Genomic DNA, 62,373 nt, shown 5'->3' with positions numbered 1-62,373 from the left:
AATCTTTGAGATTTGTTATGTAGATTTTTAACGAGGCCCCCTTTTTTCATTAGAAATTATTTTTGTCTTCAATATTTGACTCTAGCATGAATAAAAGGCATCTACACAGAACCCGCCAACATATACGTCAAGCCGACTAGTGGACTCTGAACGTCGACTTGGAAATTTACATCAACCCGACCAGTGGGCTCTGAACGTCGACTCGGAAAAATACGTCAACTCGGAAATTTACGTCAACCCGACCAGTGGGCTCTGAAGGTCTACTCGTAAAAATACATCAACTCAACCAGTGGGCTATGAATGTCGACTCAGAAAAATACGTCAACCCGACCAACGGGCTCTGAACGCTGACTAGTAAAAATACTTCAACCCCACGAGGCTCTAAACGAAAGCGTCAACCCTACGTGGCCTTGAACGCCCTGTCAACCCTACGAAGCTTTGAACAGTTTTTAATGTCAACCATATGAGGCTCTGAACGAAAGCATCAACCCTATGCGACCCTGAACGCCCTGTCAACCCTACGAGGCTATGATCAATTTTTAACGTCAACCATACGAGGTTGTGAATGAAAATCATCAACCCTACGAGGCTCTAAACAATTTGTAACGTCAATCCTATGAGGAACTGAATGAAAACATCAACCCAATGCGGCACTAAACGTACTGTCAACCCTTCGAGGCCCTGAATAGCTATCTATGTCAACCTTAAATAGGCTCTGAACGAAACAAGAAAGTTACAAAAATTCTACACACCATGTTTGCCTACAAGTACATGCTTAATATGGTTTAAAAAAAAAAATCAAAGTACATATAATCAAGAGAAAAATGAAGTTTTATAAAACTCCAATAACTATTGATCACTAGACCTACTTGGGGCGTAAAACTTTGAAACATAAAGACATTTATATTAATGCTTCTCCCCCTTTAGTCATCTACAAAGAGGATTGAGAGTTTCAACTAAAAAGAATTAGGGAGTAGAATCCCCAAAATCATTGGATGACTCAGGATCAAAGATGAAAGGATAATCAAACACATGAGGGGCCACAACCAATCTAGGAGCATTGATGACATGTCATCTTACATTATTATTAGCATGTTTTTAATTTTATTTTAGTAAGAATTAGCTGCAAAAAGGAGGAGTATTAGAACAATTGCAAATTATTCTGGCCTTTTGTAATATTTTTTATATTTGAGTCTGTAATTATAGTTTTCCCGAAACATTGCAATTTTAAGGGTTTTTTGAAGTAATTCGCGAAGAAATCATGCAAATCGTCAAATCAAGAACAACTGAAGAATTGTGAAGATTCAAGCGATAAGAATAAAGATTCAAGAGGTCTCATAAGACTTACAAATGATTAGATTGAAAGTAATAAAGAGTATCGTTCCGATGGGGATTTATGAATTTGATTCACTCTTAAACAATGATTAGATAGAAAGTTTAAAAGTTGTATTTTTGTTTTGAAAGAAAATAACAATAATAAAAGCGCTTTGGGATTATTGGTACGTCATGGTAACAAATCTTTCACAAACCAAACCTTAAACCTAGAACCTTATGTTGGACCTATTTTCTAAAGACAAGTTTCACTATAGCCTATCACATCTCTTTTCGGTCTCAGTGAGTGTGTTTCGTTAGCAACCACGCCTATTTTCATGGTTGATTGCTATTGAAATCCTTGAAGCTCGAAACTTTATTGTCTCAAGGTTTGCTAAACTATTTTCATGTTTCACAATCCTTGTCTAATTTCACTTCTTCCAATATCAAAACTTCATCTTTCGATCCTTCGCTTGATATTTGTGATTATGAATTAACAACTATAACTCAATATGTTTGCTAGCTGCTCTATTTATAGCCTATAACTACTTAAGCCCCAAGAAATACATCAATAGAATGTTCCACAATAAACCATGAGCTTTAGGTCAGAAATAAACTAAACAGGCAGCTTGTCGAAGAAGCAAAAGGAGTGTTGTGGTGGTGGCACGGCTCCAAATCTCCCTTCTTTTGCTCCAAGACTCAATCTTTGAAATATTTGTTCCTGAAATTAAATAACTTGCAATTAAAGTAAAATAGTTCTAAAAAGGAAATAAAAACACATAAAATCTAAATAAAACCGACTTAAATAATCTATTAAAAACACTAATTAATGATTCATCAAACTCCCCCATACTTGAATCTTTGCTTGTGCTAAAGCAAAAGGCTTAAACATTAGCAGCATAAACAAGATTTAACATATGATAAGATTATTAAAACTCATGTCTCCTCCAAGGCTTTGTTTCAAGCGCACCCTAATCGCAACATCAAGCATTTCTCATGAACCTATTCAACCCAACAACAAGTCTCAAGTGAGTGCGTGTGTGTGTGTGTGTGTGTGTGTGTTTAGTCCAACTTTTTCTTGCTCCTGTGTAAGAGATATTACGAGGAAACAGTTCTATCCTTAACACTAAACCAACCGAGAAAATTTCATTCTTCATTTCATATAAGAGAGATGGGAATTATTTGATCACTTGGCATTTAAGCAGTTTTGGAGAACTGCAATTTTTTATTGATGTTTGGAGACAACACCTTCATGTAGGAAGTCAGGTAGTGCGGCTCCTACCCCCTAGAGTCAATGGTTCCCCCTATATATGTATTTGTTCTGACCCCTTTTTGCTAAGTGAGAAGGAATTAAAGAAGCTAGTTTAATTTTTAGAGACAACATCTTCACGTAGGAAGTCAAGTAGTGCGGCTCCTACCCCCTAGAGTCAATGGTGCCCTAGAAAATATTTTTTCTTCTGACCCTCTTTATTTGACCTTTTTATTCCTCACACTAACTTATACTACTTTTACTCTGAAAACTTTTAAGGGTCAATTTACCACTAAAGTTAAAACGTGCTCCTTAAAATACCTACCTACACTCTTACTCAAAGACTGCAACTATGCGCTTTTCTAAAAAAGAATTTTCACAATAAAACAAGATGTAGGTATAGCAAGAACACTCAAAACACAAGAAATTAGTTTCGTGTGCGACAAATGACCATTTCGGAAGAGACTTAACAAAAAAAAAATTATGTCATATTTGCTCTACATGCCTTTCGCAACAAAACAAAACAAAAAATTAAAATTCAAGTGAGTTTGGAAACACTATGACACTTAACTAAACAAGATACTTTATTGGTTCCTCCCATACTTGGGTGAAGCATTGTCCTCAATGATTTGAAAAGAAAAAATTGCAAGAAGTAAAAAGGAAAAGGAAAAGGGAAAGCTCACAATTTATTGGGGACACTATGGAGGATCCTGGAGATTAAGGTGCTACGTCATTCTCAAGATCATGTGGTTATTTTGCTCGTGCATGCGATTGCCCCTTTGAACATCACCGCGTAGCCATGAAATTTCAGCACCTTGTCTTTGTTGCTCGGTGCTTATCCTTTGGTTTTCGTTTTACATCCGTGTACACCGATCATTGTCATATTGTCCACCGATTCATGGTCATGGTGCACCAGATCATCATGCATGTGTGCAGCTTCCTCATTCTCATACACGTGGGTTAGTACCAACATAAAGCAAATTTTCCACCTTTTCTCTTTGAAGCCATTGACCTAGTTTGAATTGGGTTGGTTTGGGTGAAGGTTTGGTTTTGTAAGATTTTGTGTGGAAAAGGTGGTTTTAGTGATGGGTTTGGGTTTTAAGTAAGATTTATGAGTGTTTGGGTGAAGATTGATGAAAAAATTGGGGTTTTTGGGTTAGGGTAAAAGGGTACACGAATTTGATGATATTGGGGTTGGGATGGATGATTGTTGTTTTTGATGGGTGAATTATGTTTGAAATGAACTTTGGAGATGATCTGGGGAAGAAATTGTGTGATTTGGTGAAGTTTTGAGAGAGATATGGAAGTTTGAAGGTTGAGGTTATGGAGGTTTTAGAGAGAGAAGTTGAAGGATGAAAGAAGTTTGTGTTTGAGAATGAAGGAAGTTGAAAGAAAAAAATTGGGTTATAGTGGTATGGGAGTCGCGCACGGCCGTGTGGCCAGAGGCACGGGTCGTGTCAACTCCCTGGAGTTTTGGTTGGTTTTGTATGCTGATGGGTTGGCACGGCCGTGCCAAGCTTCTGGTCAAGCGAGGAATTTTTTTTCTTCATTTTTCTTCTCATTTTTGGACAATTACCTACAAAGCAAATTAAAACAACACAAAACAAACAAAATAAAAGCAATAAAACTCGTGGGTTAACTCCTGCGAAGCGCTTGTTTAAAGTTATTAGGTTAATGGTTAGAAGGTTTCTCTACCCTATACCCAACCTTTCACGAAGGGACAAAGGCATCAAACTGACACTAGCCCCTATATCACACCTGGCTTTCTCAATGGTTTCACTCACAATCACACAAGGGATGGAAAAACTACCGGAACCTCTGAGGTTAGGCTTAGCAAGCCTTTGTGGGAAAGGAATTTTGGATTTATGAGGTGGTGAAACAATTGGCTTATCACTCTCTCCTATGGATTTCTCACTTTGTGGTTTTTCGCTTTCTATCTCACCCTCAATTGTCTTAGTTTTCACAACGGAGTCCTCTAATTGCTTACCATCCCTAAGTGTAATTGCATTTATAAGGCCTTTAGGGTTGGCTTAAGTTTGGCCCGAAAAGATATCGAGGGTTTGAGAGGAGGTAGCCACTTGTTGGGCTACTTGAGAGATTTGAGTCTCTAACATTTTGTTGTGAGTAGCAATGGAGTCCAGTTTTGATGTAAGCTTGACAAGAGAGTCATCCTACAGTCATGTTTGATTCTTAAGCTCTTGGAGCTACTTGGATTGATTTATAACATAATTTTCCATTAAAAGTTTCAAGCTGGATTTTTTAGGGACTCCTTGGTTGTTTGCATAACCGGGTGGTGCTGTTTGTACAAAGGGATTTTGAGGAGTTTTATAAAAGTTTTGATTTGTCCTCATCCCATATATTGAGCATAATTCAATTGCTCAGTACTTTCAACAACACTACTTAGTTGGCATTCAACGCCAGTATGGCCAAATATACCACATACTTCGCATGGTGGTGAAACAGAAGCAGATGTGACAACAATTACACTTAATTTATCAAATTTCTGAAAAAGTGTGTCCACCTTAGCATTCAAATGATCAAGGGCAAAAGCTTCATACATACCTGCCTCTTTTTTAGAGGGTGAAGGAGCAACAAAAGGGATGACTCTCTCACTTGTCCACTAATAGTGGTTTTGGGCCGTGTCCTCGATCAAAGCATATGTTGTTGTGTATATTTTATTCATCAAATCTTCACCTGCAGCTGCATCAACATTCATTTTTGTGGTATACAAAAGATCATTATAAAAAGTGTGGATAATAAGCCACTTCTTTAAATCATGATGGGGGCAAAGCCTAATCATTTCTTTGAAACGCTCCCACGCATCATAAAGAGATTCCCCATCTTTTTGAGTGAATCGTGTGATTTGATCCCTCAATTGAGCAGTTTTACAAGGGGGAAAGAATCGGGCAAGGAATGCTTGCCTCATTTGGTCCCATGAAGTGATAGAACCAACTTGCAATTAATGAAATCATGCACTAGCTCTATCCCTTAAGGAAAAAGAAAAGAGGTGCAGCCTTACGGCCTCTTGATTTGAAAAATTGATTTTGCTGCACTAAGTAAATAAGTGCATGTTTGATTTCAAAATTATTTCCCTCCACTGTTGGGTGCACAATAATAGCGTATGGCTCATCTGAAGATGCGATTGCATACTCTTTGAGAGCATGTTCTTCATCCATATCGTTATTATTATGTGCATTTTATCTTCTTTCACGGATGAATCTTTCAATCTCATGAACGAATTCTCCAAGACTTCTGGTTCTTCTCATTCAAAATTAAAAACTCCAAAAGCTAAAGGCAAAACGAAAAATGAAAAAAAAAAAAAAAAAAAAAAAAGGAATTTTTTTTTCAGTCTAACCGTTATTAAAAAAGTTAATCAAATTGTCTAACTCCCCGGAAGCGACACCAAAAACTTGATGCAATAAATCCGCAAGTGCACGGTTTACCGATGTAGTAAGAAAGAGTATCGTTCCAACAAGGAGATATGAATTTGATTTACTCTTACACAATGATTAGATTGAAAATTTAAAAGTTTAAAAGTTGTATTTTTGTTTTGAAAGAAAATAACAATAATAGAAGTGTCTTGGGATTATTGGTTCATCATGGTGACAAATCCTTCACAAACCAAACCCTAAACCTAGAACCTTATTTGGACCTATTTTCTAAAGACTAGTTTCTTTTTAGCCTATCACATCTCCTTTCTGTCTCAATGAGTGTGTTTCGTTAGCAACCACGCCTATTTTCATGGTTGATTGCTATTGAAATCCTTCAAGCTCGAAACTTTATTGTCTCAAGGTTTGCAAGACTATTTTCATGTTTCGTAATCCTTGTCTAATTTCACTTGTTCCAATATCAAAACTTCATATTTTGATCCTTCGATTGATATTTGTCTTTATGAATTAACAACTATTAAACTTCGCCTTTCGGTCCATCGATTAATACTTGTTAATTCATTATAAAAACGGTGAAATAGATTAGAAAATAGATTTACATAAAATAAGGGTTCGAGGCTTGGTTTGATAGGGATTAGGTCATTAGACTCATCCAACAATCCAAAGACAAAGAATTCTACTCACTCATGTTCATTGTAGACATAGAGAAGAAGCACAAGAACATGAAAGTAAATAACAAGAAAATAGAGATGAACTTTTATTCAAAGAAACAGTTGTCACTTATTATTTCCAAGAACAAAAGATGATTCAATATATTTGCTAGCTGCTCTATTTATAACCTATAACTACTTAAGCCTTGAGAAATATATCAATAGAATGTTCCACAAGAAATTGTGGGCTTTAGGTCAAAAATAAACTAACCAAACAGCTTGTCAAAAAACAAAAGCAGCAAAAGGAGTGTTGTGGTGGTGGCATGGCCGTGCCACTGGAGCCACGGGCCGTTCCAGGCCTTCTGGTGGTTGGCTTCATATTTTTGCACCAAATCTTCGTATTTTTGGCTCGAATCAGCTCCAAATCTCCTTTCTTTTGCTCCAAGACTCAATCTTTGAAATATTTGTTCCTGAAATTAAATAACTTGCAATTGAAGTAAAATATTTCTAAAAAGGAAATAAAAACACATAAATATATAAATAAAGCAGACTCAAATAATCTATTAAAAACACTAATTAATGACTCATCACTAATGCTCTCATAGATGTTTTAGAGTCTATTGAAGGGGTTATGTTGAAAGTTCATGGAAAACGCAGCATGACCCACATGCGGTATTTTAATCATAATTCAAGTTATAAAGGTCCTAAATGATTCCAACCAAAGGAAATTGAAATGTAACATTCATACCTATAACTTTCAAGAAGGAACCTTAATCCAATTCGAAACATATAGTGGTGAAAATGATTGATTTTCTTAAGCGTAGGAGAGACGCACAACTGTGCTGACCCATGTGTAGTATTTTGATCATAACTCATGTTGTAGATGTTTGATTGAGGTTAAACCAAAACCATTGGAAATCTAACACACATACCTACAACTTTCATGTTTACACTGAAACCCAATTTAATACGGAAAATTGTGAAAAAGATGGATTTTCCGAGGTTGTCTGACAAAAATCGAGGGCCGGGTTTCAAAAATCAGAGGAAGACTTTTGTCGAATAAAAAAATGTGAAAAACTGCTTAAAATCGGGGGCTGATTTTAGCCTTTCGGAGCCCGATTTTGGGTAACAGACAACTACAAAAATCAGTTTTAAAATGCATTTTTCGCCCAATAATCACTTTTAAACCACTAAACTCAATTACAGTACTCCCAAATCATCATCCTAAAGTTACACTATCATTCCAAGACTAATTCTCCACTAACCTACCTAATTATCTACTCTTTTTAAGGCTATGGACTCAATTGAAACCCTAAACTAGATTCCCTTAATTCTAATCTTTCAACATCATCATACGAACATTAACATCTAAATATTTCAAACAACCCCCAACATATAATAGTTACCCTAAAATGAAAGGAATCTCCCCCTTACCTCGAATTGTCTGAAACGTGATATTTGGCTCTCTTCTCCTTAGCTAGGGTTTGCCTCCTTTCCTCTCCTCTTCTTTCCGGCTCTCATGTGCAACAATAGTCTCTTTCTGACTCTCTATTCCTCTATTTATACTAGGAAACTAGGTTAACCGTCTATTATTACTTTTCTCTCCTTTGCTAAGAAGAAAGTTAAATGAAGGTGGCAAGTGAACAATATCCTAATCGCACTTAAAATTGTAAAAGAAAACTTTTTTTTTTAAAGAAAAGTAATTCTTTTATTTTTTTCAACAATGTGATTACTTTTCTTTTCTTTTCTTTAAAGTAATCATATTATAAGTTATAACTGAAAAGTCATTCTATTGCTTAAAGAAAAACTGAAAATGGACGAAATATAAACTTATTAGTGAATCGGGACAAAAAACATTGCATCTTCAATTTGCTTGTAGTTAATTATTTGAGAAATGATATTTGTACGACCTCTTGTGAGAACTTTTTTAACAATTTTCTCTCTCATACTCACATAATGTTTTTATTCTCGCTCTTCCTTTTTTTCTCTCTCTCTCTATTGTTTTTTAACCAATAAGAAAAGAGAAAAACAAAATTGTCAGTAAAGTTGTCATTTTGCTTCTTTTTATCAACTTGTATATCTTCTAAATTAAGTCATACATACATATAATAACACAACATAAGAATTAGTTTTTCCACTCGGATACAATGACAAAAGATATTCATTCAAATTCAAACACAACATAATATTGATACAAAAAAAAAAATGTGGCAAGCACAACACACACATGCAGTAGTACTAAATAAAATCACACACATGATCATGGGTCTTATTTAGAATATGTAACATATTATATTATGGCATATTGCTATAATATAATACGTGATAAATGACCCGATCGAAAAATAAAATATTAATTATTAGCTATCATGTAGCTAGTAATCAATTATTGGTAAAGAGTTCTAGTAGAATTTCCTCCAAGATGTAAGGCTCGATGTCATTGCTCGGTGGGTTGGCAGAGTCATTAGCACTCCAAACAAAAAGTCCAGGGAGTGATTTGTTGTTGATCAGTCTTGTGACGCCCTCAATGAACACCTGTCGCTTCATCTTAGTATCACTTGGATCGGTGCTAACACCTACCAAAAGTTTAAGCTCACCGCCGTAATCCGTTACTAGTTGATTGTAGAGCTCATCAAACTCATTCTCTGTGGATATAGTTTGATTGTAGAACTTGTAATCAACATAGTTAATATTCATTTTGTGGTCCCAGAACAATGTGCGGTAGTGGGCTTGGAGGAGCTCTGTCGGAGCAATGGACACATATTCCATGGATTTGGATACATGCTTATCCTTCTTGAGACGTTTAATAACTTCTCCAATGCAGTTGGAGAAGTCAGCCCCAGTCACACTAGAATCGATATACTCATAGTTAATATCAATACCATCAATTATGCTAGTGCAGTGGCAGCTATTATCATTGACAAGGTAGTTCTCATAGTCTTGAATGATATGTCTGATCGAGCTTGTGGCATTGAAAATCCATACCTTTTTCTCCTTAGGATTGAATGGATATTTAGGGCCATGGCCTCCAATAGTTATCATAACCTTCATATTCTTATATTTTTTCTTGTGTTCAAACACTTTTTCTGGGCTGAAGTAATCAAAGTTCCAATCACGAATGAAATGTCCCGTTCCTTTTCCATCTTTATACGCCTCAGTGGCGAAGCCTAGAATGAAGTGGAATTGATTGACATCATCATGGATGATATTAACAGGAAAATCATCTAAAGTTTCTGGCTCATCCTTCACGCCAACGTATTCTCGAAAAATTTTTGGCCTCAAAACGGTTTTGATATTCTGAGAGTGATCAGACATTGTGATCGAAAATGAAAATATGGAAAATGTTAAAAAATTGATAGATAGAGTTGGTTTGATTGGTTATGGTTGGAATGCTAAACTCTAGGTATGCCTTTTTATAAGCCTGCAAACTCAATTTAATAATGTATAGATGCAACTAATTCTAATTAAATATAGACTAGAATAATTCATCTAAAAAAATATAGTCTATAAGAAATCTTATTTTTATTTTTAAAAAAAAAAAAATAGGAACACTAGGAGGTGTCTTGTGTATGCCTATTAATTATTAGTTTTATAATTAAGTCTATATATCTTTGCATATTATTAACTCAAGTATTATCATCATCTATCATTGATTTCAAACAACATCCTCTTCCTCTCACGTGACCATTATTTGGTCATGCAATATTAAACCTATTTTGTAAACAAATCAGTGCACTAATCAATGCTATACTATAAAGTTTTTTTTTGTTTTTTAAAGAATTATACTAGAAAGTACAAACTAGAAATAAGAGCAATTATTCCTAAAAAAAAATATTAATAATAAATAAGAGCAATTTATTATTCAATAAATTTTCATTATTACAGCAGTTGACAAATTGTTATCTACTCTACCTATACCTATTATTATAATTAAATAATATTAAAATGAAACGGTTTCACGTTAATACATTAAATTATTTTTTTTATAATTTTTTTGTTCCATTGAGATAAAAACATCCTCACACTCTCTTCCTTCTTCAACTTTTATGTTCTTTTTAACGCTTTTCTTTATGTTCTATGTTTCTCTTCAAGCCGGTCTAAAGGCCAAGTGATCTAAACAAGGATTTTAGGTCTCAAAATTTTGGATAAACAAAAGACCTCTAAAAAATTAATTTGGTTAGAAGCATATTATATGATAGATAAATTATAGACATTTTCATAGCTTAACTGATAACCAAAAAGCCTCAATTACGCTTATCTGTGAATTGAAATTTTGGTCTCTATAAAATTGATATTTTATATATATTCTGTTAAAAAATAATAATTTTAAAGGCCACATTAAATCTTTTGCTTTAGGCCTCTTAATCCGTTGGGTCGGCCCTGTTTCTCTTCCTTCCCAATTTTTATATATTTCTCGTTCTCAGTTTGAAATGGTTTTTTGGATCATTTTGTACCATTTTGATGCTGCTTCAGCGTTAAAGCTATGACCATATGTTGAAACTGCAACAGGTATGTTACCATCACAGTTGCAACCACTCTAATGCGACGGTTACAAGTTCTTTAAATTTGTATAGTGACTATCCTTTTTCTTTTCTTTTTTTCCACTCTCTTCTACACCCGTATGTAACCACCCAACCCACCCGCCAACCGTTCAACCCGTCATTCGACAAATCCGATCATTGCAATGGACAAAAATGGGTTGTTATTTACCAACCGCGATTTCGATCGGATTGACGTTTTCGGACCGTCACCGTCCGAAACCGCCCGTTTGACCACCCCTACTTCCAAGACATTGGATCAAAACCATGCATGAGGAAGAGTAAGGGTGAGAAAAAATAACCAAAAACCAAACCTCCGAATTATTTCAAGGTGTTGCAAATATGTCCTGTAGGAAAATATAGAAATTAAAATAAGCAAAAATGTCCTAGAGAGAATATAGAAAGAAAAAACAAATTAACAACAAATAATTTGAAGTCACGTTATTGTTTTTTATTAAATAAATTTTTAAGTAAAATTTTTGTCTTATGTACCGATAGTTATTTTTTTATTTGAAGTCACATTATTGTTTTTTATTAAATAAAATTTTAAGTAATAATTTTGTTTTTTTTCTTCTAAACATGTAATAATTTTGTCTTATATACCTATTGTCATGTTTTTCTTATGGGTTCAAAGTATTCTGGTTTTATATATATAGGGGGTTGCTAACTTACTCTCACAAAAAAACATGAAGGTTGGACAGTCATAATATTCCTAAGGACCTGAAAGACCTCCAATCCACGATTCATTGTATCAAGACTCCGATCCAAAGAAAAACTGAGTCGTAGTCTTCTCTGCGATTTAGTATCCTAACCCTTACTCAAACCTAAATCGCACCTCACGTACGATTTAGAGAAATACCGATATGGCAACACCAGAAGAAGCACAAATGATGAAGACTCAGATCGCCCAGTTGTTGGAACAGAACGAATTCTCGCTTCGGTGGAGACTATCCAGCAACTACAGCAGCAAGAAAAGGCGGATTCTCATCACGGCGAGTTGGATGAACCAGAGCCCCAACTGTTTTAAACCGAAATATGGAACGCTCCAGTCCCGGATAACTTCAAACCGCCGCACTTGCCAACTTTCGATGGAAGGGGCGATCCTTCTGAGCATGTAACCGTCTTCAACACTCGGATGTCCGTATACGGAGTTGCTGACTCCCTTAAGTGCAAGCTGTTGGCGGGTACCTTTGCTGATGCAGCTTTACGCTGGTACATGAGCCTTCCTCGCTTTTCCATTGTGGGTTATCAGGACATGATAAAGAAGTTTACCCAACAGTTCTCCGGAAGTCGCCACCGAAAAGTATTATCAACCAACTTGTTCCACGTTCGACAGGGCCCAAACGAATCACTAAGGTAGTATCTCGCTCGCTTCAATGATTTAACAATTAAAGTTTCCAACCCCAATCAAGAGGTTTTCGCTGGCGCTTTTCAGAATGGTTTGCGTGCTGGACAATTTAATGAATCACTCGCCCAGAAACCCGCTGACTCAATGGAGGAAATAATCGCTCGTGCTGAGTGTTATGTGAAAGGAGAGGAGAGCAATGCGGAGAAAAAGGCGAGAGATGCAAAGGAGAGAGGAAACTCCGGGGGGAACGCAGAAATCACTATGTTCCTCCTAACAGAGACAGAGGAACGTTCAAGAAGCAGTATGAAAGAAACATGCATCACTATGCGCCCGAGCACTTTACCCCTTTGAAAACGCGCCCTGAAAGAATCATTATTGTACTTTTTCTGCAAGTACAAAGGTGTAAGTTAACAACCCTACTCTGACTTGTCATTAACTAAAAACTCAAATCCTTCTTTTTAACAACTACTTAAACCATTGGAAAGGCTGGAAATGAGCAATCCGCAGGAAATTGGTTTACTTATTTAAACAATAAATAATGCAGTTCAATGCATTTCAGAACGGTAAAAATATCAATTATAGAAAAAAAATCATAAAATTTTCAAGAATGACATAAACATCTATTGAACATTAAAAACAACCATATTACTTATGATATAACAATATTCAATCAAAGTCCAATAACTACATATCGATCAGTGCCGTTCACACATCTTAATTTGTAGCCACAAAAAGTTATTATAGTAAATTAATTATCCACTACTAGATCACTCATATAGCTAGCTTGACATAGGCATAGGCATAGTACAAAATTATTAATGCTACAGGTTACAACACATGTATTGTAATTAGTACTACCCCGTCCCTAATTATAGGATCCTTTTAAAAAAATAACGAGAGTTAAGATAGTGGATATTTGTATTAAATATGTTTGTAATTACTATTGCTTTTACAATTTATCCTTTAAGAGAGAGGGTTGGTTTTTGTTTTCAACATGTTATTTATTGCTAATTGAAGAAAAAGATGTATAATAATAGGGGTGTGTATGTAAAGAAATAATTAATGTAGTTGGAAATAGCAAAGGGATCTTATAAAAAGGGACAAAAAAAATTCTCAAAGGGGCATGTATGTAAAGAAATAATTAATGTAGTTGGAAATAGCAAAGGGGTCTTATAAAAAGGGACAAAAAAAAAATTCAAAATGATCTTATAATTAGGGACAGAGGTAGTATGTAGTTAGCGCATGTCAGTATACGGAAGTACAATACAATACATATACATGAATTTGGAGTAGTGAATTTCTCTTTTTCTCTTCCTGTCAAAATTAATTTTCTAAAGTTATAATTCCATATGTATAAAATAAAAGTGTTGCAATAGAAATGCCTACAAAGTATATTCATTGGGAAAAATATAAAATGATATTCATTCATTTAAATCAAGAGATTACATCATTCAACACCGCTAAAAACGTAAGGGATGAATCTGCAAACAAACTCACAACATCCAAGTTGGATATCTTTGCCATTTCTGCACACAAACAATTCATTCAATTCAACATTCATATTTATTTATGCAATAAAGAGAAGTGGTTCAACCCCCTACTTCAATATTAATGTATACTCTTTAGATTGAGATTGTGTGAAGTGTGAGCACAAGTATCCCACATTCAATAAAGAGATTGGGCATGCTGTCACGAAATTGTGACCACGCGGAACTCAAATCCCTCACCTTACTACTTAATTTCTCTTATGTTGACGCTATCGCTTGTGTTGTGTGTTCTTGATAAATAAAGTTTCGTTCTTCAAGGATTTGAATAGCAATCAATCATGAGAATAGGCGTGATTGCTAGAACACACTCACTGAAACCGAAAGGAGATGTGATAGGCTTAAGAGAAACTTATCTTTAAAAAGTGGGTCCAACATAAAGTTCTAGGTTTAGGGTTTGGTTTATGAAGGGTTTGTCATCTAGATGAACCAATAATCCCAATGCGCTTTTTTATTATTATTTTCAACTGTTAAAAAATCCAAACTTTTCAACTTAAACTCTTTTCTAATCATTGTTGAAAGATAATTGAATTACTACATCGGTAAACCGTGCACTTGCGGATTTACTACATAATGACCCACCTCTATTTCCTGGGAAACCTTTCATTTACCATTTATTTTGCGAACTGAACTAACTATCTAGTAAAAACATAAATAATGGATTAACAGCGCTAGACCCACGTAGAATAATAAAATTGAGCAGAAGACTTTAGTTCCTACTTCATAGGAGGAAGTAAAGACATAGAAAATAAAAAACCAAGCAAGTTAAAATTCAAGGTAGTAGGAGAAAGAGAAGGAGTATAAAATAAAAGGAACAAAGTGGGTGAGCTGGTTTAAATCTTATAAGGAAGTAGCGATTTTCGATTTAGGAAAAGTAGTAGGAAGAATTAATTCCAATCTAATAGAAGAAAGAAATGGATTAAAAGTACATGATAATCAAGTATGAAGGTTATTTTCAATCTAATAAGAGAATGAAAAGAATAGGAAGGGGAGTAGAAAATATGGGCGAGTTAATAACAGAAGGCAACGAGTAATTAGTTCTCATTAAGTGAGATTGAGTATGATTAAGACTCCTTTATTTTGGAAGATTGGAAGTAACGCTATATTTCAGAAAAACTCACCAAATAGCACGCCATAAAGAAATATAGAAAGCAACAGTCCCGCCAATAAAAGCTTGAATATGAAACACAAAGTTATTCTAACCTTTCTTGACCTTTGAGATTTGCTTTGCAGGTTTTTCAAGAGCCAACCTACTTTTTTATAACTCTCCTTCTTCTACTGTTCTACTTTGTTCAGATACAACTACTACATAATCTAGAAGAAATTAGTTCTCATTGAATATGACTGCATACGATCTAAAACTCCTTTATTTATACTGGTTACTTGGAGGTTCGGAAGTAATGTTATTTTTCAGAAAAACATGGATTCAGACAAGCCCGCCAAGGGCGAAATTAAAACAAGGACTCACCAACAACGCGCGACAAATAAAACCATGGAAAAAGGATGCATATAGGAGGAACGGTCCCACACCATGATGATGAAACTCAAGATTATTCTTACCTTTTTTCAATCTTTGAGATTTGTTTTGAAGATTTTTAACGAGGCACCCTTTTTTCATTAGAAATTATTTTTGTCTTCAATATTTGACTCTAGCATGAATAAAAGACATCTATACAGAACCCGCCAACATATATGTCAAGTCGACCAGTGGACTCTGAACGTCGACTTGGAAATTTACATCAACCCGACCAGTGGGCTCTTCAACACTTAAAGTGTTTAGATCCTTAGCTTCCTCAATGGCAGTCACTTTTGGTCTCCATCTAGAAAGGCAAGCTTCTCAGAATCTTGCTCACATGATCAGAAGCAACATAACTCTTCTTCAGTATTTGCAGTCCAGATACTAAAGTTTGAAATCTTGAGTACATCTCCTCTATACTCTCATCACCCTTCATCTTGAACAGCTCATACTGATGAACTAGCATAAGTGCCTTTGCTTCTTTAACCTTCTTGCTACCTTCGTAGTTAGCACAGAGTGAAGCAAACATTGCCTTAGCAACAATGATCCCTCTGATCTTCTGATGCTTTTTGTATAGCTTCTTCTGAGCAGGAGTGTATATCTTTCTGTCAATAGCAGCTCCTTCTTCATCCAAGTTCAGATCATCAACTCCATCTTCAGGAATATCCCACAGCTCCTCATCTAATCCCATGATGTAGTTGTAAATGTTGGTTTTCCACCAAGAAAACTCTTCTGAATCTCCATTGAACTTTGGAGCTTTTCCAGAATCTGATTTCTTGTCAGCAGTACCATAGTCATGTCCAACATTAGTGTATCTTGTAGATGTACTGGATTCAGGTTCAGCAGGCATGTTTTTCTCGGATATTGAACTGTCACACTGTTAAGTGCTTTGATAAAAAACCAGGCTCTGATACCAATTGAAGGTGAGAAAAACACAAGAAGGGGGGGTTGAATTGTGTTTTCTTTTTCTCAAAAAAAAAAAAACAAATCTTCTTCTGATATCACTTCAGAAGTTGTTGAAGAGTGCTTCTGATGTGATAATACTTCAGATGCAATTAAATTGCTTCTGATGTATTGTTCAGAATCTAATACGCAGCGCAGTAAAAACAGAGTAGAGAAAAGAAAGAGAGACACAAGCAATTATACTGGTTCCTTCCACAAACCGGAAGTAGTCCAGTCCCCCTTGCACTTCCAAGGAGATTTCCACTAAGAAATAATCACACAGATTACAACTGCTCAATACTACCTAGTATGAGACTTCACAAATGCTCAAGCACGCAGGCAAGAGACTTCCTATGCTCAAGCACTAAAGCAAGAGACTTCTAATCAAACAGAATTACACAGAAAATTGTTTGAGTTTGAACACTTGATATACAATCAGTGGTGTTCACAATACAATGCAATTGAGAGACTCTAGACTTAAGAATTTCTAAGATATATCAAATCAACACAGAAATTCAAAGTGCTTTGTGTGAAACAAATTTGGCAGAGTTTGGGCACTTTTAACTTGTTGTAATGTCTCTGCTGATCTTCAAGTCTTCACTCCTTTTTATAGAGGTGTGTAGAGAGACGTTGAGATCTTTAAGCACGTCCAAAAGAGTCGTTGAGAAACCTTGATCAATACCAATGATCTTTTGCCTGATTTGGATGTTGTCCTATGAAGGATCAAGTTCAAATCCATTCCTATCTTGAAGGAACATTTCTGCAGACAGAGCTGTTATCTTGTCTTGTAGCGTAGTGATGAGATAAAACCGCAAGTGCACGGTCTTACCGAAGTAGTATAAAAGATAGTATCGTTCCGACAGGGAGTAGTTCAATTTAATTAACCTTTAGAAATGATTAGAGAAGAGAAAAGAATTGTAGGTTGGGGTTTTCAAACGATTGAAAATTAATAATATAAAAAGAGCCTTGGGATCGTTGGTTTCATCTAAATAACAAGTCCTTCTCAAACCAAAACTATAAGCTTATAATGTTATGTTAGACCTAATTTCTCAAGACAGTTTCTCTTATGTTCCTCTAGCAACCAAGCCTATTTCGCTGACTTGATTACTATTAGATTTTGGTTCCTCTAACAACCAAGCCTATTTCGCTGACTTGATTGTTATTAGTTCCCTTGAAGATCGAAACTATATGTCTCAAAGATTGCAAATCCTATTTCGCTGACTTTGCAATACTTGTCTAAATTTACTTGTTCGAATATCAAAGCTCCACTTTCGTTTTACGAATTGATATTTGGAATAATGGATAAACAATTATCAAACCCTCCACTTTCGTTTCCACAGTTTGATAATGGTTGATCCATGGTAAAGAGGTGAATTTAGATAAGAAATTAGGGTTACATAAGATTAAGGCTTAGAGCTTGGTCATGATTAGGATTATGTCATTTAGACTTATCCAACAATCCCAAGACAAGGAGAAGTCTACTCACTCATGTTCATCGTAGACATGGGGGAGAAGAGAGAAAGCATGAAAGTAAAAAACAAGAAAATAAAGGAAAAGAAAAGAACTTTGATTAGAAAAGCAATTGTCACTTGTTGTATTCCAAGTAAAGATGAATATTTGTGATGGAAGGCTACTCTATTTATAGCATTTGTTCAACTTAAAATCTAAGCTATTACATTCGGGCTAAAAATAGAGTAGCTTAAAATCTAAGCAAAAGCAGCAAAAGTGACTCTGGAGGGTGGCACGGCCGTGCCAGGCTTCTGACTTGGGGGAGACATATTTTTGTCTCTCAATCTTTCATATTTTCGCATCCAATCGGCTCCAAGTCCCTTTCTTTTGCTCCAAGACTCAATCCATCCAATATTCGTTCCTGAAATAAAATAAAATGCAATTTAAAGTAAACTATCCTAAAAAGGAAATAATACTAATATAAAATAAAATAAAATCTAAATAAAACTAGACTAAAAAGCATATTAAAATAGTCAATAAATGACTCATCAAACTCCCCCACACTTGAATCTTTGCTTGTCGTCAAGCAAAAGGCATAAACATAGTAGCACAAACAATTTTATCAAATGACAATTCAATTAAAGCACATGTCTCCTCAAGGGCCTAAATCCCAAATGTACATTAATCACAAACTCAATCATTTCTTGTAATTTTTATTCAACCCAACGATCAAGTTTCAAGTGAGTGTGTGTGTGAAGTCCAACCCTTTTCTTGCTCCTGTATAAGATAGGCATTATGAGGAAACATGGTCTAATCCTAGCACTAAACCAACCAAGAAAGATTCCTTCTATAATTCATATAAGAAAGATGGGAGTATTTGAGAATCTTTGTTCTTTGCCATTTGCACATTTAAGTTCTTTATTTAAGGAACAACATCTTCACATAGGAAGTCGGAGGGCCTACCCCCTTCCCCAATCTAGATTCAATGGTATCCCTTAAAACATCATCTTCACGTAGGAAGTCGGAGGGCCTACCCCCTTCCCCAATCTAGATTCAATGATGCCTTTTAAAGTTTTTCCTCAAGATAACAATCATCTTCACGTAGGAAGTCGGAGGGCCTACCTCCTTCCCCAATCTAGATTCAATGATGAGATCTCGGAATTTATTTGGTTTTTTGGCTTTTTATGAACTCCCTTATACTAACTTATACTACTGGCACTTTGAGAATCTTTAAAGGTTAATGCACCACTAATATTAAAACGCGTTTCCTTAAAATACCTAGTCATACATTTACTCAAGGGAAGCAACTTTGTGTTTTTCTCATTGGAGAATTTTATTCACTTTAAAACAAGATGTGGGTATATTAAGAAGACTTAAAACACAAGAGTTTGCTTTCATGTACAAGAATCAACCAAATAAGAGGAGACAATGAAAATTTTGTGTCATGATATTTTCAATAAAAATTAGCTACTTAACCATGTCTTTTACAATAAAACAAAACAAAAGAATAAAGTTCAAGGGAGTTTGGAAACACTACGACTAAAGACACTTTATTAGGCTCCCCCCACACTTAGGAGAAGCATTGTCCTCAATGATTCAAGATAGTAGAAACGAAAGAAACAAGAAAAAAGTGAGAAAGGATGCGGAAAGCTCACAATTTGCCGAAATTTGAACCCCGGAGGCCTTCAGGTTGGCACGGCCGTGACAGCTGTAGCACGGGCCGTGCCGTCATTCTGCCAATTTTTATGGAGGTGGTGTTGTGATTCCTGGCACGGCCGTGCCAAATCAAGCACGGGTCGTGCCACCTTTCTGGTTCTTGGAACTTTGATTTTTCTTGCGTTTCCAAATCAATCGCGGACATTTACCTACAAAACAAAGAAAAAAATAACAGAAAACAAAGAAAGCAATTAAATTAGTGGGTTGCCTCCCACGAAGCGCTCTTTTATCGTCACTAGCTTGACAAAAGTAAGGATAAAAATCCTTAAGGCGGGTCATTAAGAGTGAAATCAGCCACTACTTCATTTACTTCTCCGGTATTATAGATTTTAAGCCTTTGTCCATTAACCGTGAAGGATCCTGTTTCTTCAGAAAAGATTTCAATCGCCCCATAAGGGTAGACCGTGCGAACTTGAAAAGGACCGAACCATCGTGACCGTAGTTTACCTGGAAAGAGCTTTAGCCTAGAATTAAAGAGCAGCACAAGGTCACCGCTTTTGAAGTGGTTCTTGACGATTTTCTTGTCATGCCAATTCTTAGTTCTCTCCTTATAAATGCGGGCATTCTCATAGGCATCTATCCTAAGTTCTTCTAGCTCGTTTAATTGAAGTTTTCTTTTTTCACCGGCTAAATTGGGGTCTAAGTTGAGGTTTCTAATTGCCCAATAGGCCTTATGCTCGAGCTCAACGGGAAGGTGACAAGATTTCTCATAGACAAGTTTAAAAGGGGGGTTTTATAAGCCGTTCGATAGGCCCAAAGGGCATCGTCAAGCTTACTTGACCAATCTTTTCTAGAGGTTGAAACAGTTTTTTCAAGGATAGCTTTGATTTGTCTATTTGAGAACTCCACTTGTCCGCTAGTTTGGGGGTGATAAGGTGTCACAATTTTGTGCCTCACTCCAAGTTTTTGCAAAAGTTTTTCAAAATGTCTTGAAATGAAGTGAGACCCTCCATCGCTTATCACAACCCGCGGCACTCCGAACCTAGGAAAAATGACCTTTTTAAACAGTTTTATAACAACATGTGCATCATTAGTGGGGGAGGCAATGGCCTCAACCCATTTGGACACATAGTCAACGGCTACTAATATGTATTGATTCCCAAAAGAGGAGGGGAATGGTCCCATAAAATCAATACCCCAAACATCAAAAATTTCTACTTCAAGGATGTTGTTCAAAGGCATTTCATTTCTTTTAGTAATGCTACCGGTGCGTTGACATTTGTCACATTTAGAGATAAAGAGATGCACATCTTTGAAAAGTGATGGCCACCAGAAACCAGAATGAAGAATTTTGAAAGAAGTATTTTGTGTACTGGCGTGGCCACCATAAGAAGAGGAGTGGCAATGAGTTAGAATACTACTTACCTCGTTTTCAGGAATGCATCTCCTGAAAATCCCATCTGAGCCTCTTCTGAAGAGGTAGGGACCCAATAGTAGTGCTTGAGATCATTGAAGAATTTCTTCTTTTGTTGGTAGCTTAACTCAGGCGGTAGCACTCCTGCTGCAAGAAAATTAACAAAATCTGCATACCAAGGTGCGTCAGTTTGTGCCAATAAGAAGAGTTAGTCATCCAGGAATGAATCATCCAAAGGCAACTCATCTTCATTGTTCTCCCGAAGTCGGGACAAGTCGTCAGCGACAACATTTTCTACAACCTTTTTATCTTTTATTTCAAGGTCAAATTCTTGGAGGAGCAAAATCCATCGGATCAATCTCAGTTTGGCATCCTTTTTGTTTAGCAAGTATTTTATGGCCGAGTGATCTGTGTAAACAACGATTTTTGATCCCACCAAGTATTGCCGAAATTTGTCAATGGCGTAGACAACTGCTAGCAATTCTTTTTCTGTTGTTGCATAGTTTACCTGTGCCCCATCTAGGGTCTTACTAGCGTAGTATATGGCATGCATCTTTTTTTCCTTTCTTTGACCTAACACTGCCCCAACTGCATAGTCGCTTGTGTCACACATTATTTCAAACGGCAAGCTCCAATCTGGTGGTTGTATGATTGGGGCAGTAATTAGTGCTTCTTTCAACCTGCAAAATGCCTGCAAACAAGCGTCATCAAAGACAAAGTCTGCATCCTTAAGAAGCAAACTTGTTAGTGGTTTAGTGATTGATGAAAAATCTTTAATGAAACGGCGGTAGAACCCTGCATGTCCTAGGAAACTTCTAATTTCTTTGACTGAGGTGGGAGGTAGCATTTTTTCAATAATTTCAATTTTTGCTTTGTCTACCTCTATACCTCTGTCAGAGACCAAGTGTCCTAGGACAATTCCTTCTCTTACCATGAAGTGACATTTCTCCCAATTTAAGACTAGGTTCACCTGTTCACATCTTTCCAAAACTTTTTCAAGGTTAGTCAAACAATCATCAAAACTAGATCCATGCACAGAAAAATCATCCATAAAGACTTCCATTATCTTTTCAACAAAGTCAGAAAAAATAGACATCATGCATCTTTGAAAAGTAGAAGGGGCATTACAGAGACCAAAAGGCATCCTTCTATAGGCAAAGGTCCCAAAGGGGCATGTAAAAGTTGTCTTTTCTTGGTCATTAGGGTGAATGAGTATTTGGAAAAATCCAGAATAACCATCTAAGTAGCAAAAATGTGAATGCTTAGCTAACCTTTCTAACATTTGATCTATAAAAGGGAGAGGGAAGTGATCTTTACGGGTTGCTTTATTAAGCTTCCTATAATCAATACACATTCTCCAACCGGTGACGGTCATAGTGGCAATGGATTCATTTTTATCATTTTTAATGACTGTGAGACCACCTTTTTTAGGTACAACTTGCACGGGGCTAACCCATTTGGAATCAGAAATTGGATAAATAACACCTGCATCTAGGAGTTTTAAGACCTCTTTTTTCACAACTTCTTTCATATTAGGATTCAGCCTTCTTTGATGTTCAATGGAGGGTTTATAGTCCTCTTTAAGAAGTATCTTATGCATGCATAATGAAGGATTTATTCCTTTAATGTCGTCAATGGTGTACCCTATAGCTTTAGGATACTTCTTGAGGACATAAAGTAACTTTTCAGTTTCTACTTCATCGAGGCTTGCATTTACAATAACAGGGTAGGTAGAGTTAGGGCCCAAGAATTCATACCTTAGATTTGATGGAAGTGTTTTAAGTTCTACTTTCGGTGCCTCTTTGGGTAGAAGTGTTGTTCTTCTTTTACTAACTCCTCCACACTCAGACCTTCCATTGGAGGAGTTCTATTCAACAGCTCTTCATAAGCTTTTGCCTCCCCTTCCAGTTTTGTACCTGCATTGTTTACTAAGCATACTTCCAAACCATCATGTGTAGTTGATGCTAAAGAGCACTCTTTCGCGCAATGGTCGATTATATCTATCATGCAACAAGAATCCTTAATGGAAGGACTTTTCATTAGTTTAGCAAGTTCAAATTCAACAGTCTCCTTACCGACATTAAAGGCAAGCTTACCCTTTTTTACATCAATGATGGCTCCTGCAGTAGCAAGAAAAGGTCTTCCTAAAAGAATTGGTACTTGGTTGTCTTCTTCCATCTCCATTACAACAAAATCAGCGGGGATGTATACCTCTCCTACCTTAACGGGGACATCTTCTATGATTCCAGCTGGATACTTAACAGAACGGTCCGCTAGTTGTAGGGTCATCCTTGTCGATGCAAGTTCCCCTATTCCCAACCTCTCATAAAGGGATAAAGGCATTAGGCTGACACTGGCTCCTAGATCACACATAGCTTTCTTCACTACTTCTGACCCTATGACACAAGGTATGGAAAAACTGTCTGGATCTTTAAGCTTTGGTGGCAATTTATTTTGGATGATGGCACTACATTCTTCCATAAGGTTAACCGTGTCACCTTCCTCAATTTTTCTCTTTTTAGAAAGGATTTCTTTCAAAAATTTAGCATAGGTAGGCATTTGGGTTAGCACTTCGGTGAAAGGCACATCAATATATATTTTGTTCATCATTTCTATGAACTTTTTGAATTGCTCATCTAGCTTAGATTTGGCAAACCTTTGTGGGAAGGGAATTTTTGGCTTAAAGGGAGGTGGTGTGTTTTCCTCAACTCGTGGTTCTTCTCTTTCTGCCCTGGTTTCCCTAGATGGTGGTTCGCAGATCTCTTTCTCACTGTCATCGGTTTTGGTTCTCCTTATGGGGTCTTCGAGTGGCTTAACACTCCTAAGTGTAACAACATTCATTTTGTTGGGGTGGTCAACCTTACGAACTACTTGGGAGAGCTGAGTTTCAGAAGTTTTGTTGTGAGAGGAGATGGAGTCTATCTTTGTTGTGAGAGTAGCAAGAGAGTTGTTCAAAAGTCTAGTTTGGTCCTTGAGCTCTTGGAGCTGTTCGGATTGTTTAAGAAAATAGTTTTGCATTAAAAGTTCAATGTGAGATTTTTGAACAACTCTTTGGCCATTCTGAACAAAGTTTAACTGCTCAACACTACTTAGTTTGCAATCGGTGCTGGAATGACTAGATAGGCCACATGCTTCACATGGAGGTGAGAAGGTAGGTGTGATAACACAAGTACTCATGCGATCAAGTCTTTGAGATAATGCATTCAACCTGGTAGATAGATAGTCAATGGAAGAGGTTTCGTCCATACCTGCCTCTTTTTTAGAGGGTGAAGGATTGATGATTGCTTTTTCTTCTGTCCATTGGAAAAGGTTTAGAGCCATGTCCTCAATCAACGCATAAGCTGTCGTGAAATCCTTGTTCATTAGGGCACCACCTGCAGCTGCATCAACAGTCAATTTAGTGCTAGATGTTAGACCATTATAAAAGGTGTGGATGATTAACCATTTTTCTAGACCGTGATGGGGACAACGTCTAAGCATTTCTTTAAAACGCTCCCACACATCAAAAAGAGATTCCCCGTTTTTTTGAGTAAATTGGTAAAGCTTTCCCCTAAGTTGGGCGGTTTTTGATGGGGGAAAGAAACGGCAAAGGAATTCTCGCCTCAGTTGGTCCCATGAGGTGATGGAACCGGGCTTTAAAGAGTTGAACCAATTGTTGGCCCTATCTTTTAGAGAAAAAGGAAAGAGATGTAGCCTAACGGTTTCTTGGTCGTTTTTGCAAGTTACACTAAGTCTCCAAAAGGTTGAGATATGTAAATTTGGATCTTCAGAAGGTGATCTAGAGAACTGGTTTTGTTGCACCATAATTAGTAGTGCAGGTTTTATTTTGAAGTTGCTACCTTGAACCGTTGGGTAAACTATAATAGTGCATGGCTCATCAGAAGAAGGGATCGAATACTCCTTAAGAGTGCGTTCCTCAGCCATGTTATCTATTATCTTTATGCTACCCAAGAAGTCAGGTGTAGGAAAAGAGAGAAGAAGGGAAGAAGAGGGAGAGAAAAGAGTTCTAATCACAAAGAAAGAGTTAATCAAATTAGTTTACTCCCCGGCAGCGGCGCCAAAAACTTGATGAGATAAAACCGCAAGTGCACGGTCTTACCGAAGTAGTATAAAAGAGAGTATCGTTCCGACACGGAGTAGTTCAATTTAATTAACCTTTAGAAGTGATTAGAGAAGAGAAAAGAATTGTAGGTTGAGGTTTTCAAACGATTGAAAATTAATAATATAAAAAGAGCCTTGGGATCGTTGGTTTCATCTAAATAACAAGTTCTTCTCAAACCAAAACTATAAGCTTATAATGTTATGTTAGACCTAATTTCTCAAGACAGTTTCTCTTATGTTCCTCTAGCAACCAAGCATATTTCGCTGACTTGATTACTATTAGATTTTGGTTCCTCTAACAACCAAGCCTATTTCGCTGACTTGATTGTTATTAGTTCCCTTGAAGATCGAAACTATATGTCTCAAAGATTGCAAAGCCTATTTCGCTGACTTTGCAATCCTTGTCTAAATTCACTTGTTCGAATATCAAAGCTCCACTTTCGTTTTATGAATTGATATTTGGAATAATGGATAAACAATTATCAAACCCTCCACTTTCGTTTCCACAGTTTGATAATGGTTGATCCATGTTAAAGCGGTGTATTTAGATAAGAAATTAGGGTTACATAAGATTAAGGCTTAGAGCTTGGTTTGATTAGGATTATGTCATTTAGACTTATCCAACAATCCCAAGAAAAGGAGAAGTCTACTCACTCATGTTCATCGTAGACATGGGGGAGAAGAGAGAAAGCATTAAAGTAAAAGACAAGAAAATAAAGGAAAAGAAAAGAACTTTGATTAGAAAAGCAATTGTCACTTGTTGTATTCCGAGTAAAGATGAATATTTGTGATGGAAGGCTACTCTATTTATAGCATTTGTTCGACTTAAAATCTAAGCTATTACATTCGGGCTAAAAATAGAGTAGCTTAAAATCTAAGCAAAAGCAGCAAAAGTGACTCTGGAGGGTGGCACGGCTGTGCCAAGTCTAGCACGGGCCGTGCCAGGCTTCTGACTTGGGGGAGACATATTTTTGTCTCTCAATCTTTCATATTTTTGCATCCAATCGGCTCCAAGTCCCTTTCTTTTGCTCCAAGACTCAATCCATCCAATATTCATTCCTGAAATAAAATAAAATGCAATTTAAAGTAAACTATCCTAAAAACGAAATAATACTAATATAAAATAAAATAAAATCTAAATAAAACTAGACTAAAAAGCATATTAAAATAGTCAATAAATGACTCATCACGTAGACACAAGCAGAGTCGTGGAGGAAGTGGTTGTACACTTGTACTTTGTCAACTCTTCAATGAAGGACAAGCACCCAATGCTTTTCAAATGAACGTTGGCACCTTCCTTTTAGTCTTTCGCTTTCTTAGACGAGGTTGAATCCAATAGACAGCTCTTAGAAACATCAGGTTGAATCTTCTGATCAACTTGCAGTTTCTGATGTTATACAGCTTCTGAACAATTGGCTTCTAAAGGTCTTGCTTTTGACGGATTTGCTTCTGATGACGTCATCAGATGCATTTTGGCTTCAGACGCACTTTAGACTTCATATGCAGATTTCTTCATATGCTTCTAGGTTTATCTTCTTGTTGATTCCTTTGCTCTCTTTTGTTGTTCCAAGACCTATTATGTTGATCAACTTTGTCTATGGTCCTGTACACTTGAACAAATATTAGCAATATCCAATTGACAATTTTTAATACCTTGTTATCATCAAAACTCATTAAGGTTTATTGTAAAACACATTTTGTTCCAACAAACTTTTCGGAGCTACTGTTCACTGCCCCACACATCGATTCCCACAGAAACCATATTTTATTTTATTTTGTTTTTGCTTGGCACAGTTCCCGCTAATTTTATTTTTCTTTTCAATTAAACCCGCCAAAACACATAACCTAATTCTATATATAAATACATTCTGCTCCATCCATTCTTTGATGTCTGCCGTCGCTGTCACATCTAGTGCAGGTACATCATTTTATATTTGATTCTCTTAATTCTTTTAGATCTGATTAAATTTTTTGTCCTTTGTTCATTTGTTAGTTTACTTTAGGCTTAATTGCACTTTTGACCCCCTATCTTTTCAAAAGTTGCGATTTTGGTACCCTAACTAATTAAAATACAAAATAGCTCCCTATGTATTAGATTTTTGGCAGTTTTGGCCCCCAAAGCCAATTTTGACTCGGTTAACGCACACGTGTATCTTTTTTTATTTTTAATTATTTAAAAAAAAATATTTTTGTAATTGAAAAAATAATTTTTTATTTTCTTGTATTTTTTAATTAAAAAATATTTTTTTTATTTAAAAAGTATATTTTTTAATTATTTAAAAAATAATTTTTTATTTTTATTTTTTTAATTAAAAAAATTAAGTGATGTGGTGCCACATCAACGAAGACCAAGTCAAAATTGGTCTTGGGGGCCAAAATTGTCAAAGATCCAATACATAGGGGGTTGTTTAGTATTTTAATTAGTTAAGGGGCCAAAATTGCAACTTTTGAAAAAATAAGGGGCCAAAAATGCAATTAAGCCTTTACTTTATGCATATTATCTGAATATGTACTTTTGTTTTTTAGTGCCAATCATGATCTGTTTTTGTACTTTTATTCTTTAAATAATAATAGCAATATTGTTAAATTTAATTGTTATATTCATTTGTTTAATAGCTTTTTTTTTTTTACAAGATTTCTTTAATAGCTTGTGTTTTAATTTGTGCATCTGATCTGATTATCTTTTGTTTATTTATCATGATCAAACTAGTACTTTAGTATTAATTTCTATTAGTATTAATTTATCCTGTAACATTATTAGCTTGCTTTTTAACGTTTTGTGCATCTGATTATTATTAGCTTGCGGTTTTCTCCTTTAGTCTTAATTTGATTGTTATGCATACCCCAATTGATCAAATAAGTATTAATTTGTTCTGTTGCATTATTCTAATGGATTTAGTTGGCTGTCAGGGCCTAGTTTCATCAATAGCATATTGAATTTTGTGTGAAGTATATTGGTTTCAAATTCTATCGGAAATCGTCAATTTTTTGAAATAGATTGATCATAATTATTTATAACTTTATTAAGGTTTATTGAAGCTATGGCTACTAAAGAAATCCCTTCAGGTAAAAATGAAAATTCAGTAAAAGCAACTTGGAAAGTTTCATCGGATACCAAAATTTTACTTGACTTATGTATGGTTGAGATCCATAAATGTGAAAAGCCAGGTCTTGCTTTTAGGAATAGGAGATGGGAGGAAATACGTGAAGAATTCAATAAACGTGCTGATAAAAATTATAACCAAAAGCAATTGAAAAATAGAATGGATATTTTGAGAAGTGATTGGACGACATAGAAACAGTTAATTGGTAAAGAAACATGTTTAGGATGGAATTCTCAGATAGGAAATATTGATGCTGATGTTTCATCGTGGGATGCTAAGATAAGGCTGAGTATTATAAATATTTAATTTTTATTCTGTGAAAATTGAATAGTAGAATTTCGTTTTCATAAATATTTTCTCTTGTTATTGGTTATGCAAGAGAATGTAAAATATTTAAAATTTCGCTATCAAGGTTTGGAGTTTCGTGATGAATTGGAATTCATATATGGGGATGCAGTGGCAACAAGTCAACACCAGCTTTGGGTGTGCCATTAGAATCTAATGGCAAAAATACTACTACAAATGTGCCACAAGAAATAATTGACTCTGATGATAGTGAATTTAATATTGGTGACCACTTTAGCCCTATGGAATATACTCAACCCAAAAAGAAAAGAAAGGTTTCACCAAATATTGGAGAGAAAGTGACAAAGGGAAAGGCAAAGGTTGGGACAACAACAACTATGAGAAAAACATTTGAGCGGTTAGTTAAAGCAGTTGAAGGTCATAATGAAGTTGAAAAGGCTCAAATTGCGGCCACCTCTCATGTCCATGGAGAGTACTCTATTCCAGATTGCGTTAAATTATTGAAAAGTGCAAAGGATGATGGTTTTTTGAATGGTCAACAATTTAGTTATGCTTTAGAAATGCTTAAAGATGAACAAAATCGAGTCCTACTGATGACCTTAAAAGATTCGAAGGAAGATTTGGTAGAGTGGGTTCTATACAACTATGTTGATAAGAAACCATCTAATATTTAGGTTAAGATTGGCATTGGGTTTTCTAGTTATATTTGCATTCATGCTTGATGTTTAGATTTTGCTTTATACTTTATCTTTAGTACTTTTGTTATTTGGCATTTGGTATTTTGCTTTTGGTTGAAAATTTTGTATTGATATTTATGCAATATTTGAGCAACTTTACTTCATATTTATTTTCATTTGGTAATGTCATTGTTTACCATCTTTATATTCTAATATTGGATTATTTCCAAACTCTTTCAATTTAATTTATAATAATGTTTTACATAATAATTTATAAATTTTCAATTGGTAAAAAAAAAAAATCAGACCTTTACAAAATTTAATTTTTTATAAAAAAAAATGTCTTTTATTTTATATATGATAATTGTAATAAAATCTCAAAGCTCTTTTAAAAGTATTTTGCCAAACAAATTTTAACTTAAAAGTACTAATTAAGTTGAAAAAACAACAAATACTAAACAACTTTAACTTTAACTTCAAAGTTTTAATTTTCAACTTTATTCTAAAGGTGACTTTTAGACCTAAAAAAAGTAAGGTCAAACGCACCCATAGTATATAGGTAAGCGCTCTTGATTGAATAAAAGTAGTTCTTTTGTGCTTTAATAGAATTTAATTCATAGACACTATAAATGTAAAAAATATTTTGCATTGTGAATTAATTACAATCATTAGATCATTTAAAATATACGACTTTTATTATAACCACCTCTAAAATCATGTACAGTAAAGTAAAGGTTATGACGTGCCGAAACATTTTACACATACGGTGCATAAATTTTTTTAACTCTTTAGTGTACATCATTTGAATACTGGCAATTCATTTCAAAGGGAATACACCGTAACTTTTTTTATTTATGTTATTAAATTGAAGTTTTTTTTTTCGCGAACTTTAACTCACCTGGTAAGTGACATTGCATTATATATGCAGGGGTCGGAGTTCGAACCTGGAACACCCCACTTATTTATCTTAAAAGTGAACTTCTAACCATTAGAATACTTAACCAAAAAAAAAAAATTAAGGTTTTTCTTTATCTACGATCTAATTAAACTTACCTTGCCATTGGACAATATCCGCCATCGCTATTTGATATTACACTGGTCCGAGTTGAACTAGACTTGATTACCTTAATTAATATCTCGGATCAGAGTCATGTTGAAAAATATGGTTCAGATGAAAGACCTCATTAAAGTTTGGTTAAAATTATCTCACTTGATCTGGGGAAGGAGACATACATGCAATTGTCGCCCCGTCATGATTTTGACGAAGTTCCATATTTTGCTCCAACTGTTTGCGTGTTGATGGAATGTCTTTTGTTTTACTTATTATTCAAAGGAATATAATTTTACTATATGGCAGATGAAGGAATTTAGAGTTGAAAAGTCATGGACTAAATTGCTTAAGTTTAGCTATCAGAATTATGTTTTCTATGGATGTTATGGATATTGTTATTTGCTGCCATTGCATGTTTTTGAGAATGGTGATATATTGATATTGGCAAGCGATGACCAACGACGAGTAATTCTCTATAATAGGAGAGATAATAGAGTAGATAAAATTGTACAATATGGCCTATATTGGTTTTTTATCGAGCATTATGTTGAAAGTTTGGTTTCAACTTGTTGAAAGTAAGTTCTTTTTACGATTTACTTTTTCAATATTTTTGTTAGTTCATTCATGTTTTTTAATGGCTGATTGTGTTATTTATGATAGCTTTGGTTTGATTGTATCTGTGAACGATTGTCTATTGGCTACTTTTAATACATTTGGATAGATTTTTTAATATATTGTTCTATAAGGTCGATAAAATAAGCGTAACAGAGACGATGATATTGTATTGGATGTTTGATAAAATTATACATGATATATAGAATTAAAAATGAAAACATTGGAGAGAGTTAGTAACACCTGAAAGGATAGTAAAAACTTGGCTTAGATGATTTAGGCATGTAGAGAGAAGGTGTGTAGATTTTGTAATAAGGTGGGTAGATTCTATAAACATGCTGCTTTAGGTGAGTGAGCTTTGCTATTAGTTTCTTATTTCTTGGTGGGAGAATAACAACATTTTCCAACAAACAGCAGTTCCATTGGGTTCAAATGAATTCTTTCAATTTGGATATTTAGATGTTTAAAACAACTTTGCCACTGGAAGACATTGACTCTAGACGTGGTATCATTGTGCTAGAATGACTTCTTTTAGATCCAATATTTGTGCATTTCTCGATCCTTAATGATCAGCAAAAATGATGACTTATGACAATATGATAAAAAGATTGAATGTATTGATCCGATATGATAGTGTGTATCTGGTCGCATGAGAGAAAGTGGGACCTGAAAAACAAAAGTTGATGAACTTATGAATGGTATTGAAGTTGGAAGATATATATATATATATAATTTGAAGTGTATGGGTAAAATTGGATAAGAATGGCTAGAAAATTTTAAGCTAGGAGGACAAAAGGATCGAGAATTGAATGTATGTACGTTTTACATTAAGATTACATATTCACTTTCATGAAGAGGAAGGATTACATATTCACTTTCACAAAGAGGAAGGAGGAAGGATCGAGAATTGAATGTATGTACGAAGACTAAAAGAGGAACGCGCGTCCCGGGTGGAGAGCTGCAATTTCAAACTGAAGTTGAATTGATCCTTACATGGCTAATGGAAGTGTAGCAATGTGTTTACGAGGTGTCCTATATATCTTTTCACTCATGTATCCTTTTCTGGCATCAACGTTTTAAGTGTTAGTTTTCAACCGCAAATTTGTTTTTGATTTATTACTAAAAAACAACAATTTGTATTTCCTTGATATTAGCTGGAAGCTATGTAAACACAGACATGGAAATTCTTAAATAGCTCGAATTTTCAAATGCAAATTAATGCTCTTAATGTTGAATTTCAAAAGTTCCAGTTTCAAACTAATAAAACCGCGACTATGTATATTGATTCTGTTGTTGTAGAACGTAATGACTCTCAACCTCCGCTTGACTGGACAATGCGGAAGAATATTGCAGTGGGATCTGCCAGGGGGATTGCTTACTTGCATTATAGTTATGACCCTCCTAAGATTATTCACCGTGATGTGAAAGCTGCAAACATATTTTTTTTTTAATAGCAAATATTATTAATGCATCCAAAACTCTCAAGAAGAGAAGAATGGAGCCGAAAACGAAAAGAACAAACAGCCAAGGCCCCACGTATCAGTAGTACAGGGCAACCCTTACACTACACACCCAACCCAAAAAAAAACTACAAAGCAGTTACAAGGCAAAGCTCCAAACTAACAGAACAGCACCGCACCAGCACAATCTGCAGCAACAAAACCATACTGCCAGCCACCAAAAACAGATAACAGCAGCACAGCAGCCGTGCCAGACCACACAACAGGTGCTGCTGCCTGCCAAAAGCTCCCCCTGCCACAAAACTCCACCAAAACCGACTGTTACCTAATCAAACATTCCCGAGGATTCCAACACCACTCATAGTAAAGACATGACGTGATTTTTAACTTACTCAAACTCCAATACCATGATAGAACTTTAATATTTTCCACCAAATCATCTAAGTCGACAACACCATATTGAACACAATATCATTCCTTCTCTTCCAAAATAGCCCAAACCGTCGCATTCCAAATCAACCGGAAGCCATGTCTAAGCTTCTTAGTTGACGCCGCGTTTGACCAACACAGAAAATGAGCCCAAAGATTATGCGGTGTTATAAAATTAAATTGAAGCCACTGCATAACCTTTTGCCACAACCTCGTAACCACCTTGCAATGTAAGAAGAGGTGCAAGTGCAACGCCGTTTCCTCCAACCTTCCAAAAAAAACACAAGTCTTTGATGCATCCGCATTCAAAACACCCCTAATCGCTAGATTCACCCTTATCGGTATACGGTCAAGTAACAAAGTCCAAGCAAAAGCTAACACTTTAGACGGCACCCGACACCTCCAAAGATCACCAAACACACGCTCCTCATCTTCGGATAAATTAACATCGATCAAAAACAGCCTCTCAAGAAGCTTATAACACGAGTTCACCGAGAAAACTCTCCCTCCTCCGGCCTCCACCCCCACTCTCTCTCCCTTCCCCCACCAACACCCCTTCCAACAAACCCCCCAAGTTCTCCACAAGCTCCGTTTCCCACACAAATAGGTCTCTTCGCCACACCAAATTCCACCTCCCCCCTCCCTCTCTACCACTCAACACCTCCCCCACACTACACTCAGAATCCGAGATAGAAAATAACCGTGGGAATAGATGCATCAACGGAATCTCGGTACGCCACCTATCCCTCCAAAAACTAGTACTCAATCCATCTCCCATCTTACGAACTACCTCTGATTTGAACCAATTTTCCCCACCCAACTCCTCCACTTTAGCCAAATCTCTCCACCAAATTGAAGCCAAACGGGACACACCCTCCCCATGCGGCCCATGAGGAATTGGAAGCATATAGCACCTGAGTATCTCTTAACTAGAAGGTCTTCAGAAAAGATCGATGTTTTTGCATATGGTGTGATGCTTCTTGAACTAATAACTGGACCGAGGGCTTCTGACCTAGCACGTCTTGCCAATGATGATGATGATGTGATGTTGCTTGATTTGGTAGGTTTTCCTTTAACTATAAATATGTTTTTAGTTGTTGAACAAATTTTTAGTTAAATCCTGTATTCAACACTGCGGCATGCATTAATTTCTTCAATATGTTCTATACGCTCAAGCATCATTATTTAGTGTATCATCATTCCTTTCTCAATACTTGATATTTGTTTTATTGATATTTTGTGAAAGTTTCTTCAATGACCAAAACTTTACGTTTTACTAATTTTTTAAGGGAGGGTTGCTTTTATTTTGCTTAGATATGTTTTGGTCCCTATGATATCCCATTACATCATAGTAGTCTGATTTTTTTTTTCTTGATTCCATCCCTATAACCTATATATATTTTTTCATCTTGGTCCTTCCTGTTTTCATTTAGACTCTAATTTTTAAAATTTTATTCCTAATTATGTTATATATATGATTCCTTTTCTTTTTAGTCTTTATAATATTGTTGTGTGTTTTAGTTCCTATCATGCAGAATATGAACCAAATATTATATGGAATAAAACACACAGACAAACAAGAAGGTATTATTGTAGAGACTCAAACAAAAAGGAGGACCAAAATGTTAGAAAATAGTGCAGGTTAAATAAGTTCTTAAAGAGAAGAAGTTTGAAACACTGGTGGATGCAGAGTTAAAGGGAAATTATGATGATGATGATGAGGTAGAGCAGTTAATACAAGTGTCCCCTATGGAAAGTCCTAAGATGTGTGAGGTGGTTAGAATGCTAGAAGGTGTGGTTTCTCTTCAAATTCTCCTTAAAATAATATTCATAATTTATTTGTTTTAATGTCTCTTATGCATAAATTTGACTTCTTAAAACTCCATATATCTCAACTTTTATAAATAACTATTGTTAGCTTTTATTTTCTTTGTTTTTTTAAGGAAGCTTTTATTTTCTTTGTTGCTGTTTCATTAAATAAGTAAAAATTATTGTGAATTTATTTTACTTATTGATTAAGTTTAATATATTAGTGTTTAAAATATATTTTATTTCTTCTATATGTTTGGCCCCCTCGTTAAAATTGTGATAGCTTCGCCGCTGTGAGTAACAATATTCACATTAAAAATATGAGTACAAAATAAATTGTTAGATGGAAAACATTCAGATGGATATTTAGATGGAACAAAATAAATTTATTCATATTTGACAATATAAATTTAGATTAAAACTGAGTATCAAACAGTTTCCATCTAAAAAGTGAATTTAGATGGACCAAACAAATAGTATTTAAGAATAATTTGTATGATTACATCACAAACTTCGGACTTTTGGTTTTATTTTTGCGACACAACTTTGGGAATTTATTTATGGCCTGACCTTTCAAACTAAAATTACTGTTAAATGTATAGAATTATTTGGAAAAACCATGTAATTTGCAAAGTTGTTACTTTTCTTAAACCAGGCGTACAATACATTTTTGGCAAGTGGGTCACTTCAAGAGAGGAAAGCTTGGCACCCTGTGGAAAAAATCTTAGCAATATCTTCCTAATATACTTATGATTGTATGCCATCTGAAATGATCAACTCATTTGAACCAGCAAGTGATGTGTTTCTGCTTTCATTATTGGCCACTCCCACTTCAATAAGATAGCATGATTCTAATAATCTACACAAATGAAAAACAGCACCTATAAGATATTCAGGATTTTTTAAAACTATATCTTTTGCCTCATTCCCTCTGCATCAAATGTCCATGCCTCTGCATCATTTATAGGGTTTTGCAGGCAGGGTACATATTTAAATTACTTGCTCCTTTAATTTTTCACTCTTGTCTAATCAATATCTTTGCATTTAACCTATTAAAGTACCAAAATGGCATGACACAAAGGTTGCAGTGAAGCCACCTCAACTACCAAGTACCAACATTTAAGTGTGTACAATTTGTTTCTTACTGCTCAACCAGATTGTTTGATGAAAGACCTTGAAGATTGTTTGATACTACTTCTCGTTTCTATAACTCCCTAAAACTATCGCTTAAGTTCTAAAACTGTACTGGGAAGGCAATGAAATCGTCTCGGGTGATTGAAGCTAAAATGTATCATTTGACGGTAATTTATTTCCTGTGATACATTTTTTATCTGATGTAGCTGCTAGCTAATTAATCTGGTTTAGCAGCATCCGATTTCATGTCTCAGATAATTTTCATGGTATACAGATAACAAAGATTACCATTTATTAGAGTATTCCTTTATTTCAAAAAAAAAAAAAAAAACGATGACCATCATCATGTCTAAGATTTGTATAATAAAAGTAATAGACTAATAACTGGACTAACCAACTATGTTAGTGTAAATACTCATTTTGTTGAGAACTGTAACCAATTTTCTCATTTGATCAAATACAGAACAGAATATGAAATCTAAGCCTTACCAAAGTAATTTGCAAAAAAGGCCATTTTAAAGCAGCCTTCCCATGATAATTGGATTTTTAATAATTATCTTTTTCTAAAAACTTTGAACGCACTTGGAGTGTAATTAAGCTGGTAATTTACGAGTACTGAGCCAAATATTTTGAACTTCTTAGCACTACCGAGAGCTACCTCTGCATCTACACGCTTCTTAAAGACCACTCTTGCACGGCTGCTTACTCTGTCAACTTCTGTTTCAGATTCATTTAGTCGTCCAAAACGCCTAAACATTTTGTTAAGGTTTGTTTCTGAGGGAACAGATTTGAACTCGGTGAAGTTCATAACAAGCTCAGCAGGAGCCTTCTCGTCTATATAACCATGAGGTTTGTTAGGAGTCTCGGCATGATTGCTTTTAGAATTTTTTTCAGAGGAGGGCCCACGATTAACTTGGGCTGGCTTTGGTGACTTAGCAGCGACAAGCTGTTCGTCCTTTTTCTGGTTTTTCAGCAATGGTTGTTGCACTGGTTTCTCTTCATTGCCATTCTCAATGACCCAGTCTGTCCAATGCAAGTCACTCATAAATCCAGTTCCAGCTATGGGTAGTTTCTTCTTTGTCATGGTGTCAAGTTCATCCGTACGTGAAATCTCTTTCCAATCAGCACTCACAATTACAGAATTCTTGAAATCAGAGAAGAAGCTGACTATGCCATTCAGAAAAGTATATTCTCCAAGGGGTTTTTGTGCCACACACTGAAGTGGAGATAGCATATCAACTTGAGACGAATATTCTGTTGTGTTCTCATCATACTCAACAGTTGTGGGAGAAACATCCAATCCATTCTCAGGAAAAATACGAACGTCTACATCTGTCTTCGGAGTGAGTTGACTATCAGCCCTATGAATACAGTCACCAATTTTATACGACGAATTTGTGGTATTTGAAACTTCTGCAACAGAAATTGTTTTGTTCCCAGTTTGCATTTTGAAGTCATCATCAAAGTGATCGAAGGCGCTCCTTTTCTTGGAATGTTCAGGTGAAACCAGATGATCTGGAGTCCAACAATCACCGTCTGGAGAATCCAGAGACCCATTCAATGGGTCTAACATCCTTTTTTCCTTCTTTACTGAATGCATAGTATCCTTGAAATTAGATTTACGCTTTTGATGGGTGCTGCTTTGATTATTTAAATTTCTAGGCCCAGCTTGATCGTCTGTATTAACCACAGGAGTTGCATACTCAATAACCTCACACAAATCTTGTTCCTCGTCAACAAAAAATGAATTGTCCTTGTCAACGCATTCTTGCTCTTCAACCTTTTGCCTCATATTTGACTCCTCGCTGAGTTTTTCCTTTCCATCACGCAACAGCATGTAGCTCCCTTGGTCAGTAATTTGAGTGCCTTCTTCTGCAATTGCATTAGCATCAAAATTTTCCTCGCCCTCAATAGATACCAGCAATCCTGCACAAACAGAACTACAAGCATCACTATCTAGAAACTAAACGACATTCTCATTTACAACAATTTCAATTTCAGCCACAAGTTAAGCTGAAAAAGAAAAGCAAAAAGATACACCAGTGAGATCGGTAGATATCTTACCATTAACCTCAACAGTTTGGTTCATTGTTCGACTTCTTTCTGTTTCTTGTTGATCTTCAACATATATTTCCATCCCCTCATATACATCAGATTGTTCGGCATTCAAAGCAGAAACACCACTCACATCCTTGTCAGCTATTACTTGCTCCGTTGCATTGCACTTTTCAACTTCAGTCCCACAGACAACTTCATGTACAATATTGGTTTTGCCATCAACTTTATCATTCCCAATTGGCATATTCAATATCGAATCTATCGTTTCCATAATATCAACAACAATATTAGAGTTGGCATCAAATTTATCATTCCCAAAATTCGACGTTTCCTCAATATCAACAATACTGGAATTGCGGTCAACTTTACCATCATTCACAAACGGCATGTTCAATATTGAATCAATTGTTTCCAAAATGTCAGCAAATAGTGATGTCGACGGGTGACCTGCTGCCTCAGCAGCAGCATCCATAGCGCAAGAGTCAGTGCCAACTATTGATTGATACCTCGCTTCCCTTTCCGAAACCACTCTATCCAACTTAACTGCGGCGGCATTCTCAATCTCAGCTTCTCCACTCAAATGCTCAACTATCTGACCACCATATTCCACAGACTCGTCTACGGTTTCGCCAACAACTGTGGATATATACCTCTTTTCTACTTCTTCCATGGATATAATAAACCTCTAAAACTTTTTTATATCTAACAAAAATCAAAACTTCAAATTTTCAATAAAACATTCAATTTTCATTGACCAAGCTCAAAAAATGAAATCTATAGAGACCCTAATGCAATAGTTTCCTAAAATAAACCTAGTTTGATAACAACAAAAGTAGAAACGATAAAGAAACAAAAGGGAAGAAAAATAGAGTAATGTAGTTACCAGGTAGGATTGGAGTTTGCGATGAAAGACTGCGACTGGGTGGTGAGTGAAAGTGACGCGAGGTTTCAGCGGTTCAAGTTCTTACCCTGCACACAAGCGATTTATCAAATCCATAACATACTATTACTAGTAACTACTTCTTCCTCATTTGACTTTATTTTTATCCCTAAATATTTTTCTTTTTTGAATAATTTTTGTTCTTATAAACCCCTTTTCAAATTACAATGTATTTATTAATTTTTCCTAAATATACTCCTAATTTATACTACTAACTTGTTTTGAAATATAAAAAGTCAAATTTAATATGCATACAAACAAAGGATAATTTGATAATATTAACACACAAAATAAACACATTAATTGCACTAACAACTTTTCTTAAGAAATTTGAAAAATGCAAAAGGTATATAGGAACGGAGGGAGTACTATTTTTTTTATTAGATTATTCCATCGAATCAGTTTTTTATTTTGAAGGGAAATAGTCAATAGTTAGTTAGTGCTCACTTGGACCATGATATATCCATTAATTTTACAAATCATCATACACCTAATATAAAAAGTTCATAAATCGATTGACGTTTTGTAAATGGATCATGAACGGTTGTCATGATCACTCGGTTGTTAGGGACATCATATTTTATATGTAGAGATAGAGGCGGGGTCACGTGAGGACATAGAATGGTCATAGTTTATCCATTAATTTGTGGAAATGATTTTTTCTCCTAAACGTGTCTTCTTTTCTCACTGGCGACAAACAGTGAACATGAATGTGAACCTTCATCATCCACCATCATTCATGTTGCGATCGGAAACACCTCCATCCCTTCTCCCTGTCGATCTCTCATCTTTGATTCTTTATTTTCTCAATCTCTCCACAAACCTTAAATGAGTAGTTGTAAGTGTATCTCTGATGGTTCATCTATTTAGTAATAGTAATGATATTACTTCAATTTTCTTTTGTTTGTTAATGAATTTGATTTTTTATTTGGTTTTCAACTTTAATTTTCCATAAGTCTAATCAAATTGAAAGTGATTATTCATTATGAGACTTAATATATCATTTGGTCCGCTTATTTTTTGTTTTCATTTTGATCCCCTAACTATAAAGTGTTTCAATTTGGTCCCTCAAATCTTCCGTCGTTTACTATTTTGGTCATCTCCGTTAGTTTTTGAATGTATAATATTTTTAATATGATTATAACTTTTTTTTTTTTGAAACGGCAAAATATTATTAACCAACAAACCATATCTAAGCACTAACAAGCTTGGGTGGAGAAAAAAAAAACAAAGAAGGGGAAATCGGTTGCCTTACTAACACCCATATCTAATTATTTTCCTTTTCTTCTTTCTCATTCCTTATTCTTCCTCTTGATCTTCATCATCTTCAACACTATGTTCATGTAAAACCCAAAAAAAACTTAAAGAAACAAACCCATAATTTTTTTTGTTGAATCCTTCACTAAAATCTCAAATTAATTGGATTCAATTACTTAAAAAAAATCCAGAATTGAAACACAAGAATGAAACCTATCACCCTCCTTCTTCCTCAATCATCATCGTTCCTTCACACCCATCTCCAGATCTCTATCCTCTCTTCCACAAAACCATCTCCACGTTCGATCTCATCACTGAAATCGTCACCAACCTCACAATCCTTCTCGTTTCCCTCCAAAGTTTCAACCTTTAACCTTTTCTTAAAACTCCATTTCCCAACTCATGCTAATTCAAATCCACCATTTCCTAAAAATCCGAATCCAAATTTCTAGTTTCCACCACCAATGAATCCGAATTCAAATCTGAATTGGAATTCCTTCTCATATTCTTCCTTTGGAGTCTGAATCTGAATTCAAAGAGAAAAAGTGTAGAAGAGAGTCAAAGAGAAAAAGGGTTGAATTTGAATCTCTCTATTCTGATAGTTTGAACCGTAGTAGGTCTGTCAAAAAGTCAGGTAAGCTAGGCAAGCTTGAAACCAATAAGAGTGGACTCAAGAAATATGGAAGGAAAAGCTGATGCTACAAGTGCCGAAGAAAAAAAAAGGGTTAAATATGATTTTGATCCCTATAAATATATCAATTTTTCGTTTTAGTTCCTCTAAAATTTTCCTTCAACTTTTAGTCCCTTAAAAATTTTCAATCTTCACTTTTGGTCCCTCCTTTAAAATAAAATCATATGTAGAATTCGTATTTTTGAATTAAATTTTGCAGAAAAATTCATAATATTATAAGAATATCTCCCAAAAAAATTAGAATTTTTTAAAAGAACATGAATTTAATATAAATTTTTATATTTTTGATCGTTAAAAATTCATATTAAATTTATGTTTTGTTAAAAAATTCTATTTTTTTTTTAAATATTTTTACAATATTCTACACGTTTCTGCACAATTTCATTCAAAATACTAAAATTAACTTTAAAATAGGGACGAAAAGTAGTGATTGAAAATTTTATAGGGACTAAAAGTTGAATGAAAATTTTAGAGGGATTAAAGCGAATAGTTGGTATATTTATAGGGATCAAAAACATATTTAACCCAAAAAAAAATATGGATGTTCGTGAACACCAAGTTGTATTGAATGTTATGGTTTGTTTGTGTATAATACTTTATACTCTATATATATTTTGGTTTTAGGCTTAATATATCATTTGATCCCTTAACTTATTTTTTGTTTTTATTTTAGTCTCCTAACTATAAAGTGTCTCAAACTGATCCCTTCTTTTACCGTTACATTTTTTGGTCCTCTCTGTTAGTTGTTAACATCAAATGTCTAATGTGAACCGTATTTAAAGGTGGTCTATCATAAACCTTATTAAATTTTTAAATTTTAACCCTTTAATTTTTTCTTAAAAAGATAATTGTTGGATCAGGTAGGGTCTATTGTATTTTATTATGAACCACTAACACCTAATATTTTTCTCACTTTTCTTCATCTTCTTCATCAATTAACCCAGAAAAAACAAAAAACTTAGAAGAACAAAAAACATAATTTTTTCTTCAAATAAAAAACATAATTTTAATTTTTTCTTTAAAATAAAAACCTAAAAATTACTACCACACCATCGCCATCTTTCTTTCATTTTCCCTAACATTCTTAAAAGAAATTACTACCCAAAATGAAAACAAAAAATAAGTTAAGGATCTAATGATGTACAGTTACACTTACAATAAGAATTTAGAATATATTATAATGAGACAAAACAATTAACAATTTTTAATTATTAATTAATTAATTTTGATTGAGTTGAGATTTTGGGATGTGCTACAAGTATTTGATTCTCCTTCTATGCCAATTTTAATAAACTAGTTTGCCTTCTTACAAAAATATATTAATTTTATTGTAAAAAATATTAATTAATTAATTAATTAACTGGAATATTAGGGAATTTTTTTATTTTTTGAGGGAGGGATATTTTTCTCTTCCCAATAAATTGTTTTTATGGGCAATTAATTTAATTGGGATATTTTTAATGCAAGAGATTTGAAGCCACACTGGCACACACTACAGTTAAACCATACCGGTTTAAACTACCATCCCAAACCCGGTTCAACCACCGGTTTTTTGCATACAAAGATCTTCTTCTTTCTTTTCACTTCCACTACTCCATTTTCATCCATTCCTCCTCACTGCAAAAACAATCTCCACTCTCTCCTCTCTTCTTCCTCCAGATCCCAACCTTTTTCATTCACATTTCCCTTTCCCCTTGCACCCCCCATCTCCCCTTACACCCCCTCTCACTAACTAAAACTCCTCACTATAAAATCAATGTCCTCTAACTAACTCCGCTCCATAATCCAAATGGATTCCCCACCTTCTCAACAACCGTCGTGGGGAAGATCACCAACCTTTTCCACCACCCATCTCAACCGCACAACCTCCACATCTTCATCAACCTCTTCCCCATCATTCTCCAAAGACTCTTCCACAATCCAATCTCTCTCTTCCATCCTCAACAACCCTCTCTCTTCCACCACAATCTCCTCTCCCGAATTCACCCCTATCTCCTCCACCAAATCCACCTCCACTCTCACCCGATCCGATTTCCTTCCATACCTCTCTTCCCTCTCCGATCCCTTCCACCGCTTCGACGAAATCCGCAAACACGCTAACAACGAGATCTCAACTATCTCCGACGACGGCGGTGCCGGAGAAGCACTCGTCGCGTGTCTCCGTGAAGTTCCTTCGCTATACTTTAAACAAGATTTTCATCTCGAAGAAGGCGCTACGTTTCGTGCGGCGTGTCCGTTTTCTACGTTTGCTGAGAACGCGATTTTGCAGGAGAAGCTTTCGCAGTATCTTGATGTGGTTGAGCTTCATCTTGTGAAGGAGATCTCTTTGAGATCGTCGTCGTTCTTTGAAGCGCAGGGTGAGTTGCAGGATCTTAATGGGAAGATCGTGGAAGGATGTACGAGGATTCGTGAATTGAAGGATACGGTTAGGCTTATTGATTCGGATTTGGTTGAGTCTGCGAGGCAGATTCAGTTGCTTAATGGTACAAGGACGAATTTGTTGGCGCTTCAGCAGAAACTTAGGCTCATACTATATGTTAATCAAGCACTCTCTGCTCTCAAATTGGTTCGTTTTTTGAATTTTTGTGTGAAGATTCTATGTTAGTGTGTGCTAGATTTCGCTTTACAATCCTCATTTTTAGATTTTGAGTTTTTTGATTCAATTCATTGATTTTAGAGAAGTGTTTAGGTTTTGGTGTTGTGAATGTTAGAAATTTTACTGAATAATGTTATTGAGAATTGTGGAACAATGACACGTCAACACTGATAACAATTACTGAAAATTGCATGATTGAACGTAATCACACATGTGTGTCGGACTCTGGACACGCCTTCGATTAGAAGTACTATCGGTGCTGCAGATATTCCAGTTAATCTTATGCAGTTTTAGTTCTGTTAGCTAGTGAATAATTCAGAGTTTTGAATTTCGAATGTTTTTATTTTGAATCGTTGTAAGAATGGAGAGGTGTTACTGCTGTAAATTTGGAAGCTATACTGAATAGGATTAATGGATTATTGAGATTTGTGGGGAAACTATTTGCAGTTTTCTTTGGGTTGTTGTAGTAGCAGTTCTGTGAGCTTGTAATTAATCAATTTATGCAACAGGTTTCTTCGAAAATTAGTATGGCGATAATTTTGTTTGATTTTCCTATGTTTCCCTTATTAGTTTAGTCGTTTTTTATGAATGTTTGACAACTGGAAATCCATTTTAAGTTGATATATTTTGCTGTGATACAGCTTGTTGCATCTGCAGATTGTGCTGGAGCACTGGATGTAACTGATGATTTGCAACATTTGCTGGTATACTTTAATTATTATATGATATTTTCTGAATATTATTCTTAACTACTACTTCTTGTTTTCATGATCGTAGACTTAGTTTTGTTCTTTATCTTTTCATCAGCACTATATGTGTTTGACCTATCATGACTAGGGATGTATCTTAAGTCTTGACTTATTATGATTTTTAGTTTAGTCAACTTAATAGAATATGATGGAGAACTCAACAGAAGTAATTCCTAAATTTTATTCAGTTCAAAAAATCCTAGATACAATGTAGTTGGTATCCTCTACTTAGAATATATTTTCCCCTACAATTATAATTGCTTTGAAGCATTGAAATTAGAAAGAAGGTTTATGTTGATTCCATTATCCATATTGATCACGATATATTTACTGTGATATGCGGAGGTACTGTATTATGTTCCTTTTCTTTGCATAAGCACTGAACATGTTTAGATGTTACCCGATCTTATTGTGGATGGGTAATGTCTTAGTAAATGTGTGTAGCTGATATCAATCAGTGTTTGGGTAGCAGATACCAATCATAATATTGAATTGTGCCAGTTTCCTTTTAAGTTACAGCTGACATCAATTACTTACATTGTCGAACTTATCTAGTTTCCTTTTTAGTCTGTTAATGGCACATTCTATGTTTTAACATCAATGGGATTCCTGAAGGACGAGAAGAAAATTTTATGCTAATTTTAGTCTTATTGTTTCCTGTAACTTTGGTAGGATGGAGACGAGCTCACTGGCTTGCATTGCTTTCGTCATCTTAGAGATCATGTGACAGGCTTTATAGAATCCATAAACAGGTACACCTTTTTTGATGTCCTGATCTATCAAGATTGTGTATTCCGTTAACCTGCATCTGAAAATTCATTTGACAGTGTTTTCTACTGCTTTTTGTGATTTTTGATCCCCTGTAATAATGGGAAGAGAATAGGGTTGAATTATAAGGTTTCTTTGGATAGCTCTGTTTTTGCTTTTGATCTTTAGATGGTGATAGGGAAGTCTACACTCTGCTAATGGCTTTGATGGGTTGAAAAAATGTTTTGGGCTTGCATTGCACTTGGCCTATCTGTGAAATCTTTTGTTCTTATGGTAGAAAAATAAATTGTTTTGATAAAGAAGTAGGGGGATGCAACCATTGAAAATCAATATGCCATCCTAAAAGAAACAGAAGTGAAAAATAAGACAGTGGAGAAAGATGAATCCACATTTATCAAGTTTACCAATTTGACTCTCAGAGTCCTTAAGCACCATATAGAAGCCAAAAGCACCCATTTAAAAGTAGTGAATTTTAACTTAGGTTTATAAGAATTTGTATATAAATTCTTGCCTAGATTTTGAATATATAAATTTATAAGAATAGGTGCCTGTGGATACAAAACATTTGTACCGCATGAATCTTGTTCAGTCAGCTGCTGATTATTCAGGTTGGTCTATCCAAGTAAAACACATCATTTTGATTAATAAGAAAGAAAAGAGAGATACAGAATAATAGAGAAACGAAGCAGCAATTGAGATCAAGGTAGCCAGGATCGAGTCCCAGCACGTAGGATCGCACGATCTTACGTGCTTTCCCCACCCAAACGAGCTGCGACCTTGATCTGGGTCGTTTTTGCCATTTTTTTGGTCAGGATCAAGTTTCTGCAGCAGAAACGCAAGAAAAAATGCGCTGCGCTGGCCAATATGGGCTGGGTTTCGCGAACCGGGGTCGGGTTAAAAATAAAACCCGGTTTTATATGTAAAAACGAAACGCGTTTCTTTCATCTTCAACTTTGCTAAACCCTAGCCAAGCAGTGGCCGCGATTCCATCTCCCTTTTCCGGTGAAGTTTTCGCCGTCGTTCACTCTCTTCCATCACCTAACCTTGTTTTCGTTCACTTTCATCAACTAAAACTCAGTTTTTCACATTACCCATAACTCTCTGTGTTTTTTCCTCCCTTATCTCTGGTCTCTGTTATGATTTTGAATAATGATGATTATGACTCATTAATGTGTAGTTTAATGCAAGTAAGTTTTATAAGTTTTTTTATTTTTATGTTTGAGTGTGTATGTATATGTGAAGTTACAATTTTGCCCTTGAGTGGGTTCTTACGAACCGTGTTACGTTCCCCGACTTTACGTCCCTTCACCGGCCGATCGAACCTACGTAGAAACTCGTTCCTGACTACATTGATTGAGATGGTAGATATTGTGATTTATTGTGGCCTGTAAACAAAAAATCATCAACAAATGGATTAATTCTTTATCTTGGTTTGGATAAAAGATGGTTGTTATTGTGTTTTTTTGTGGCTTGGAATCAAGTAATAATCCTAATTATCAACTGGGAAAGTTCAGGAGTGTATTTTTTTGCTTGTCGCTTTTAAATTTGTTTATGTGTTGGTCTTAACAAACTACATTCTTATCTTTTTATTTCGGTTTCCTATATGATTCGAACTAAATTCATCCACGTTGCTTTATTTTAAAATGTTTTAAACTTACGCTTATTTAAAACATGTTTTCTTTGTCCATCAATTCTTGTAACTTTGAAATCTTGAGTTTTGGTAATGATATAGTGGTAAAAAACGATTGTATATTTTTGAAGAAAAACCGCAAGTTGTGTTATGTATCAGATGTTTTAGTAATGTATTGTTTTATTTTTGTAGCATTCTTTCAGCAGAGTTTATTCGAGCTTCTTTACACGATGCTGCAGAATCAGATGTGATAATTTTATCTAAAGCTAAATCAAGAGCATCCCTGCTGATGAACGGAAAAGATGATGAAGTAAGATCGTATCTTAAATTACTTTTATCCTTAACACCTCTTTTTGTTTTGTCTCTTTTATTTTATATGAATCTTGTGCTGGAGATCTGTCAATTGTTTACCATTATTATGTTATAGAGAGGGTACTGTCACAGGGATTTCTTCATGTAAAATGTAGTTGGCATATTTTAAAGTGAACTGTACTGTCAGGTTGTCAAACTCTAGTCGAGAGTGTAGGTAGAATCCGGGAGCTTCCGTTGATTCGTAGAGTATACCTGATATTAAAGATGTTAAAAAAAAGTATACCTAATATACAAATAATATTAAAAACCTTTACACAACATATATATATAAGGGAAATGTTAACGAGTTCCCCTGGGGCACTCTTTAAGACTTTTAAATGGTAATTTTTTTTGAAAATTTGTGTAATCAATATAATCACATTAACACGCCAATAATCCAACATTACAAATTCATAATAAGGCTCAAACGCACATTTCACCCCCTAACTTATAAAATGTAGCGACTTTGGCTCCCTTTTAAAAGAAATAGCCAAAGCCCCCCCCCCCCCCCCCCCCCCCCCCCCTCATGTTTAGCCTCTTTTGCAAAACACTAATTTTGACTTGGTCAATACTATGTGTCACACCATCTGTGTATTTTTTGAATTAAAAAAAGGAAAAGCCATGTGTGTATTTATAGAATTAAAAATAATAATTAATGATGAAATAAAATAAATGGAAAAGGAAAAAAGGGGAGAGCACATGTTTTCTCCTTCACCATCTCCTTTCCTCTCCCTAACCTCCATCAATATAGCAGCAACCATAAACCACAACTCTCCAATTTCATCCCCTTTCGCTACACGTTCACCAGCTCATCCACAACTTATTTTTTTTCCCAAATGACTCATAAACCCACCCACACTTTTGTGATTCAAAATCTCACTTGGATCAACCCATAACCACCACCAACCCCTTTTCCTTCATTCTCTCTACCAACTCAACACCCAATACCTCATCTAACCTCAGTTATACATCTTCCTTGTCAACAATCTTATCCTTAACCACCCACAAAAATTTATGTCCACTTTTCATCAACCCATTTTGAATCTCTCTCATTTGGTCCCTTCCCAACACAGCTCTGCTTTCAAACCAAACATAAACCACAAACCTAATAGGTTGCTCATCTGATGATGTTTCCTTTTGATTTTCTTTCTCAAGTTCAAGAGGAACAAAAGGACAAACACCAGAAACAGAAAGTGACTCTGATTGAAATGAGAAAGGAAAGAGAGGGAAGACATCAGAGATAAAAACAGAGATGGATAGTCAAAGTGCAGAGATCATAGGAGGGAGAAGGTGAGTTGACTCACAAAGGGTTTGAAACTTTGAACTCGTGAGGACTGGGTTGAGAATCGAATCTGCGAGAGGACTTGAAATTGGCATGGACGGGGTGAAACCATGGAGGCTCCATTATCCGATGGTAGAACCGGCCTCCGTAAGTGAATGGGTGCGGTTCCGTGATGGTCGGAATCGCAAAGGGGGAACCACCATGGTAGAACCGTCCTCCATAGTGAAAGGGATTTTCATATTAGTGATCTTTTCAGACTCAGCTCTTTGCCCTGTGCAGTATCAGGTTTTAAATTAAGTTCGAAAAACATGAGTTTAAAGAAGTGTTTGACTTCCAAATAGGTATGTTAGGGATTGACTTGTGATTCACGTGAAGAATCCATAGTCTAAACAGAATCCATAGTCTAAACTCTTCTGTGTTGGAAGTAGTTAAGTAGTTGAAATAAGTATAAGTAGCAGGATAAATGAAGGTATTGTTGATTCTTGATACCTTAAGCACAAATGCACAATGATAAATATTTTCATCGAGTACTCTTGCATTTAATCCAATGTTTGAGAAGCTGAAATCTCAAAATGTTATGTTGCGTGGATTATGTTCTTTCTGTTATTATATTTTCTTGGGTGTGCATCCGTGTTTTGATAAATATTATTTCTCAATTGTGATGTTTTGAAGTTTTGAGGATGCAAATTTTGATCTAATCTCTACCTAATCATAACCAGGCAAAGTTAGAAGAAGAAACAACCAATTTCAAAGATAGTCTTCTCCCTACTGTAATTGGCTTGCTTAGAACAGTGAGTATTAGCTGCATTTACTCTAAAAATATTTGTTGTTTATGTTAGTTCAATTTCTATATCATGTCATGGGAGTTTGAATAATACCTTTGATTGATGAAAAATCTTCACTAAGATCCATGCAACTAGTTATTCTTTTGTATTTTTGAGGATATGCCGTTCCTTTATCCTTCAAGTGATTTGTAAACGCTTGGCATTTGGTAACAGATATATGAGGATAAGATAAGAGACAGAAAAAATCGTCTGAGATCTGGTACCATAAAAATAATTGATGAACTATGTTGCACACAAAGAAACAGCACCTTGAAAGTTTCATCTTTATGCTTCCAATGTAATTCTCCTGAAACTCCTCGTGATTCATTATAATTGTGCTATGTGAGGCATGGAATATGAAAACCTTGGAGTGGCAGAGCCGCAGAGGTAGTCTTGGCAACAAGTTATTTTATGTGGAGTTGGGAATTTTTAACACCGCACAATTACAGTCCATTAATTAGGTGGTGGCTGTTTGTTGTTTCCTCATGCCATCTATACTTTCATCTTATTAACTGAAATTTTCCTCGAAGCCCTTTTTGTATATGATACAATAACAACCAAGTTTTATCCATCTAGGTGGTGTAAGGGATATAAATGAATTGGACAACTGTCCCTAACATGCACTATTTCAAAAATAATAATTGTTCATTTGACTGCCATTTATTGATGCGTCTCTTACTTGGAGGGAATTTGTTGACTTGGAATCAAAAAAAATTTGCCCATGAAGATTTAAGTTTAACTTGTCTACAAAGTATTCCAAATTCCCCGGTCCCCCTAACATTTGTAATTTAGGATATTAAGATTTCACATGTTTTGTGGGGAGAGACCTATGAGATATGTTTACGATTCCTAAAGCTTTTCAGTTTATTTTTTGAAATTAAATCCTTGTTCTTTTAGCTTCTAGAAATGCACACTATGCTCCTTTCTTGAATGAGTCTTAGGATTGTTAGATGATATTATACTATTTTCCCCAGGTAATCGAAAAATTGGTTTTCTGGAATTTAGCTTGATTTGGTTTTATGGTTTTCTTATTTTCAGGCTAAACTTCCCTCTGTTCTGAGGATCTATCGAGACACACTGACTGCTGATATGAAGAGTGCTATTAAAACTGCCGTTGCTGAGTTGCTTCCAGTTATTGCTGCTCGAGCTTCAGAATCAGAGTTCTTTTCTGGAGACAGAGCTGTAGAGGCAGATGGTGAGAATTTCTTTAGCATAACTATTGATATTTGGCTATCAGAAATTAATTCTTATATATGGGTTGGGGGTTAAATTATTATTTTCACTATTACATTAATCACTCAAATATAATTTGTGTGGATCCAACCATTGGAATAGTAACAATTTGTTGCATTTTTTATTTATGTCACATCTCATAAAATGTAAATAGGTTTGTAATCAGACTTCTTTAAAAAAAAAGGTTTGTAATCAGACTGTTATATATACACACACCTTTCTTCTATAAGCACTTTTCTACTTTCAACTTTCTAATGTTTAATAGTGACTCAGGTGGTGGTGCTTCACTTGCTAGCAAGTTAAAGAGTCTGTCATCTGATTGCTTTGTCCATCTTTTGAGTGCTATTTTCACGATTGTACAGGTAATTTGTACTTGACTTCTGTTGTGTCCATCTAGACTATAAATCTTGTATATTTTGAAATGTTTTTAGTCTTAATAATATAGACAACACACATTAATGATATCTTGCCGGCATTGCTGAGATGCACAGACACTAATACACAATACACAGACTCTGCAATTAAGGAAAGTTTGAAAATGTCACCTTGCTTTATAAACCATCTGTTTCTTCTTCTTGCTTGGCTATATTATTGTTAATTTGCTTGCTGGACTCATTGTTTTCTACCAATTTAAATAGGGTGCTTTATTGATAGTAAGAAAATGGTGAAATAGTAGTAGAGAGAGTTTCTCTAACTACTCCCTGAGCAAAGCTCCGACACAACTCAGAGAGGAATCCTACTCTGGCCCTAACAGAAAACTTATTCTGTCATCTCTTAAACTCCTAAGAATTCCCCTTTACATACAGATAGAGAGAACATTCTATTATTTAACCCTAACGGGCCTTTTATTATTTAGTCCTAATGAACCACTTACTGATAATCAACTTAAACCTAAGTAATCACCTACTAATTTCTTAAAACATCCTCTCATATGTCCTAACAACATGCATAGTCAGAAACATTTTCTTTTCCCATCATTTTCCTGATAATGCTGAGTAAAGTTGCATAAAAAATCAATTTCGCTACTATTTAGAAGTATTTGTAAGTTTTAGCAGATATGATTGATGGTTTGCAATTCCACTCCATTTCATTCTTTGTTTTTTAAGTTACGGAACAATCGGAAACTCCAAGAAAATTTGATCTTGGACACTAGAAATTGTGGATATGAATGAAGGTTTAATGTTGGAGACAAAATTATACCGCATACAATATATTCTAATGCTATGCAAACCTTGTCTGCCATGAATAAAATGTCTTTAGGTTTCACTGTTCTAAGTATTATAAAAGTTAAGGAAACACCACAAGATTGTCAAGACAAAATATAAGAATTTCTAAACCAGGGAGCATTTTGATTCATGTACATGTTATATTTGTTGATGTTGATATTTAAATAAGGCAATGGCTATTGCCCAAGAAAGGGTTACAGCCATGTTACTAAAATTTACTTTTCCAATGGTTTGCACTTCATCAGCTTTTGTAAGAGTGATGTAATAAGATTTTTTTCTTTTTAGTGATTGCAGGCACATTTAGTGCGGGCGGCTGAAGTGAAAAAAGCCATTGAATGGATTTTGAGCAACTGTGATGGTCATTATGCTTCTGATTCAGTTGCTGCAGCAATTGCGCATGGTGCTGCAGCTGCAGAAATATCCCAAGAAAGTGAGGTTCACGGTACCACATTTTTGCCATATTCACCTCAAAAGAATGTTGCCAAGGGTCCATCTTTTCAAGGAAAAGCAATAGATGCTGTGAGCTCCTCAAATATGTCAAAAAATTTCAGGTTAAATATAGGCTCTTAAGGAAAATTAAAAGAAAAATGAGCTAGAATATTGTTAAGTGCCACTACTTTCTGTTCCCTTAAGACTTGAGTGGTTTGCCACATGACTTCAGCTGTAGTAAAACCATCTATATTCTATAGCATGCATGTCTAATATATCTGGGACATTTTCTTGTTGCCGACATTATCTTTTGCAAACATACTATCATCCATCCCCTTAACAATGTTGAATCCGTATGGTGATACTCCTCTCAAATGTTTTATCTTATCTTGTTTAGTCCTTCAGTAGTATTTTTTCTGTTTTAGAGGCTGCTAGGATTGAATACTGTATTTCTTTTACTGGTTACTAATAACTAATTGCTCTTATGTAATCTTCTCTCTTAAAAAATATGATAATGGGGGTTAAGACCATGATATGGAGTCCACTAGATGCTTGTAAAGTTAGTACATGGATTATATAATTATAAAATAAATTATACTTTGATCTAGCATGCTTTCTGCCATTACTTTTGTGTTTTAATTGCTGCCCAATTTATTTCATGTTCTCAAAAAATCTGGTCCTAAACAGAGCTGATGTATTGCGAGAAAACGCAGAAGCTGTGTTTGCAGCATGTGATGCTGCTCATGGAAGATGGGCAAAGCTTCTGGGGGTCCGTACTACTCTCCATCCTAGGTTGAAGCTGCAGGAGTTTCTAACTGTTTACAACATCACCCATGAGTTCATTACAGCTACAGAAAAAGTACATATTTTCATTTTGGTTTAAAGTTTAGATTTCAAATTATGTGGTTTTAGTTCGCTGATTGAACTCCCAAATTAAAACTAACAGATTGGTGGAAGATTGGGATACAGCATCCGTGGGATACTGCATTCACAGGCCAAGGCTTTTATTGATTGTCAGCATGATTCTCGGGTCAGTTTAAATTTGGTGCTTATTGGGAAAAACCCAAGTCCCACATCGGATAGACAAGACTCTTGAGAAGAGTTTATAAAGAGGAGGCAATCCTCACCTTACAAGCCGGTTTTGTAAGGATGAGTTAGGCCCCCAATTTCAACAGTGCTTTCCGTAGTGTTATATATTATTTCCTCAAAAAACTGTTCATCTCTATTAATACCCTTGCTTTGCATTTAGGCGTCAAAAATTATGGCAGTGCTTGACCAGGAAACATGGGTGGAGATAGATGTCCCTGATGAATTTCAATCCATTATCAATACGCTTTTTCCATTGGATGCATTGTCTTCTGGGGACCCTAATGGTGTTGAAGAAGATAATTCAAACAGTTACCATGATTTGGCGACTAACAATGATGCTCGGCCAATGGCAGACACTGGACAGTCAAATGCTGAACAGAATGTTGAGCAGACCGATTCCACCGATGAATCTAAGAAACCAAATAGAGGTCATAGTAAATCGTTAGAGAGTATCAGCACTGAGAAAGATCAGAAAAAATCTGCATCTCAACCTCTTTTCTACAAAGGTGTTGGTTATCACATGGTAAACTGGTTAGTCATCTGGACTGAACTTTGTTTTCCTTTTGCCCCCTATTGTATGCAACTTCTATTCATTGTGTTTTCTATTCCTCTCTCTCTCTCTCTCTCTCTCTCTCTCTCAATATGCTTGTGTAGGCATACTCAAGTATTTTATATTATTATTATTATTATTAGTCCTTCTGTTCCATAATAATTGTTACATTTGCGAAAATGAATTTGCCCCCAAAATTGTTATTTTTCAGTTTTCAATGTAACATTAATTACTTTTTTCCAATTATGCCCTCTAATTAGTATCGTGTGTATCGCTTCCAAGTTATTATTTTCAACTTTGGGTTTACGATAATGAGAATCAACCAATAGTTAATACGGTTAATTTGATAAAATTGTTCTCTTTTCATCATTTATAATTTCTCCCATTTTAGCCCTCAGCTGTGAGAATGCATTTAAAGTACTTCAATATCTTCTGTTTGCTTCCAGTGGCTTGATATTGCTCAAGATGTTGTCAGAATACATTGATATGAACAACCTTTTGCCAGCACTATCTTCAGAAGTTGTTCACCGTGTGGTAGAAATCTTGAAGTATTTCAACACAAGAACATGTCAACTTGTGCTTGGGGCTAAAGCAATGCAGGTACTACTTGTATCGTTCTCTGAATTTTTGGATCCTTTTAGATATAAAAACTATTTTTATAAATAAGATGCATATATCTAGAGCAACGTCCAAGTGATTTCTGCAAAAGAATTTAGGTATTCCTTTATCTCTTTTAGTTTGACCATTATCCATCTCATCACTCATTATCATTTCCAATACAATAAATTTTTCTCTTGTTGCCCTTCACTTCCCAACATTCAACACCATAGGGAAAAATGGTCTTATAAGCTCATAAATACAATTGTTTGACTCAATAAGTTAGAATCAATTTTCAGGGGCTGCTCCTTACTTTCATCCTGTTCCAATTTTCTCATCCATGCTTCCATTTCGTTTTTTTTTTTTTTTTTTAAATAAATATTAGAAGCTCCAAGGATCTGAGCTCTTTGATGCCAATTTGATAAAAACCAAATATATTCATATCTGAAATAGAAAATAATGGAGCTCTGCAATTTAAAATCTGAGGCATATCCCTCTGTAACTGTACAACAGAAAGCAAAATATAGAAATGCAGAAACGAAGAAGACAGTTGGCTTAGTATCCTTCCTCAAGCCAAAATATTTCCAATAAAACCATTCTATTACCAAGAAAAAAGAAGATAGGTTGCCATAACCGTTACCCAAAATATTTTCATACCCCCTCATACTATTACCCCTCCTCCAAAACTCATTCTATTATAACAGAATTCTCACATTCTCTCTCTTCAATCCCCTTACCCCACGTGTCCCATTCTGTTATTTCTCCCCCCACATTAATAATGGACCTTTCATTAATAGTGACCCTATCAGATTTCAACTAATGTGTTAATGAAACCCAGCTTGGGGAGCATATATTGAGTCATTTCATATCAGCTTATATATTGTCCTGCACTGGAAAGAAACCGCAGGACAATGCTGAGTTAAAAAATTTACGGCTTTCAAACAGTGTGCATCATTTCGTTAAACTATATACTAAGTAAATGCTGCAGTTGATTTTTTCGGCTTTCGAACAGTTTTGCTTAACGAACTTGATCCCATTTCAATTAACTTAGAGCTTTGTCATTCTTTTGGTCTCTAATTTTTTCTAAATTGTGTTCAGGTGTCTGGTTTGAAGTCCATCACCTCTAAACACCTGGCGCTGGCAAGTCAAGTCATTAGTTTCATACATGCTATTATTCCTGGTACAAATTCGCACACCTGTATTAAGTTTTTTGATTGTGTTTGTATCACAAGAGTTTATGAAATTGTTGTTACACGGTCGAATTAAATTATAACTTTGTTCTTCATTTCTGGTGTAAGAAATTCGGCAGATTCTTTTTCTGAAAGTTCCAGAGAATAGAAAATTGCTATTGCTTTCAGAGATTGATCGAGTCGCGCAGGTACATACCTAATCCCTTTTTCGCCTTTCTCCATCTGATAGAGTAGACTTATGCAGATGCTGTTTGATTTTAGTTGCATTTTTCATTGAATATCTTTGCTGGAAGTATTATCTTTTCTTTCTTTTCCTGCTTATAGGGGATGAATATTTATGATTTACAATTCCTCATATAAGGTGAAAATTTACATAGTAGTGTATTAAGTGGAAATAGATTTTCCATGTAGTCTCCCTTGCAATGATTCTCCAATCCCTCTACTTTTCCTTTGGGTGGAAAAAGAAATATTGTAATAGAGGAAGGGGCAAATTAATAAAGATTATGTTAGGAACCTGAATCAAAGAGAAACAAAAGAAATAGTATTATATCCACTAGATAATTTTTTTTAGAAACTTCTTTTCTATACTGATTTCATCATGTTCAAACTCATTAATCTCATCATCTATGAAATTCAACACCCTTTATGATGGCTTTTAATTGTTTCTGCATATTCGTACCAGTTGAGTAGAGTTTAGAATGATCAACTTGTATTACACAAAGGGGATGAACAAATATATACACAAGAGAGAATCTCTCAAAACAAGGAAAAATAATAATCTATGGACACAGTCTAAAAAATATTAATAGAGATAATATTATAGTCATGACTATAATCAACTGTATCAAATGTCATTTTTTCCCCTCAAATATTTTTTCTTCCTTTACTCCCATTTTAATATATAAAACTAAATTGTTTCATTTTGTTTGCAAGTAAACTTCAAAATATTTTAAGAATGTTTACTTTTGTGACATTTAGTTACTTTCATATCTTTTCATTCCAGGATTATAAAGTCCATAGAGATGAAATACATACTAAATTGGTTCAGATAATGCGAGAAAGATTATTAGTCCATTTGCGTGGGTTGCCTCAAATTGTTGAGAGTTGGAATAGACCTGAGGATGCTGATCCCCAGCCTAGTCAATTTGCTCGGTCCCTTACAAAGGTAAATCATTGGGCTGATCCACAAAGATGATTGTTATACTTGGATTTCATGTCTACATTTTTTACTTCCACTTTTGAAAAACAATTTTTTCTTCCTATAATGTTTTTCTGTTAATCCTCGTTCCTTAAGTTTTTCCGTATGTTATAGTTTTTGTCAGTTCATTTTATTTGTACATTGTAACTCTTTTCTATGTTAGTTACTGATTATTAATATCTACTTTCGTATGGGCATCTACATATACGTTAGTTTTCTGTCAAGTTTTTTGGTTATCTCATGGGCCTCGCTATCAAAACTATCTTCTGTTAGAGTTTTTGATTATTACGAAGGCTTCACTTTTGAAAGACCATTTTATTAATTTTTATCTCTTAAACTATTAGGTGATGATCGCAATACCCCAGTATTGGTTGGTTAAATATGTTAGTCAATTGGTTAACTGCAAGTGGTTAATTCGGTTTGACATATATTAAATGGTATCTGTGAGGATTCTGTTTAATTTGTCTCTGTAACTTCCGAGGACTGTAACTATACTTTTTTGCCTTAATATTATGTGAATCTAAGTTATATATGATTTACATAGAAATCATTCTATCTGTTAAGTTTGCTGAGCTTCAAGAAATTCCTAAAGACAAATTATGGAACATGTAACTAACTGATGTGCTTCTAGATTTGATGGAACGGGTGCTTTGAAATTGATTATTTTTTTTGAGCTCTGCTCTCATGGCCAATCTGTCACAAAAGAAATCTCATAGTTAGAAACTATTTGTTTTGTTAATTTGATGCTAGGAAGTTGGATTCCTCCAGCGTGTTCTATCTCGAACCTTGAATGAAGATGATGTTCAGGCAATTTTCAGGTAAGAACCTCGGAAATCTCCTTGTTTCCTTTATTCTGATATTTTGATTAAACAAATGTGATATCGAGATTTCCAAAGTATGCGGTACCCATTATTTCCAATGTTGGGATGATTGATGAAACAGTGGGTATTTTATTGCTTTCTCTAGGGTGACTGACTGCTGCTAGGTCTTAGGTGTAAGTAGCTGATAAAGAAACATGTTTGTTCTGAAATACTTGTAGTAGAGCAAAGTAGGTCTTAGAAATTTGTTTGCTGGATATGAATCTTACATTGCAGAGTGCAAACTAATGTATTTAACTATCATGTGACTTCCCAATCATCTCTTGGACTGGTATTAATCCTGCATAGATTGTGCGACTAAATTTCCTGGATTTGTATTCTTGTATATGATGAATACAGCAGTCAATTTTTGCATCTTGTTTCCATTTAAAGGGAAAGTAATTAAGGCTGCTGCTTTCGCAGCTTACAAAGAAAATTGATTTTATGATGAATTCCTACAATTTACTCCTTAAATTTTCTATTTTTCAGGCAAGTGGTCGTTATCTTTCACTCTCAAATTTCAGAAGCATTTTCAAGATTTGATATAAGCACTTCACAAGCACAGAATAGGTATTTACTTTTACGAAGACCAAAATTTTTTAGACTCTCAAGAATGCATCATTTCTAATTATTCCTCCATCTTGCTAGGTTATATCGGGACATCAAACATATTCTTCAATGTATACGGTCATTGCCATCGGGTGATTTAAGTAAATCTGATACCCCTAACTGGGGTCAGCTGGATGAATTCTTGGTGCAAAGATTTGGGAATGATGCTGTTCAGTAAACTGTATTGTAGAGTAACAACTCATTGCTTGTGAGAAGGCTAACCTACTTTAGAGGATGTTGGGGTGATTTAAACCTTCTTCACTCTGCATTTTTGTGTAACACTAAGTCGAGGTAATGTTATTGCTAAATTTTGATTACCTATGACTTATGCATATGATCCTTGTTTCTCGATTAGTGTAAATTTGAATGAAGGGCCAGTGTGTCTGACTCGGAGTTGTTTCACTTTCAGATAAAATAATCCAGATTTAGTGCTATGAAAATATAGTTTTTCTTGTAACAATACTATGCATGACATTAATTTAATGTATATTGCAACAGATTATTAGACGAAGATTTTTGAATGATAACTCATCAAAATGAACAAAAAAATTATAAACTATATATTCTTGCAGGCAGGTTTGTTAGTTTGACAGTTGACTTTGTCAGTTTCATTTGTATTTGGTCAACTGGCTGATATATTCGGCTAAGAGTTTGTATTGGTAAATGGTAATGAAACAATGGTGTTTGTAAAAGGCCAGTTAGCAAATCGAGTAGGCCTGGTGGCATATTTCCGATTGTTGTTTGTTGCATGGATAATAAGAGAACTGACAGAAAACATGTCTTTTTCCTTATTTTTCTGAAGCAGATTTCTGATATAATTTTTCCTACCCAATTAGTTAATGATATCTTATTTGAGTTGTTATAAAGTGCGCATGTGTGTATTAGCATACAAATGATTTTCATTAACTTTATAATACTGAATTTGAATTCTACTTTGTTATTTTTTTTCTTCCAGGCCTTTGGTAGATATACAAATTATGTATCATTTATGAGCATTGTGTAGCCGTGATTGGTCATTTTGCAGAAGTTCTGTAGCAGGCACTGTTGATATTCAATTCTTGGTCGCTGTTTCATAATTGTAATGTTAAGATGAAAATAGATATGAATTAGTAAATGAGTGAATTTTCTTCCTCTTATTCTCCTTACAGTCATGGATATTAATGCATCAATGTGTACATGATTCAAGATATCTATAGTGAGATTACTAAAGTGTGTGCTACTTGAGGGCATACAGCGGTTCCCTTAATAAAGAAAGCTCCTTGAGTAACAACCCTTTCAATGGAAGGATGATCCCAATCGTATTGTGTATATACATTTTTAAAGGTTTATGGAGACAACCAGTGCAAGTGAAAACAAGATATGACAATTGATTGAATAGAAAACCAAACGTGTTAATATCCTTCTATTTGGAAGATGAACATGGTGTTACACGGGATAAAACATGAAACCAATCATAAGAATCCCAATTGTCTTGTGTGTATATACATTTTTATTTCTACGGGGAATTCATGTTTTATCCAGTTCAACACCATGTTTATCTTCCAAACTCATTCCACATAGAAATAACATTTGTTTGTTTTATCTACAGCTCGTTGTGTTACAGCACTATCTTGTTAGGAAATTTCTCTTCTAACTTTCATTTTTGCTCCATACCGTGAAGTTACCAAAATACCTCCATGGCAGTTAACTGATGCTTAGGCAAATGCTGTTGTGGAACGAGTGGCACTTAACTGCTGTTTGGGATATTTTGGTATTTTCGCTGTGTGTGAAGAGTTGCTTTCAGCTTGTTGGATCAACTATTTCATAAGCATATATACACCCTCTGAGCTATAACACATGCCGTCTTTTTCTTTTTCTTTTTCCTCCAATTTATTTCCCTGCCTTGTCTTTAGCCTTCTTAGCTTTCTTACACAGCATCTTACTCTTCTTTTGGCGAATAAACATGTTTATAAGATTTATCTCTAGGGAAAACTTTTCCATCCATTGTGGTCAGGTGGGGTTTAGCATGGGAATGGAGAGTTGTTTTCCACCATGGGAAAGTTTTTTTCAACCATTAGATTAAAGAGGAGTATTAATTTTATCATGGATTGCCTACACCATATTTTTTCCTTTATCTTTTACACTTTTTTTTGTTCAGATCTGGAATTTTTTTCTTTGATAATCCGGTAATCATACTCTTGCGCTCTATCAATTTCAACATTGATTTCATTATGTTTATATGTTTTTTCTATTGCTCTATTACGTATAAGGCAAAAAAACTCAAGATCTGGAATATTCTCATACAATAGGGTCACCAATATTCTCATGGACATGAACATTCTTGTTCATATTCTCAAAGGGTAGTTGAATTTCTATTGCTGCATTTTCATTTCTTCTCCTTCTTCTTTTTGTGGTACTTGAAACCTTTGTTTCATTGTTGTTTGTGATGTTTTGAACTACATAGTTATGTGTTTCTAATGAAGTTTTGCACATGATTGTAGTAACATTGTTGCGTGTTAATAAACAAAATGATCCAAATGATGATGATGAAGCTAGTTTGGATTTTGATGGGATTCTATCACAGAAGAAGCAAGTTGATGATCCAAATGATGGTTAAGTATATAAGCATGGAAAGAAAAAAAATACTGATCTGAACAAAAAAATGTAAAAGACAAAGGAAAAAATATGGTGTAGGCAGTCCATGATAAAATTAATACTCATTTTTAATCTAATGGTTGAAAAAAACTTTCCCATGGTGGAAAACAACTCTCCATTCCCATGCTAAATGCCACCTTGTGGTCATATTTGGCTCAAGTGATTTGTCTAAACAATTTTTTTTTAGAAGTTACGTTCACATTAAAAACCCAATGGATCACATTTTATTAAACATAGATTTGATAAAAATCTAAATGTTGCCCCAAACTCACCTGTTTATAATCTACCGAAAAAAAAATACCCAGTTTTAAATATCTAATCAAAATTCATACAATTAAAAAATATATTAAATTTTTTGACTTCATTATCAATTACAAAGAAAAATATTAAATAAAATCAATTAAATTAATTTAACAAATGATGGTGTATTGTAAAACATCTATAAAAAAAAAAGTTCTCGTGAGCTTAACTTAGTTGTTATAGACAATGCATAAAATATGCAAGGTTCAGGGTTCAAACCCCGACCACCACAAAAAAAGACATCTATAAAAAAAAAATGAAAACTAGAATTCGTAATTTTACAAGGGGTTCCAGAGGTGGCACGGCGGTACGGGTGTAGTTATAAGGGGTGGATTGTAATTTATTTTCTGTTAATGTTTGAATATTATGGATGATTTTAAGTTATGTAACATTTGGATAATTTTAATTTTTATGTTTGATTAATGTTGAATGTTTGGATGATTATGTTGTGTTGTTAATTGTTATGTTATAAATTGATTTTTCTGTTTGAAAAACTGGTCAAAATCATAAACAGTTGACCACATGCTCTAAAACAGAGGCTTAGCCAAAACAGATGGCTTATGCCTCTGTGCTGATGCAATTCATATTATATAATCTGAAATTTTTTAACACTTTTCAGATTATGTAATCCGAAAACATCATTTCCCACCCTATTTGTTGACTTTCTACGGGATAATTGACACATTTCAGATTACATAATCCGGAAAGTGTAAAAACTATTCGGATTATGGAATCCGAATCCATCCATTGCACATTGACATAAACATCCATCAGGCTGATTTAAGTTCCAAAATCCATGAATTTGTCCGGAACTCATTTTCGAAAAGGAGTTCGGATTACGTAATCCGGACAAAGGGTATTTTTGGAGAAAAAAAAATAGGGCACGGGATGAAAGGAATAAGGTGGAAAAGTAATAGTCTAAAAGTATTTCACTAAACCTTCGGTATGAAAAACCTCAACGTGAGACTTCACAACAAGACCAAACCTCAATGTGGGAGACACTACAACCCGTTTTGAAATTTGTTGTTGACACTTTAAATAAGGCTAAAACACACTTGTAAATGACCAAAATGATCCTTTGGTAATTAACTAACGATGCAATGAACCGACGACAGTTAAATGTCGATGCTATATGTTATAAAAACAGAATAGCTTCATAGGAATTTCCAAAACTCCATTTTCGGATTTGATCTCTATTGTTGCGATTTTCTCCAACCTTAAGTCATTCAACACCAATTACAATCACAAAATCAAGTAAGTGCTTATTATCCAATTACATTGCTTTTTTTGATTGAATTGTTAATTTTTTTTGGATAAATTCTCACATAATCAGGTTTTGTTGATTTTTGATTTTATGATGTTAGATGTTTATGATTTGATTGAATTGTTTGATGTTGATTCTAGTATAAATTATTGATTAGAGTTGAATTTAATGAATTGTTTTAGAATTGTTAGGAATTTGTGTAGGGTTTGATTTCCGATATTTGCATTGTGTAGATATGTCTCGGACTCAGGGTGATGTTCAGTTGAAAAAGGAGGGTGAGAAGAAGAAAGCAAAATCGACTGTGACATGACACATAATCAAATGTGATGGTTCCGTAAAAAAAAAAAGAAATTTGATTGTGC

The 62,373-nt window shown here is 34.9% G+C and overlaps 3 protein-coding genes and 2 non-coding genes across 5 annotated transcripts; 3 read left to right on the top strand and 2 right to left on the bottom strand.

The window, feature by feature from the left end:
* Window positions 1-5,331: 5,331 nt before the first annotated feature.
* On the top strand, window positions 5,332-5,438 carry LOC112417846 (small nucleolar RNA R71). Its single transcript, XR_003008291.1, has one exon. It is a non-coding gene; the product is annotated as a small nucleolar RNA R71 (small nucleolar RNA).
* A 3,265-nt stretch (window positions 5,439-8,703) lies between these two features.
* On the bottom strand, window positions 8,704-10,003 carry LOC25481081 (chitinase 2). Its single transcript, XM_013586433.3, has one exon. It carries the CDS (start codon window positions 9,912-9,914, stop codon window positions 8,982-8,984), a length of 933 nt encoding a protein of 310 aa, XP_013441887.1. The 5' UTR covers window positions 9,915-10,003; the 3' UTR covers window positions 8,704-8,981.
* A 14,454-nt stretch (window positions 10,004-24,457) lies between these two features.
* On the top strand, window positions 24,458-24,564 carry LOC120578797 (small nucleolar RNA R71). Its single transcript, XR_005644608.1, has one exon. It is a non-coding gene; the product is annotated as a small nucleolar RNA R71 (small nucleolar RNA).
* An 11,523-nt stretch (window positions 24,565-36,087) lies between these two features.
* Window positions 36,088-38,768, bottom strand: LOC25486693 (uncharacterized). Its single transcript, XM_013608315.3, has 3 exons — window positions 38,631-38,768; window positions 37,754-38,449; window positions 36,088-37,615 (listed from the first exon to the last, which is right to left on the bottom strand). The coding sequence occupies exons 2-3, from the start codon at window positions 38,415-38,417 to the stop codon at window positions 36,243-36,245; spliced, it is 2,037 nt and encodes a 678-aa protein (XP_013463769.1). The 5' UTR covers window positions 38,418-38,449; window positions 38,631-38,768; the 3' UTR covers window positions 36,088-36,242.
* Window positions 38,769-42,220: 3,452 nt separating this feature from the next.
* Window positions 42,221-59,109, top strand: LOC25486692 (vacuolar protein sorting-associated protein 54, chloroplastic). The gene is made up of 19 exons (XM_013608314.3): window positions 42,221-43,201; window positions 43,873-43,935; window positions 44,653-44,732; window positions 46,571-46,688; window positions 48,731-48,802; window positions 49,874-50,030; window positions 50,342-50,430; window positions 51,589-51,845; window positions 52,411-52,582; window positions 52,670-52,753; window positions 52,973-53,343; window positions 53,809-53,962; window positions 55,058-55,139; window positions 55,258-55,337; window positions 56,153-56,314; window positions 57,098-57,165; window positions 57,694-57,774; window positions 57,853-58,104; window positions 58,769-59,109. Exons 1-18 carry the CDS (start codon window positions 42,425-42,427, stop codon window positions 57,989-57,991), a joined length of 3,006 nt encoding a protein of 1,001 aa, XP_013463768.1. The 5' UTR covers window positions 42,221-42,424; the 3' UTR covers window positions 57,992-58,104; window positions 58,769-59,109.
* Window positions 59,110-62,373: the final 3,264 nt, after the last annotated feature.

This window comes from Medicago truncatula, chromosome 2 (assembly GCF_003473485.1).
Source record: "Medicago truncatula cultivar Jemalong A17 chromosome 2, MtrunA17r5.0-ANR, whole genome shotgun sequence".
NCBI classification, from domain to species: Eukaryota; Viridiplantae; Streptophyta; class Magnoliopsida; order Fabales; family Fabaceae; genus Medicago; species Medicago truncatula.
This window is presented reverse-complemented; position numbering and strand designations above follow the sequence as displayed.

Bases quoted from the DNA above. Each gene is read 5' to 3' on its own strand.
- LOC25481081 (XM_013586433.3), bottom strand. From the start codon at position 9,914: ATGTCTGATCACTCTCAGAATATCAAAACCGTTTTGAGGCCAAAAATT.
- LOC25486693 (XM_013608315.3), bottom strand. From the start codon at position 38,417: ATGGAAGAAGTAGAAAAGAGGTATATATCCACAGTTGTTGGCGAAACC. The intron at 37,616-37,753 runs GTAAGATATCTA...CTGTTTGTGCAG, and splicing joins CCAAACTGTTGAGGTTAATG to GATTGCTGGTATCTATTGAG.
- LOC25486692 (XM_013608314.3), top strand. From the start codon at position 42,425: ATGGATTCCCCACCTTCTCAACAACCGTCGTGGGGAAGATCACCAACC. The intron at 52,583-52,669 runs GTACATATTTTC...TAAAACTAACAG, and splicing joins TCATTACAGCTACAGAAAAA to ATTGGTGGAAGATTGGGATA. The intron at 55,140-55,257 runs GTACAAATTCGC...TTCTGGTGTAAG, and splicing joins CATACATGCTATTATTCCTG to AAATTCGGCAGATTCTTTTT.